Below are 60,948 nucleotides of genomic sequence, written 5' to 3' on the forward strand. Positions count from 1 at the left end.
GCGAGAGAGTTCCAAAAAAACTCAGAGTGGCAGAGTGTTCCAAAAAAAGAAAATATAAAGTGTTTGTCACCACAGACTACACTAAAGTGTACCCCTGCCTAATAGGGGTCAAAATAATGACAGTGTTGTTTGCTGCACTGTTTGCAACAGTGACTTTTCTATTGCCCATGGTGGGTTAAGACTGTAAAAGACATGTTGAGGTGAGTTTAACAGGTGTCATTCATTCATTAGCATAGCTAACATTATTTAAACTAGCTGGCTAGCTGCTAAGGAGCTACTCTATTGTTGACATCCCACCTCTCCCGCAAGTTCCAGGAGTCTCCCACATATTGATAGTGCTACCTCCCCGAAATGAGCTTTTGCAGGGTGGGATGTCTGGTGTAGCCTTGTGCTGTCTCACATAGTCTTGTGCTGTCTCATAGTGTAGATTTTTGTTGTTTCATGTAGCACCAGGGTCCTGGGGGAATGTTGTTTCATTTTTACTGTGTACTGCACCAGCAGCTTATGGTCGAAATGACAATAAACTTGACTTGACTTGACTTGATCTTGTGGTGCTGGTCTTACCAGTAATCCTTTTATGCCCTAGTGTCAAGAGGCACATCTCTTCAGATGGTGTCAGCTGGAGGAAACAGCATTGGGAATAGAATGTTGCCATGGCGAGCAGGCTAGGAGATGTCCTGGAGGAGGGAGGGAGGTAGAAGTAGTTGTGGAGGGACGGGATGGAAGAATTTAGTCACTGACCAGCAGGACTATTTCCTGCAGGAAATAAAGCATTATAAAGGATGGCATATTCAGGAAATCTTAAAGGAAAACAGAGACTGCTAGAAAAGCAACACACATCAAAGTTGCTGGTGAACGCAGCAGGCCAGGCAGCATCTCTAGGAAGAGGTACAGTCGACGTTTCAGGCTGAGACCCTTTGTCAGGACTAACTGAAGGAAGATTAGTAAGAGATTTGAAAGTGGGAGGGGGAGGGGGAGATCCAAAATGATAGGAGAAGACAGGAGGGGGAGGGATGGAGCCAAGAGCTGGACAGGTGATTGACAAAGGGGATATGAGAGGATCATGGGACAGGAGGTCCGGGAAGAAAGACAATGAGGGGGGGAAACCCAGAGGATGGGCAAGGGGTATAGTCAGAGGGACAGAGGGAGAAAAAGGAGAGTGAGAGAAAGAATGTGTGTATAAAAATAAATAACGGATGGGGTACGAGGGGGAGGTGGGGCATTAGCGGAAGTTAGAGAAGTCAATGTTCATGCCATCAGGTTGGAGGCTACCCAGACGGAATATAAGGTGTTGTTCCTCCAACCTGAGTGTGGCTTCATCTTTACAGTAGAGGAGGCCGTGGATAGACATGTCAGAATGGGAATGGGATGTGGAATTAAAATGTGTGGCCACTGGGAGATCGTGCTTTCTCTGGTGGACAGAGCGTAGGTGTTCAGCAAAGCGGTCTCCCAGTCTGCGTCGGGTCTCGCCAATATATAGAAGGCCACATTGGGAGCACTGAACGCAGTATATCACCCCAGCTGACTCACAGATGAAGTGTCGCCTCACCTGGAAGGACTGTCTGGGGCCCTGAATGGTGGTGAGGGAGGAATTGTAAGGGCATGTGTAGCACTTGTTCCGCTTACACGGATAAGTGCCAGGAGGGAGATCAGTGGGGAGGGATGGGCAAGGGAGTCGCGTAGGGAGCGATCCCTGCAGAAAGCAGAGAGAGTGGGGGAGGAAAAGATGTGCTTAGTGGTGCGATTATCCTTGCAAGCTGAACAAGTGCTACACATGCCCTTACACTTCCTCCCTTACCACCATTCAGGGCCCCAGACAGTCCTTCCAGGTGAGGCGAAACTTCACCTGTGAGTCGTATGGCCTTGGCATCCGATTCTTGTTCTCTCCCTCTCCTTGCCGCTTCCCGACGATGTTTGGCGTCATCTCATGACTATAATGTCCCCTTTTCCTTTCCACGTGGCATAATTAGGCTGACCATCTTTTTTTACCCTAATGCTGGATAGAAGATACGAAGCAGTAACACCAAAGGATGCTGATTATTCTTGATGATGTGGTTGGCATTCTCCTAAATGGACGTGCTATAGTCACCGCTGTCCTTTGACTGCAGAAAAGGGTTTTATGGGTGTCTTGAAGTACGTCTTTACAATAAGATTTAATTATCTCTTATTGATGAGTGGCAGTTAGATCTGTCCCAATCCTGCACATGCTGATGGTGATTAGCAGAATGTGACCCCTTGAAATAGAGCTGCCCTGCCCTTTTGCTCCGGTAGGTGTCGCTGCTGAGGCTGGCCATGCGCATGCGTCGGGCTGTTGCTTCCTGATTTCCATTATGGCCGGTCGGCTCTCAGGTGAAAGCGAGCCTGTTGATTTTGGCGATATATATAACCCTGAATTTTGCCTGCATTCTGTAAAGTTAGTACATTTAAATTCGATTTAGGCCAAAAATCGAATTAGGCAAAAAAGTGCCGCTGTAATGCACCATTTGCGCAAATTGGAGGTCACAAACAGACAAACAGACAGACAGGGCATGAGAGTTTTAGTAGTATGTAGATAATGGATTTATTATGTCCACAAGAAAATTAATCTCAGGGTTGTATATGGTGACATGTGTACATTGACAATAAATTTACTTTGAAAGCACACACTCATCAATAGGGTTGGTGAAGTTGATGACAGTGTTAGGATATTCACTCAGATCCATATTTGAATCTCTGAATATGATCTGGTCTACCAATTCAAAGAAGTCCTATAAATACTCTTTCACTTCCCTTGACTATACTTTCATGGTCCTTGCCACTGGTGCTGCAAACCTCAGTACCTGCCTATATGCCAGAAGTACAGATACAGCCAGAGGTTTGGGACTTCCACTAAGCAAATACACAGTGGCAATACACTCTTGATGGTAGTGTTACAATGATTGAATGTGTTGGCTCCTCTGGTTCTGCAGGTTACATATTGGTAGTAGCTTGGCATAGACCACTTCAAGCTAGACCTGTTGAAGTCCCCTCTGATGTTCAGAAAGGCATCAGAATATGCTGTCTCAGGACTGTTGACCACAGTGCTCAGCTCCTCTAGTGCTAGCCTGATGTTTGCCAGGGTCAAAAGTACAGCGCTACCTGAATAATGATGAAGAAATCCATTAATAGATAGAATGGAGCACACTTGGCTGCCAGATATTCCAGGCTGGGATTAGCAGGACTGTGACAGAACTGCCATGTTTGTGAATCACAATGAGTTAACCAAGAAGCATTGGCATTACTTGACCTGATGCCACCACCTTGTCCATGTGGTCATGGTGAAGCCCTAAGGCTGGAGTGCTATGTCTGAAGTGCTGGGCATGAACTATGGCCCAGTGAAACAGAGTACATACACAACAGTTCCTGATTTCTCTTTCCTATTGCAGGATTACTCCGAGGTCTTCAATTTTATTCAATTTCCAGAGTCAGCAGAGTTAGGAGGTTGGGGTGGGTTGTGGGGTGGGGGGGGTGGTGCTTTAGAAGCTGGAGTCCATCCCAGCAGACATGATTCCTGGGGCAATGGAAATCTACCCTGACCTTCAAACTACTGCACTTGCTGTCTAGATATTCAGGAGTTCCCAGTCCGTCAGTTCCGAAGATCGCTGGTTCTTTTATAAAGCTTGATGTAATGTTACTTACTACCTGTCTGTGGCTGCAGATTTCAGCTGTAGTAGCTCCACACAAGAGCATTTGATTATTTCCCTGGGAGCTGCAGACAAGTCCCCTCTTGTTATAACCATTTGTTATCTTCATTTAACCAGAGGTTTTCTTTTATTAACTTTACGCAGTCACCTTTATGCTTTCATAAACCTTAGAATTCAATCTGCTTGAGCGAATTGTTAAAAAAGACAATGCATTGAACTAAGAACTAGTCCAATCCAGGGGGCTTCCTGCCTGCTCTTTTCAAAAGGTCAGTATCTCCAGTCATGTGAGGAGAGCAAATCAAATGCACTATTTCAATGAAGTCTGACCAATGTCTTGCATGAAGGCAAAGAGGTTGTAAATCTCATCAAGAGACAGGGTGACCTCAGGATACGAAGGAAGATTCATAAGTAAAAATGTACTTAAAAAGCTATGCACAGCAGAGCACAGAAAATAATTGCTTTAATGAGATCTGCTTAACAGACCCAAATCAATTATTGCTACATTCATATACTTGGGGAAAAGGTGCAGTGATAGGAACGACAGTATCGGAAGTACTAGACAACATCAGCAGTGAGTTAGCAAAAAATACCCTACTGCTGGACATTTGTTGTGAGTTTGATAAGTAAGATTCAATTCAAAGAGGAACATGATTAGATGCTCAAATGGTATGGGGGAAAACAAATTGGGGATAGCCATTTTCAGTATGTAAGGTACAGAAATCTTCCCCACTGGGAAATACTGAAGAAGTTTTAAATTACATTCATGAGCAGCTGCTACTGGGAAATTCAATGCAGTTGGACACTGACTGTGTTCGCTAGTGAACTTCTCTGCAGAGATATGCATTTCCCATTTCAGATTTCAGATTCAGGTTTAATATCACCGGCATAAGTCGTGAAATCTGTTGCTCTGAGACAGCAGTATAGTGCAATACATAATAAAAAAAACTAAACATTACAATAAGAAAATACATAGATAAAATAAATTAAATAAGTAGTTCAAAAGGAGAACAAAAATAGTGAGGTAGTATACGTTGGTTCATTAAAACTATCAAAGCAATTATAGACATCATTCCTCCAGTTTCTGAGACAGAACAATATTTGGTATCATTCATGTACCGTGACAATATTTAGATTAGAGATGGCTAGATTTTCATTTTATTTATTTGCAAAATGTGAAAGCCACTGACAAAGACAGAATTTATCACTCATTAATTAGCCCTGAACTACGCAGGTAATTAAGGGGTAATCACATTATGGTCTAGAGCCACTTATGGGCTAAACCTGGTAAGGCTGGGTCACTGTCTTCCCTGACAGATACCTCTGAAACAGATTGAATTTTTTATCAATAATCTGGTAGTTTCATTGTTATCATGACACAGTGTGGTTATTTTTAAAATCAATATTTAGTTAACTACTTAGTTTATTATTTAACCATTTATCTGGGAGAAGACGGAACCTTGACCTTGTTTAGCAAACCAGTGAAACTATTTTTATTCTCTTATTTCACCCAAGCTCCAATCTGCTAATTCAATTTGCTGACAACACGACACTGATTGGCCTAATCTCAAATGATAATGAAGCAGCCTACAGAGAGGAAGTCATCACCCTGACACAGTGGTGTCAATAAAACAGCCTCTCCCTCAACGTTGCAAAAACAAAGGAGCAGGTTGTGGACTACAGGAGGAATGGAGACAGGCTTACCCCAATCGACATCAATGGATCTGGGGTTGAGAGGGTGAACAGCTTTAAATTCCTGGGCATATACATCACCGAGGATCTCACATGGTCTGTAAATACCAACTGTGTGGTGAAAAAGGCACAACAGCGCCTCTTTCACCTCAGACAGTTGAAGAAGTTTGGTATAGGCTTTCAAATTCTAAAAACTTTCTATAGGGGCACAATTGGGAACATCCTGACTAGCTGCATCACTACCTGTTATGGGAACTGTACTTCCCTCAATCGCAGGACTCTGCAGAGAGTGATGCCGGCAAGCTAGTGCATCTGTAGATGTGAACTTCCCACTATTAGGACATTTACAAAGACAGGTGTACAAAAAAGGCCCGAAGGATCACTGGGGACCCAATTCACCCCAACCACAATCTATTCCAGCTACTACCATGTGGGAAACAATACCACAGCGTAAAAGCCAGGACCAACAGGCTCTGGGACAGCTTCTTCCACCAGGCCATCAGACTGCTTAATTCATGCAGACACAACTGTATTTTTATGTTATATTGACTATCCTGTTGTACACAATATTTATTATAAATTACTACAATTGCACATTGCACATTTAGATGGAGACATAACATAAAAGATTTTTACTCCCCACGTATATGAAGGATGTAAGTAATAATGTCAATTCAATTCAATTATTTTTTATTTTATTTTATTGAGATGTAGCGCAGAATCGTCCCTTTGAGCCGCGCTGACCAACAACCCCTGATTTAACCCTAGCCTAATTACGGGTGTAACACTCTGTAAGGTTTCACTCCTAATGCAATGGTTTCTCTGTAGCAGCAGTTGTTTGGGTTATGACTAGAGATAACGGGGGTTTTGGAATGTGCACCATCCAATGAGAGGTGTGTTGTTTCTTTCTTGTGTTTCTGAGAGAAGGTATTTGCAGGCTTTGGTTCAGCAGAATGTGGAGAGAAAAGATGCCAGAACGGAGAGGTCATAGACTGCAGGACTGAGTGGATGTGGAATGGGGTTGGGAGTCAACGACGCTGGGGGAAAATCGATGGAGAACGAACGGAAAGGAAAGTCGTGAGCTCCAATGTGCACATTAGACTGTTTCATTAAAATGGGCCCTTTATTTCTGTTTTCTTTACTTACCCTCTAGTCAAAGTAAGAATTATAAAGCTTAATCATTTAATTGCATATGGTGTACTGTTTGTTATTTCGTGGTACTGATTTGTAACAGGGGAAAACGTCACGCAGCATGCACACAAATGAGTTTTCACAAGTTTGGCAGGCCAGAGAGTGTCTTTCCCTACACTAACGCAGCCCACTGAACCTGGGGTTATGGGTAATTTTACCCTAGCCTTATTATGGGACAATTTACAGTGACCATTTGCTATACCAGCCAATATATCTTTGGAGCATGGGAGGAAACTGGAGTACCCAGAGGAAACCCACGCAGTCATGGGGAGAATGTACAAACTTCTCACAGGCAGCAGCAGGAATTGAACCTGGGTCACTGGTTCTGTAAAGTGTTGTGCTCACCACTACACTACTGTGCTGCCTAACATGACATGATTCTGTAACATATCAGCAGGAAGGAGCTGCAGACTAAATATTCTCCACCCGCCCCCCCAAATGTAACAACTCATAAGTAAAGTCAAGATCAAAATCAAAGTTCATTATAACCAGCATTCACAAGACAAACATAAATTGAACATAAAATATCAAAAAAAAGGCAATTAGAACAAAAAAAAGTCTATTTTAGTGTAATATTATTAAAATGGTCATGGTGTGGCTATATTGAGGTAGTGATTAGGTTTGTGCAATTTTTAAAACACTGAATGGCTGAAATGAGGTAAATGACCTTGACAATAAAATCTGCAGATGCTGAAAATCAAAGCAATTCACACAGACTGCTGGTGAAACTGGGAGAGGGGAAGGGGTGAAGTAAAGAGCTGGGCAGTTGATAGGTGAAAATTGATAAGACTGGAGAAGGGGGAATCTGATAGGAGAGGGTAGAAGACCATGGAAGAGAGGGAAGGGGGAGGAGAACCAGAGGAAGGTGATGGGCAGGTAAGGAAATAAAGTGAGAGAGGGAAATAGGAATGGGAATGGTGAAGATTGGGGGGGGGGGCAATTAACAGAAGCTTGAGAAATTAATGTTCATGCCATCAAGTTGGAGCTACCCAGATGGATAATAAAGGGTTGCTCCTCCATCCTGAGTGTGGCCTCGCCGCAGCAGTAGAGGAGACCATGAACTGACATGTCGGGATGGAGGTCACACCGGGAGCACCTGATACAGTAGATGACACCACAAGACTTGCAGGTGAAGTGCCTCACCTGGAAGGACTGGTCAGGGCCCTGAACGGTAGTGAGACCGGAGGTGCAGGGGCAGGTGTGTCACTTGGGTCCCCGCAATGCCTGCCTTTTTGTCGGCTATGTGGAACAGTCTACTGGTCTCACTCCCCAACTTTTCCTCATCTCATCGACGACTGCATTGGGGCTGAGTTCATCAACTTTATCAACTTTGCCCCCAACTTCCACTCTGTCCTCAAATTTACCTTGTCCATTTCTGACATTTTCCTCCCCTTTCTCGATCTCTCTATCTCTATCTCTGTGGACTGCTTAACTACTGATCATTTATAAACCCACTGATTCTCACAGTTACCTGGACTATGCCTCTGTCACATGTAAAAATGCCATCTCCCTTCTCTCAGTTCCTCTGTCTCTGCCGCAACTACTGTCAGGGTGAGGCTTTTCATTCTGTGGGTTCTCTTAACGGCCACCCATTTCAATTCTACTTCTCACTCCCGTTCCGACATTATGTCTGACATGTCAGTCCATGCTCTCCTTTACTGCTGCGATGACGCCACACTCAGGTTGGAGGAGCAACAGCTTATTAACCACGTGGGTAGCCTCTAACCTGATAGCATGAACATCGCTTCCTTGAACTTTCAGTAATTGCCCTTTTCTCTTTCACCATTCCTATTGCCATTTCCCTCTCTCACCTACCTCCTTACCAGCCCATCACCTCCCTCTGGCGCTCCTCCCCCTTCCTTTTCTTCCGTGCGCTTCTGTCTTCTCCTGTTAGATTCCCCCTTCTCCAGCCTTTTATCTCTTTCACCTATCAACTTCCCAGTTCTTTACTTCACTCCCAATTTTCCCAGTTTCACCTGTCACCTACCACCTTGTACTTCCTCCTCCCCTCCCCCCATCTTCTCATCCAAGTGTCTCAGCTCAAATCACCAACTGTTTACCCCTTTCCATAGATGTTGCCTGGTCAGCTGAGTCCCTCCATCATTTTGTGTGCCCTAAGTGTCCTTGAACCTGGTGTTGTGGGACATCAGATTTCTGTACCTCCTGCCCGATGGTACTGCAAGAATATTGAATGTCTCAGATGGTGGGAATCTTTGAAGGAAGTTACCTTCTTGAGGCAGTACCCCCGTAGATAGTATCAATGGTGAGGAGAGAGTTGCCATTCTAGGTCCACTGCCCTCTGTAGTTTTGGATGGTCGTATGAGCAGCTGCTGCATATCACAGGTTCTGGTTATGCAGCCACTGACGCCAGCAGACAATCTCTAAGGAAAATTGAGAATGGCTGGGATCACCCATCTTATAAAGGCACTGCCCAGAAGAAGGCAATGATAAACAACTTCTTTTAAAAAAATTGCCAAGAACGATCACGGTCATGGAAAGACCATAATCACCTGCATCATACAACATGACACATGATGATGATGATGTTATAAGAAAGATGTGGTTAAATTGGAAAGATGTCAGAGAGGATTTATAAGGATATTGTTGGGAATTCAGGGATTGAGTTCAAGAGAGAAGCTGGTTCAGCTAAGTCTTTATCCTTTGAGAGGTAGGATAATGAGAGGCAACCTTATATAAGTGTTTAAAAGTATGGGAGGCAGACTAAACGTGGATGTTCCCAAGTGCAGGGGAGACCAAAACTAAGGTTAGGCTTAGATTTAGGGTGAGGGGACAATTGGTAAATGGACCAGAGGACAACTAATTCATGCGGAGGGTGTTGAGTATATGGAATAAGCTTCCAGAGAGAATTGAAGTAGGTTGAGGCAGGATTGTTCAAAAAGAACTTGGATAGGTACATGGACGATTATGGGCTGAACACAAAAAAATTGGAACTGGCTAGGTAGAAGATGTGGTCAGTAAGGGTATTTTGGGCTGAAAGGCCTGCAACCATGCAACACATATCAAAGTAGCTGGTGAACGCAGCAGGCCATGCAGCATCTCTAGGAAGAGCTACAGTCGATGTTTCAGGCCGAGACCCTTTGTCAGGACCATCCATGTTGCATTCCTCTATGAATCTAAGTCAAAGGCTGTTCACGGCAAAAACTTGACTCTTAACTGTCAGCCAATTAAACAAAGCATATTTTCAAAAAGATATATACAATTTATTTAATTGTGCTTCAATTTTGTTTACAGGTGCATCTCTGAGAATAAATCTTTCGTTCCCAACACATCCAGAATAATCGTCTACAACAAGCAGCTTTGAGATCACATGCAGCCTGATGGAGGATTTCATTCAGTATTTTTCCTTACTACAGTGGCTATTTAGTCCCTGGTGTAGGCTTCTGATTGGTAAGATTCTGCAGGACTTCCGTGTTTTAAAAAGCAAACTTCATGACCATAATTATACCAGAGTCCTGACTTACTACCTCTGAAGATGTCATGGTGCTTGGTGATGGTCTGGTGACAGTAAACCTGATTCTGATTCTGACAGCCAGAAGTTCTTGGTTCCTGACATTATAGTTACACCCTGCAGGAGTCAAGCGATGGGAAAGAAAAGCACAGGGGCGCAGCCGTATTTATAGAAGAGCACTGAGAGAATACAGCTCCAACACTGACACCTGATGCATCAACCTTGAAAATGATTAGATGGGATTGGTCTGGATGTTGCAGCACTGGGGCAGTGGTGAAGTTTTGCTTTAGCTCTGAGAATACTTGAGCTGTTTCACTTGACCATGGGAATCCTGCAGAGGTTCTCTTGGTGAGAGCATTTATGGGTACTGTAGTGGAATTGAATTTACTGATGAAGCGATGATAAACATTTGCAAACCACATGAAGCCCCTCACCTGTTTAACCGTAGATCGTTTGGGGCACACTCTGAATGCCTGAACTTTACCTGGGTCCACTTGGACACTGGAAGGGGTGAGGATGTGCCCCAATAGAACACCTGCTCTTTGTGACCTCATGCTTCTCTGGCTTGGCTTAAAAGTTTGTTCTCATGGAGATAGCCAAGAATCTTCTGGACGTGCTGGATGTGTTCCTGGTGAGAGCAGGAATAGATAAGAATGTATTCAAAAACAAACTGATTCAATATGGTCCAGAGCATATAGTTGATCAGGGTCTGATAAACAATAGGAGTGTAGGCCAGACCAAAAGGCATTACGAGGTACTCACAGTGGTGAGTGGAGGCGTTAAATGTTTTCTTCCGCTTGTCCTTTCTCAAATGAGAATCAGGATGTAAGCATTATGCAGATCTACCTTTGAGAATATGGCTTCTCCCTGGAGATGTTCAAACGCAGAAGCATGTAGGGGAAGAGGGCAGCTGTTCTTCACTGTGATGTTGTTGAGGGACCGATAATCGATGCAAGGACAGAGCTTGCCCTCCCTCTTGCTCTCAAAAAAGAAGCCTGGTCCTGCTGGCTAGGTTGGTGGACAGATGAATCCTAAGGCCAATACTTCCTTGAAGTATTCTTCCATGGACACCGTTTCAGAATGTGAAAGGGCAAAAGAGACAGCCCTGGGGAGGTCTAGGACTGGATGAGAGGTCAATGGTGCAGTCATATGGCCAGTGTGGAGGCAGGTAGGTGACCTTCTTACTGAAGACCTCAAGAAGGCCAGTATGTTCATATGGCACACCAGACAAGTCCACACTAGCAGTTGGCACAGGAGTGAATACACTGATAGGAGCTTGAGCTAGACCCAAACAGGTACACAAGACATGTCAGTCTCCACTCTTGAAGCATTTTTCAGGACCGATGGATACATGAATTGGGTCAAGATAGCCAGGGAAAGCCAAGCACCCGTCGCAATTTAGGCAAATCAACAAGTTAGAAGGAGACATGTTCCCTATTGCTGCCTTTTATCACAATTTGAAAGGGTACTATGTGGAAAGGTGGTCCTCCCAGTGCCCAGAGTCTGCCAATCCAAAGTCTTGACATAAATATTCTCTCTCTCTCTCTCTCATGAGTTGGAAACAAGTGGTAGGCAATCCTGTTAGCCAGATGGAGAATGGGTGGTGCCAAATTCTAGAGCCAGAGAAATATCCATGTGGTTTCCAGAGGAAGATGCTTGCAGGGCGAAATGACCTGTCAGAGTTCCTCTTCTTGCTGTTGGGTATCTGCTTTTACTGGGACATGATGCCCAGAAGTGTCCTGGAGACCAGTAGAGGCAGAAACCTGTTTAACTGCGCCAATCTCGTTCCTCCTGAGATAGGTGCATGCCCCACCCACATTGGCTCTTCCACAGGTAAAGATAGATGGTGATCCTAAGAGTAAGACACTTGGGGTATTCTCTTTCTCTGCCTGGCTACCTATTCAAATAGCCAGATTTATCATGTCATCCAGGCTGTCCCATTTGTCACACACTACAATCACATACTGCATTCGGCCCACGCCAGAAAGCAGCGATGAAGGATCTCTCATTCCACCCTGACTCAACCACAAGTGTGAAGAACTATATTGCTTAATCACCCACTTTTCCTTGGCAGAAGTCCAGGAGTCGGTGGGCAGCCTTCTGACCCTGTAGTGGATCAGGTCCGGAAGCTGCCAAGGGAATCGGGGCATTAATGGCTGAGGCTGATGGGACTGTTGTAGAGGAGGATGTGGGAGGTGTTGATGTTTGGAGCTGGACCTTCTGAAGAGCAGCCCTGGCTGTCTGTGGTGAGTTGCTGAACGGTCTCTGAGGGTGCTGACACACTGCTTGTGCTTCAGTCAAGAATTGACAAGACTGAAACAAGAAGAAGACAGTTAGATATAACCACAAAGAAAGACTAATTGGCTGAAACGTGGGACCACGTTCTCACCAGTGTGACTGCCAACCCCTTTCAGCTGCCCATGGGTGAGGGCGCCCAGACTCAGCTGTCAACCACTCTGTGGTTGTGACAAAGCATGGTAAAATCTTCACATGTCTTTATATGATTTCAGTTGTAGGAGTCATGAATCTATTTTCCATCTGCATCATATTTTAGGTGCATTTATTATGGTAATCTGTTGTGTAGTGTCAGGATGTGGAAGAAGTATTTTTTTTCTCCAGAATTACTTTATTCAGATTATTACAAAATAAAGTTATTTACATATAAGAAAAAACATTCACTGACTCTGAGTCCTTATTCAATAAAGTTATTTACAATAAAAATATGCGTTGACTCTCTGTTCATATACAAATGAAAGATGTTTACAATAAACCGTTCATTTACTCTCAACCCTTGGTCAAGAGTTAAGATTTATTAACAATAAAATTATCAACAATAAAGGCAGGCATTGGCTCTAATTCATTTCCCAGATTAACAATTCCACCCACTCCTAGGGCACCATGTTGATTATCTGTCCACACCGCTGTTGAGGGTTAGTCTCCTCCCCACCCAACCCCTCACACTCCCACGGGTGATGAACCTTAAACTGTGGTACTTCCCCACCGGGCCTTTGCGGTGGCCGCACCAAGCTTGAGTGCAGCCCTCAGCCCTCAGCACGTACTCCTGCAGGCGAGAGTGAGCCAGTCGGCAGCATTCAGTCACGGATATCTCCATGTACTGGTAGACCACCAAGTTTCTGGCAGACCAAAGCGCGTCTTTCACCGAATTGATGATCTGCCAGTAGCACCGGATGTTTGTCTCCGTGTGCGTCCCTGGGAACAGCCCATAGATCATGGAGTCCTCGGTAACGCAGCTGCTGGGCATGAATCTTAGCACTGTCCTTTCCATTCTCCTCCACACCTTCTTCGCAAACCCACAGTATGCAAAGAGATGAGCCACCGACTCCACCCCATTACAGTCCTCCCGTGGTCAGTGGGGTGCGGAGACGACGTTCCGGGCGTACAGGAGGGATCTGACTGGGAGGGCCCCTCTCACCGCCAGCCAGGCGAGATCTTTGTGCCTGTTGGTGAGGTTTGGCAATGAGCCATTTTGCCAGATGAACTGGATGGTCTGCTCAGGGAACCACCCCACTGAGTCCATCACGTCCTTCTCCTGCAGTGCCTGCAGGACAGTATGTGCCAACCACTGTCTAATGGCCTTGTGGTCAAATGCGTTGGCCTTGAAGAATTTTTCTATGAAGGACAGGTATGGAGGCAATGACCAGCTGACAGGGGTGTTGCGCGGGAAAGGGGCCAGATCCATCCTTCGTAGCCAGGGCGACAGGTAGAACCTGGGCACATAGTAGTACTTTGTGCTCACGTATCTGGGATCCACGCACAACCTGATGCAGCCACACACGAAGCTGGCCATCAGGGTGAGGGCGACATTGGGGACGTTTTTGCCTCCATTGTCCGGGGACTTGTGCATGACGGTCCGTCTCATCCGCTCCATCTTGGATCCTCAGACGAATCTGAAGACAGCTCAGGTAATTTCCAAGCTGCAGGAGCTGGGGACGGTCCACACCTGTGCCAAATACAGCAGCCCTGAGAGCACCTCACACCTGATGACCGGGTTCTTGCCCATTATCGACAGGGAGCGCCCTCCCCACAGTCCCAGTTTCTGTTTCACCTTGGCAGTCCGCTCCTGCCAGTTCTTGTTGCATGCCTCGGCCCCTCTGAACCAGATCCCCAACACCTTCACGTGGTCAGACCTGATGGTGAAGGGGACGCTGGATCGGTCGGGCCAGTTGCCGAAAAGCATGCTCTTCGTGCGGTTGACCCTGGCCCCCGACGCTAGCTCGGACTGTTCGCAGATGCTGATCAACCTGCAAATTGACCTCAGATCAGAGCAGAAGACGGTGACATCATCCATGTACAGAGAGGTTTTAACTTGGGTCCCTCCACTGCCTGGCAGTGTCACCCCTCTTATGCCCTCATCCCTCTTGATGGCTTTGGCAAAGGGCTCTATGCAGTACACGAACAAGACAAGGGAGAGGGGACAGCCCTGCCTGACTCCAGACCTGATGGGGAAGCTGTCTGTTTCCCACCCGTTGACCTGGACTGCACTACGGATGTCTGTGTAGAGCAGTCTGATCCAATTCCGGATTCCCTCCTCAAATCCCATTTTTGACAGCACGTCTGCCACGTACGTGTGCGATATCCGGTCGAAGGCTTTCTGCTGGTCCAAGCTGACCAGGCAGGCGTTGACCCCCCTATCCTGCACGTAGGCAATGGTGTCCCTCAGCAGCGCGAGGCTGTCTGAGATCTTCCTGCCCGGTACAGCACAGGTTTGGTCCGGGTGGATCACCTGTCCCAGAGCAGACTTAACCCTGTTGGCGACAGCCTTAGACAGGATGTTATAATCCACGTTCAGGAGTGATATGGGCCTCCAATTTCTAATGTCCTCCCTCTCTCCCTTCTGCTTGTAGATGAGGGTGATGATGCCCTTCCTCATGGACTCTGACATACTGCCGGTCAGAAGCATAGCATTGTACACTTCCAGCAGGTCAGGCCCATCCAGTTCCACAGAGCTGAATACAACTCAGCTGGTAAGTCGTCGTCTCCAGGAGTCTTACCCGACCCAAAGGAAGGGATGGAGCCTGTCAACTCGTCCAGGGTCAGTGGATGATCTAGACTCTCCCGCTAGCCGTCATCTAAGGCCTGCGTGATAGACGACAGGAAGTTGTGGGAGGCTGTGGATTCTGTGGCTTTTTCGTCGTACAGACCGGCATAGAAAGACTTGTATGTCAGTATGTCGGTCTGCGAGGACACGACTGAGCCGTCCTCTTCCTTAAGGTTGTGGATCACAGAGCTCCCCCTGTGCACTTTTTGGAAGAAGAAGCGTGAGCACGTCTCGTCCTACTCCACGGTTTGGACTCTTGATCGGAAGATGATCTTGGAGGATTTGGCGGTGAGGTGCTGGGCTTGCCGGCCCTTCACCTCTCGCAATTCCTCCCTGACATCCACCCCCTTTGACTGCAGAAGGAGAAGTTACTGCAACTCTGTCTGCAGTTTACGCAGTTGCCTCTGCTCCTGCCTTGCTTTCTGGATACCCTTGCGAATGAAGAACCTCTTGATGTTCTCCTTGGTGGTTTCCCACCAGTGAACCGGGGAATCAAAGAAGGCTTTCAAAGTTCTCCAACTTGTGTACTCCCTCTCCAGTTCCTCGATGTTCTCTGAGGTCAGCAGCTTTACGTTCAGCTTCCACGTCCCCCTTCCTGCCTTCTGGTCCTCCTGTAAGAGACAGGTGGCTCTTAGAAGACAGTGGTCAGAGAAGAACACCGACGTGACGTCGGAGAGCGGGCTGAGCCGTCCGATCGTGTCCAGGTGGCCGCATTCCTGGAGGAAGGTCACGTCGGCGTTCACAGTGTTCAAGTACCGGAGCGCGCTGACGCCACGCCCATTACTCTTCACACTGCGAACGTTTAAGGACGCCAGTTTAAGGTCCATCGCCCTTTATAAATCCTCGTCCTCTTCTTCGCCATCCGGAGTCCTCATGCCCACAGTCCTGGTGAAGTCTTCCACCTGCTGAGGGTTCAGGTACTGCCGGTACTCCTCGCCAGGGAGGGGCGTTACCGGTTCGGTACCAAAAGGAACCTCCGAGGCTGCCCCTCCATCTGGCTGCAGACCACCAGAAGTATTACTGCCCCCGGATTCCATATTGGCGCTTTTGGTTAGTTCACTGTTTAGCTAGCCCACCGAGAATGTTTTTTGTTGTCCACTAAGTGGGACGTTATTGGAACGCTATCTAAATCGCTAACTTCGCTTAAGTACGAATAAAACGATCACTAATCAGAACGCTCTTCACAACAATTTGATCATTCGTCTTTGCTGATTTCATAATAAATGATTAAGCGTTCCTTTTCGAACTTCGTTCTTTGGAAGCGCGTCATCCATTGTCGATCTCCGGGATCAGCGGTTTGTTTTAAAGTAACCGCTACATTTTGTCAAAATCAAAACAGTTATAACAAACAACTGTCTATGGCAAAGGTTTGCCCCATCCTGTTGGCGAAACTTGAACAGCTGGCCTGCTGAGTTCCTCCAGCATCTTGTGTCTTTAGCTTGCAAACGACTTTTTTTTGTTGATTCATGCTGTGTATCAGTGGTTTGAACACAATTTTAAATGATCAGCGCTGGTCGTCCGTTGGTCACCTTTGCTCCATCGTGTGGTGTTTGCCTAAGGGTTCGTAGTTTTGTTTTATTGAAGTGCTTAAATACACCGGTTGCCGACATTTGAACTGAAGGCTGTTCAGTTTGGTTTAAGCGCTGTGGTTGCGCGAACAGCTCGTGTGTTGACTACGTTTGTTTAATCGATATCGCCCGTGCTGCGGGCGAACAAAGAGTAACATGGGTATATGGAAGCATGGAATTGGTGCCCATGACCTTGCATTTGGGGCTTGCAAAAGAGAAATTAAAGCTAAAGATAGGTTAATCCAATCAAAAGTCTTCGATAGGAGTATTTAAATTAGATTCAACTTTATTGTCATTGTGCCGAGTACAGATACAAAGCCAATGAAATGCATTTAGCATTTTACCAGAAATGCAAAGAATAGTGTTATTTACAAAATAACTGAGAATAAAAAAATTGCTACAGCACACAAATATAAAAGTACTGAGACAGTACAATACGGATGCAATGCTGCTTAGCGCTGTGATGAGAGGTTCAGCAGTGTCACAGCCTCAGGGAAGAAGCTCTTCCTGTGCCTGCTGGTGTGGGAGCACAGGCTCCTGTAGTGCCTACTGGATGGGAGGAGAGTAAAAAGTCCATGGTTAGGGTGAGATGCATCCCTGATAATGCTTTTCGCCCAGCCCAGTCAGCGTTTATGGTAGATGGTGGGCAATTGGGTGCCGATAATCTGCTGGGCAGTTTTCACTACACGCTGGAGTGCTTTGCGGTCCGATACAGGACAGTTGCCATACCACACTGAGATGCAGTTGGTGAGTATGCTCTCAATGGTACAGCGGTAAAAGTCCGTCAGTATCCTGGGACAGAGGTGAGCTTTCTTCATGCTCTGCAGGAAATAAAGGCACTGTTGCGCCTTTTTGATCAGGATGGAGGAGTTCAGGGACCAGGTGAGATCCTCGGAAATGTGGACACCAAGGAATTTGAAGCTTGATACATACTCCACTACAGTTCCGTTGATGTAGATGGGGACATGAGTGTGACTCCTGGCATGTCTGAAGTCCACAATGATCTCCTTGGTCTTCTGGGTGTTAAGGGCCAGGATGTTGTTGGCACACCACGCGGCTAGTTGCTGGAGTATGAAACAAATGTGAACAAATTTGAAGGTTTAATCCAACAAACAATGATCTTATGAAAATTAAAGAAAACATCTTAAAAGTGCAACTCCATGTTAAGGTCTTGACTAATCTCTCTGAAGCTGTTGCTAAGCAACATCACATGATAATATAATTACTTCCCAAGGCCAAACAAGAAAAATAGAACCATTTTTTAAACATTGATCACTACTGTAATGCATTCACAGAGGATATCAAACAATGATTAACCAAAGCATGTTATATTGAAGGTCATGTTGCTGCAACAGGTGAATATGTGTCCCTCCTACCATCAAACAAATGTTTCTCAAATTCCAAGGCATGTTTTGACTGTACATGGAGCAGGTGACCCATAGAATGATATGTGAAACTGAATGACACTGTGCCTAATGCCTGCACTTGAAGCTCTGTTGCAGGATTGCCTCCCTCTGGTGCTCCCCACCCCCTTTTCTTTCTTCCATGGCCTTCTGTCCTCTCCTATTAGATTAGATTCCCCCCTTCTCCAGCCCTGTATCTCTTTCACCAATCAACTTCCCAACTCTTTACTTTACCCCTCCTCCTCCCAGTTTCACCTATCACCTTGTGCTTCTCCATCCCCTCCCCTCACCTTTTACATCTGCTCCTCATATTTTTTTTCTCTAGTCCTGCTGAAGGGGTTCAGCCTGAAACATCAACTGTACTCTTCCATAGATGCAGCCTGCTGAGTTCATCCAGCATTTTGTGTGCGTGTCACTGAGTAAATCAAATAGATATAAATAAAACTTAAATATTAAAGGACAATCAGAATCTTTTCTTCCAGGGTAGTAATGTTATGTACTAAAGTATTGAACTAGAGTATGTACTACATGAATTGAAGGTAAGAGGCAGAAAGTTTCAGGGAGATATACAGAGCTTGGTAGGGGTTATGTGCCTAAACAGGCTGTCTGGGCTAATCGTGGAAGCTGACGAGATTCCGGTGTTTTAGGAGGCTTACTTACTTACTTACTCACTCAGTCATTCAGATACAATGCAGACAGGTCCTCCGAACCTTCAAGCCTCACTGCCCAGCAATCCCCCAACATAAACTGAGCCTAATCACGGGACAATTTACAATGACCAATTAACCTACCAACCAGTATGTCTTTGAACTGTGGGATGAAACCGGAGCACCCGGAGGAAACTCACACAGACATGGGGAGAACATACAAACTCCTTGCAGACAGCAAGAGGAATCATCATGGCTTGGCTTCACGAACAAAGATTTAGGAAGGGGGCTGCCCATGTCTCTGCAGGCTCGCTGGTGGCTGACAAGGCCAATACGGGACAGGCAGGCCCGGCCACAGTGGCTGCAAGGGAAATTCTGTTCTGGGTTTAGTGCTGCTGTGTCATGGTTCCAGGTTCTTCCACCTTCTCCTTTTGTCCTCAATGCCATCCCTGCGTGCGTTCTTGAAGGAGGAGACAGACTGGTGAATGGTGTGTCGCCAGGCCTCGCGATCGGAGGCTAGATTAGACCACTGGCGATGGTCGATATGACAGACATTGAAGAATTTCTTCAGAGAGAGCTTGTACTTCTTCGGTGCCCCTCTGTCATGGTGGCCAGTGGAGAGTTCACCATACAGCACAATCTTGGGCAGGCGATGATCCTCCATCCTGGAGACGTGCCCTGCCCAGCGCAGATGCGTCTTCAACAGCATGGCCTCGATGCTGGTGACCTCCACCTGTTCGAGGACTTCGAGGTTGGTGACGAAGTCACTCCAGTGGATATTGAGGTTGGTGCTGAGGCAACGCTAGTGGAAACGCTCAAGGAGTCGTAGGTGGTGACGGTAGGTGACCCATGACTCGGAGCCGTACAGGAGGGTGGTCAGTACAACAGCTCTGTATACGCTGATCTTTGTGCCTTTCTTCAAATGCTTGTTGTTCCAGACTCTTTTGTACAGGCTGCCGAATGCACTGTTTGCCTTTGCCAGTCTGTTGTCAAACTCTTTGTCAATCTTGGCATCTGACAAGATGGTGCACCCCAGGTAGCTGAACTGGTGGACTATTTTCAGCTCTACCTCACCGATGGTGATGCGGGGAGGGTGGTAATCTTCCTGAGGTGCGGGCTGATGAAGAACTTCTGTCTTCTTCAAGCTGACTTCCAGTCCAAAGAGCTCAGCAGCCTCTGAGAAGCAGGATGTTATACGCTGCAGGGCTGTCTCCGTGTGGGCAACAAGGGCAGCATCATCACCGAAGAGTAGCTCTCGGATGAGTTGCTCCAATGTCTTGGTGTGGGATTCTAATCGCCTCAGGTTGAACAGGCTGCCATCGGTGCGGTACTGGATGTAAACACCGTCCTTGTCATCAAGGTCTTCTGTAGCCCTTTCAAGCATCATGCTGAAAATGATGAAGAGAGTCAGCACAAGGATGCACCCTTGCTTTACTCCGTTGCCTATTGGGAAGGGTTGTGAGAGGTTGTTGTTGTGTCTGACTTGGCCACGCTGATCTTCATGTGGCTGGATGCCCATGATGAGGAAATTTGGGGGGCCCTGCTCACAGTGTCAAATGCTTTGGTAAGGTCGACCAACTCCCTACATTTCTCTTGGAGCTGCCTGAGAACAAATACCATGTTGGTGGTGCTCCTGTTGGCTCTGAAGCCACACTGACTCTCTGGGCGGGGTTCTTCTGCAATGACGGGGACCAATCTGTTCAAGAGTACTCTTGCGAGGATTTTCCTGCGATAGAAAGCAGAGTTATCCCACAGTAGTTGGAGCAGTTGGACTTTTCTCCCTTGTTCTTGTACAGGGCAATGATGACTGCATCATGGAGGTCCTGTGATAGTTTGCCTTGTTCCCAGCAGCAGACAAAGAACTCACGGCATTTAGTGTGTAACGCTGGGCCCCCATGCTTCCAAATCCCGGGTGGGATTCCATCAACTCCCACTGCCTTGCCACTTTTCAGCTGCTCTATGGCCTTGACTGTCTCTTCTAGGGTTGGAATCTTGTCCAGTTCTGTTTTCTCTGGCTGTTGTGGGATGCGATGAATTGCTGAGTCTTGGACCATGCGGTTGGCGCTGAAGAGAGTCTGGAAGTGTTCCGACCACCAGTTCAGGATGGACGCCTTGTCTGTGAAGAGCGCCTGTCTGCACTGCGCAAGGGACTCTGGACCTGGTGCGAAGGGCCGTACACTGCTTGCAGGGCTTCATAAAACCCTCTGTAGTCACTGGTGTCTGCGCAAAGCTGAGTTCTCTTTGAGAGATTAGCCCACCACACATTCTGAATCTCTCGAAACTTTTACTGGAGGTTGCTGCATACAAGGCGGAAGGCTGCTTTCTTATCAGGACAAGACAGGAATATAGATATATGAATATACAGGAAATGGAGAAATATGGATCAAGGGCAGGCAGAAGAAATTTAGTTTAATTTGGCATTGTGTTTGGTACAGACTGTTGTTGCATGAATCAAATCACTGGAAAGAGAGTTACTGGTAGATACAAAGCAGCTTCTTTATTCGACAAAACAAGATATAACAGGCATCATACGGTGATGCTTTCGGTGGAAAGGTCTGCTGGCCCAATGTGGGGCTCAATATTTATTTGCTAAACACAAAGGACAATTCCATATTTACAAAGTATAGACGATGTTTTCTTTTGAAGCTACATACAAACTTCATACCTTCTGATTTGCATCCATCCCACAGGCACCAGCAGCATCTGGACTGGGCTTTTAGGAATCCATTGTTCCAAACTGAATCCACAATACATTTATTTAGTATTTTATGTGCTAAACATAAAGGACAATTCCATATTTACAAAGTATAGATAATGCTTTCTTTGAAACTACATGCAAACTTCACACTTTCTGGTTCACATCCATCCCACAGATGTTAGCATCGTATCTGGACTGGGATTCACAGATTTTAGGAAATGCATTGTTCCAAATTAAATCCACAGTACACTGTCAAGGAACAGAAGACTGGTAGCCAAAGCCATTTGCTAAATGTAAGTGACCTAAACCTAAAAATAACTCTAACACAGATGCCGTGGGCCAAACTGACTTTTCCTCTGCTGTACTGTTCTATGTTCTGAGGGAATCAGAGGAAATGGTGTTTGTAAATTTATTGAATGGCAAAGCAGGCATGAGAAGCTGAATAGCTTACTATTTCCTAAGCTTCTCAAACAACACTGGTCAGCTGGAAGGTTCCATCTTTCTCATTTATTATATTTAACGATGTACAGTTGTCGTGGTCTGGTCCATGAAGTCCGCATTCCGGTTCACGGTCCGGTCCATGAACACAGGACTCCGGGTCTTCCAGCTGTCCCTTGTCTAAGTTAATCATAGGCACTTGATTCCCATCTTTGGGCTTGCAATGTAAGTAGCCTTGGGATTGAGTGTGGGCTGGTGGTTTGTCTTGTCAGTCCCCCCTGGAGCAACCTGCCGATGGAAGGCTAGTGAAACCATTTGTGATCTCTAGGCCTGGTTGGAGGACAACTGCTTCATGGAGCCTTGTTGCCACTCATTGGAGTGGTCTTTGCAGTATGGATTCGGCTGTTTCCCCGGCCAGCTGAGTGGCTGCCAGCCAATCCAAGCTAGGTAGGGATCTGGCTGTTTCCGTATCCAGCTGAGGTTGCTGGCCAAACTGAGATTCGGAGCTTCCCTGGAGCAGAGATGGAACTGTCTGTTGTTCTTTGGTGTTTGTCTCTTCTTGTCCTTGCCTCTGTGGGATAAGCCATGCCATTTTGCCGTTGCCCTGCGGGGGGACCTGTCTTGTCTTGTCCTTGCCTCTGTTGGGTAAGTCTGGCTGCCCTGCCTTTACCTGATGGAGAGACCTGTCCCGCCTTGGTGTGGAGATGAAGTTGAGTCCCGGCTTGTCCTAGGATAAGTCCTGGCTCTATGTCTATGTTCTGTCCTGTCTCATGTTTGTGTTGTGTTAAAGATGAGCCCTGGCTTGTCGAAGGATAAGTCCCAGCTCTATGTTGATGTTCAGTTCCCAGTATGTCTCTCAGCTCCAGTATTTGAGTCATCAGCCTTCTCATTTCAAGACGAAGATCCCAAGTCAAGCTCAAGCTCCAAGAACCCAAGCCTCGAGGATCCCGCAGCAAAGCTCCAAGAACCCAAGCCTCGACGACCCTGCAGCCAAGTCCCAGGACCCCAAGCCTCGAGGATCCCGCAGCCGAGCTCCAAGAACCCAAGCCTCGAGGATCCTGCAGCCAATCTCCAAGAACCCAAGCCTCGAGGATCCCGCAGCCAAGCTCCTAGCCTCGACGATCCCGCAGCCTAGCTCCAAGAACCCAAGCCTCAAGGATCCCAAGCCAAGCTCAAGTCCCAGGACCCCAAGCCTCAAGGATCCCAAGCCAAGCTCAAGACCCAAGACCCCAAGCCTCGAGGATCCCAAGCCAAGCTCAAGACCCAAGACCCCAAGCCTCGAGGATCCCAAGCCAAGCTCAAGACCCAAGACCCCAGCCTCAAGTATGTCATGTCCCTGCTTGGTTCTGGGGTCCAAGCCCGAGGCAAGACCCAGGTTCTGGGTCCTTGTCCAGTCTCAGGCTCGGAGTTCGAGCCTTGTCTTGTCTCCAAGCTCAGGCCTCTAGACCCCAGCCACGTCCTGTCCTGAAGCCATGTCACGGCCTTGCCTGGTTCCAGGGTCCAAGCCCGAGGCAAGACCCAGGTTCTGGGTCCTTGTCCAGTCTCGGGCTCGGAGTCCAAGCCTTGTCTCCTAGTCCATGATTCCTAGTCCTGGTCCTGCTTTCCCTAGCCCAACTCTGCATTCTTATCCCTGCTCCTTGTCTGAATCCTGTCACATCCCTACTCTAGTCAAGTCCTGTTCCTTGTACTTCAGTGTCGGTGTCTTGCATTTGGGTCCGTTCCCAGCACCTCATGTGACAACAGTGTTCCCAAAGGTTTGGGCACCCCTGGTCAAAATTTGTTACTGTGAATAGCTAAGCGAGTAAAAGATAAACTGATTTCCAAAAGGCATAAAGTTAAAGATGATATATCTCTTTAATATCTTAAGCAAGAAAACTTCTTTATTTCCATCTTTTACAGCTTCAAAATAACAAAAAAGGAAAAAGGCACGAAGCAAAAGTTTGGGCACCCTGCATGGCAGTACTTAGTAACACCCCCTTTGGCAAGTATCACAACTTATAAATGCTTTCTGTAGCCAGCTAAGAGTCTTTCAATTCTTGTTTGGGGGATTTTTGCGCATTCATCCTTACAAAAGGCTTCTAGTTCTGTGCGATTCTTGGGCCATCTTGCATGCACTGCTCTCTTAAGATCTATCCACAGATGTTCGATGATGTTTAGGTCGGGAGACTGTGAGGCCCATGGCAAAACCTTCAGTTTGCACCTCTTGAGGTAGTCCATTGTGGATTTTGAGGTGTGTTTAGGATCATTATCCTGTTGTAGAAGCCATCCTCTTTTCATCTCAGCTTTTTTACAGATGGTGTGATGTTTGCTCCCAGAATTTGCTGGTATTTAATTGAATTCATTTGTCCCTCTACCAGTAAATGTTCCCCATGCCACTGGCTGCAACACAAGCCCAAAGCATGATCGATCCACCAGCCTGCTTAACAGTTGGAGAGGGGTTCTTTTTATGAAATTCTGCACCCTTTTTTCTAATTGCAGCCACAAAGTTTTATTCAAAAGGTTTCAAGGAACATCTAAACAAGCCTGATGCATTTTGGAAACAAGTCCTATGAACTGATGAAGTTAAAATAGAACTTTTTGGCCGCAAATACACACATATCCCTCGATATGGTAATATTTCCATAGTTTTGCAATGAATGGCATCAAAAGCACACAAACCCATAGCGAAGGAAAAATACTAAAAGTAGAGAACGAGCGAGAGAGAGGAAACTAGTTCTGTCGGTCAAGGAACAAACACCTGTACTTACAAGGTCAAGTTCAAGTTTATTGTCATCTGACTGTACATATATACAACCAGATGAAACGACGATCCTCCAGACCACAGTGCACCCACGCAACATATATCACACACAGCACATAAATCAAAATATTAACACAAATAAATTAATGAAATGTAATTCAAAATGCATGTGAAGTGCGCGGCACAGTTGTAAACAATTCGCCGTCCGACTGACGAGACCTCGATGGTAGCGGGATTAGTCTCGCAGCCTGGGGAGAAAAGTTGTTACCCAGTCTGGAAGTCCTTGTCCTGGTGCTCCTGTACCTCCTTCTTGGTGGCAGTGGGTCAGAGACGGGTAGTAACTGCAACACTCCCAGTAAATGTCACAAATATTGGGGAGGGAGACTAGGGTAATACCGATTTTTTTTTCCACGGCCCTCTGTAGTGTTTTGCGATAGGATGTTTTCCGCTTTTGTACCACACAATAATGCAACTCGACATGGGGCGGGGAGCATTCGATCGGACTTCTGAATTTAATATAATAGGTGCTCTTTCGTAGGGAGTGTGTCCGTAAACTGAGCGCTTATTAGCCTCCCAGAACGACCAGTACAACTTCTAACTGATTCAGAGTTTGAGGAAGGGGGAGGGTACAATATGCAGTACGTGCGTGTGAACGAGCACGGCTTCCGTTTCGGTGTCAGGTTATGGGAGGGAAGTGTTACGCTACGCTCGGTGTATTGTCCTGCAGACTGGGAGGTAGGGTTATTTAGGGACAGACAGCAGGCAGCTTGTCTTGCCTGTGACAGGGGTTGAGCCCGCTGTTTCAGCGTTCCACGGTGTTGACACGACGTTCCAAAACACTGTCACAACATTCCATCGCCGGCTCTTCGCCTTCCATTTTCCAGGGTCATGTACAGCCTCGGCAGCAAGCTAGGCCAGCTCCGGACAGCCACGGCATGCTCCCTCTTAGCCAGATTGCAGGTAAACATGCAACGATGACTATCAGGCCGAATGGGACGGTGACGTTTCATATTTTTATGGTTATCTGCCCTTGCAATCTTTGATGGACAAGTCAGCGCTTAAGAATTATTTTGTTTTCTGGGCCAGGATAAGTTACTCCAAGTTGCATGCAGCGGAGCACGTCAGCAGCTCGGGTCGTGGAACAGTGGAGCTAAGCCAGCTGCGCATAGCCTTCCTTGGGAATCCAACCGCTGGGTAAGGGAGTGTATCGAGGAAAAGCTTGCTCATTAAAGGCTTCATCCAGAACTAGGGAGTGATATCGGTTAACAGAAACTGGCTGTAGTTTTGCATCTTTTAAAAAATATGAAGTAAAACAGTAATCATTCCCCAATATTTCTTAAGAAGAGTTCCATAAGATACTTGCACGTGTATGGAGTAGCTTTCTGAAAGATGTAAGGCACCTGTAGCAGTGTTGTGTCAGCCAGCAAATTTGTTTCCAAGTTTCTATAATCACACAAGCTAATGTCTGAGGCAAAACTACTGTTCACTGGATCGCTCAGTTTAAAAGGTGGATCGTTTTCAATAACTGAGTAGTCTGAAAATTAACATTGATCCTAAGGTAGCAATGATCAATAACTTTGTACTGTTTAGTAGGAAGGCCCGATGCTAATACAGCACATTGCTAGAGTGGAGTTAAGAATGCCGATCTGTCCTCTAAAGAGGACGTTGTCCATCACGTTCTGGCTGAATGCACTCGTTGTTCTCTCAGAGAGTAGGCTGCCTGCGAGATTTTCATAAGGCATTTAAACTACCAAACAAGAATTTACTTTTGTAACACGTTGAATGTAGTAAAATGTCCCAAGGTGTGTGATTGGATGTGTTAATTGAACACTGAAGCAGGTAATATGTGCTTTAAAAGTGTGGCTAAAGTTTTTGAGCATCTTCCATGTAGAGAGGCATGATATTTTGAGAAAGTTATTGAAGCTGTTATTTGTTTGGTTAAGTAGGAAAGTTACTTGCTGCCTGTTAAGACTGATTTATACTTGTGTGTACTAGCTTACGCCGTACCTACACAAGTGGACTACGCTGTTGTGAGCATTTATACTTGTGCATTGGTGTGTCTGCATTGCTCTGCAACTCACCGCCAAAACTCTAGTTGGTGGTGGGGTTTCTATGCCACTGTGTTGAGGTTCTCCATGTTGAAACTCAGCATGAAGAAACTCATAAACTTCAAACATTGGCGACTGAAACTGAAGGAGGGTGAATTTTCTGTGCTTGTCCGGCCACTGTGAGACATGGACAAGGAAATGCATTTCAAAGTATTTTCGGATGTCAGCAGGTAGATTTGACAATTTGGTTCATCGTCTCCAACCATTTATTTCGCATCAGTGTAGGCACAGTATACTCAGAGACTGGCAATCACCATTCGAGTTTTAGCTTCAGGTGGAAGTCAACAGGCTGTAGCAGCTAGCTACAAACGGGCATCAAGCACAGGGTCCTCCATAATTTCGGAGGTCTATAAAGCTTTATGGAAAGCATTGCAGCCAGAGTTCCTTCCCTGTCCTTCATTCGCCCAATGGGAAGTTATTGCAGCGTAGGAGGAAATGTGATGCTACCAAGCGGACCAATCACAGTTGTTGCGGCCTGCGTCGCCGCGACGCGTAGTTACATTTTGGGAGAGGTGCGCGTTAGGCTGCAGCGTAGGTTTCGGCGTAGAGTACAGTGTAGGGTATGCCGCTACGCCATACCTACGGCGTACATTTGACGCACAAGTATAAGTCAGCGTATAGGCTGCTGACATTAGGGCAGCACTGAAGGTTCTCCATCCCTGGTGGTGTTCAGGACTTCTTTTATTGTGTCATTAGCTTCCTCTAGGTTTTCACTACTGTCGGCCGTGCAAGTCCCTGGTGGAGACTCAGGAGTACCGTCACACACAGAAGCAGAAGGATTCTTCATTGCTGTTTCCCATAACAGTTTTGTTTTACCAGTCAGGGTTGTTAGCCGTGAGATAAACCCCCAAACCTGGAGGACCAGTGAACCACTCTTAGTCAGGGCTCTACCCTTTGACCTATTTGGCATGGGTGACCCTACCAAGAGCCAAGGCATAAAGCTCTGCCTCCGGCCAACATAGTTCTCCGGGTAATAGTGGCGCGCAAACCTCCAAACCGTGACAAGGTTGTGGTCCGCTTGGAGGATGCAGGAAATTAATCGGGCTTAAATTCCACATGTGTATCACTTGGAGAAGTGCACCAGTGGACTTCCAGAAATGATCATCTTCAGCATTGATTAAATTGACTGTAACTGTCTCTGTTGTCGTGTTGTTGTTATCCAGCGGGCCAGTTACTAATCCTCTTGGTGTGATGCAGAAGGTCCCTGATTACTGGCAAAAGTCAATCAGGTCTACAACATGGGCCCCTTGAAGTCCACTCACCTCTGCTTAGCTGGGTGTGAACTTGCACTTGCTCAGTTCTTTCCAAGGCACTGGTGGGTGTTGATGTGTGAGGGTAAGCAGAAAAAAAAAGCTCTATTATAAAGGAAGGAGTGGATTGCTGGGAAGGAGAACTGGCGTTGTAGGCATGAGAAATGTGAGGAAGGAACTTTTCTTTGGAGTTCAGAAAAGACCTGTCCAGTGACATGTTGCCACTGTTGTTCACCAACTTATTGAAGCACCGATTAGCCACACGAAAGAAAGAGGATCCATATTCTAGAATCAGAATAATGGAAAAGTACAGCACAGAAACAGTCCTTCGTCCCATCTAGTCCATTCCGAACTATTTAAACAGCCTACTCCCATCGACCTGCAACGGAACCATAGCCCACAATACCCCTACCATCCATGTACCTAACCAAACTGCTCTTAAGCATTGAAATCGAGCTTGCACGCTCCACTTGTGTTAACAGCTCATTCCATACTCTCATCATCCTCTGAGTGAAGAAGTTTCCCCTCATGTTCCCCTTTAAACTTTTCATCTTTCTCCCTTAACCCATGACCTCTAGTTGCAGTCCCAGCCAATCTCAGTGAACAAGCATGCTTACATTTAACCCTATCTCTCATAATTTTGTATACCTCTATCAAATCTCCTCTCAATCTTCTATGTTTCAAAGAATAAAATATTTAACCTATTTAATCTTTCTTTATAACTCTGGTCCTCCAGACTCAGCAACTCCTTGTAACTTTTCTCTGTACTCTTTCAGCCTTATTTACATTTTTTCTGTAGGTAGGTGACCAAGACTGCACACACTACACCAAATTAGGCCTCCCTAGTGTTTTACACAACTTCAACACAACATTGCATCTCCTGTACTGAGTACTTTGATTTATGAAGGCCAATGTGCCAAAAGCTTTCTTCATGACCCTAATTATCTGAGACATCACTTTCAATGAATTATGGACCTGTAGTCCCAGATCCCTTTGTTCTACCACATACATCAGTGCTGTACCATTCACTGTGTAAGACCTACCCTGGTTGGTCCTGCCAAAGTGCAACACCTCGCACTTGGCTGCTTTAGATTCCATTTTCCTAGCTAATGCAAATCCCACTGCAAGCCAAGATAGTGTTCCTCGCTGTCCACTACACCCTCAGTCATGGTGAAATCCACAGATCTGCTGATCCAGTTGGCCACATTTTCATCTAGATCATTGATATAGATGACAAAGAAAAAGACAAGATATAGGAGAAGTAGGCCATTCGACCCATCGAGTCTGCTCCGCCATTCAATCATGGACTGATCCAATTCTTCCAGTCATTCCCACTCCCTTGCCTTTGCCCCATACCTTTTGATGCCCTGGCTAATCAAGAAACTATCTATATCTACCTTAAATACACCCAATGACTTGGCCTCCACAGCCGCTCATGGCAACAAATTCCACAGACTTACCACCCTCTGACTAAAGCAATTTCTCCACATCTCAGTTCTAAATTTTTCGTCCTTCAATCCTGAACTCGTGCCCTCTTGTCCTAGAATCCCCTACCATGGAAAATAAACTTGCCATATCTAATCTGTTCAGGCCTTTTAACATTCGTAATGTTTCTAAGAGATCCCCCATCATTCTCCTGAACTCCAGGGAATACAGCCCAAGAGCTGCCAGACGTTCCTCATACAGTAACCCTTTCATTCCTGGAATCATTCTTGTGAGTCTTCTCTGAACCCTCTCCAATGTCAGTACATCCTTTCTAAAATAAGGAGCCCAAAACTGCACACAATACTGCCTTATAGAGCCTCAACATCACATCCCTGCTCTTATATTCATTACCTCTAGAAATGAATGCCAACATTGCATTTGCCTTCTTCACAACCAACTTAACCTGGAGGTTAACCTTTAGGGTATCTTGCACAAGAACTCTCAAGTTCCTTTGCATCTCTGCATTTTGAATTCTCTCTCCATCTAAATAATAGTTGCCTGTTTGTTTCTTCCACCAAAGTGCATGACCATATACTTTCCAACATTGTATTTCATTTCCCACACGAAGAATTCTGCAGGTGCTGGAAATTCAAGCAACACACATCAAAGTTGCTGGTGAATGCAGCAGGCCAGGCAGCATCTCCAGGAAGAGGTACAGTCGACGTTTCAGGCCGAGACCCTTCATCAGGACTAACTGAAGGAAGAGCTAGTAAGAGATTTGAAAGTTGGGGGGGGAGGGGGAGATCCAAAATGATAGGAGAAGACAGGAGGGGGAGGGATGGAGCCAAGAGCTGGACAGTTGATTGGCCACTTCTTTGCCCATTTCCCTAAACTATCTTAAGTCTCTCTGCAGGCTCTCTGTTTCCTCAACACTACCCACTCCTCCACCTATCTCTGTATCATCAGCAAATTTAGCCACAAATCCATTAATACTATCGTCCAAATCATTGACATACATCATAAAAAGCAGCGGTCCCAACACTGACCCCAGTGAAACTCCACTGGTAACGGGCAGCCAGCCAGAATAGGATCCCTTTATTCCTGAACAGCCAATGCTCCACCCATGCTAGTAACTTCCCTGTAATTCCATGGATTCTTATCTTGCTAAGCAGCCTCATGTGCAGCACCTTGTCAAAGGCCTTCTGAAAATCCAAGTACACCACGTTTACTATATCTCCTTTGTCTACCCTGCTTTTAATTTCCTCAAAGGAATTGCAGTAGGTTTGTCAGGCAAGATTTTCATTTCAGGAAACCAGGCCAACTTTGGCCTATCTTGTAATGTGTCTCCAGGTACGCCGTAATCTCATCCCTAACAATTGATTCCAACAACTTCCCAATCACTGATGTCAGGGGAACAGGTCTATAGTTTCCTTTCTTCTGCCTCCCACCCTTCTTAAATAGCGGAGTCAGAGAAGCAATCATGGACTACCACTGTGGTTTCTCCCACAAAGCCAATGCCTAATCCAATTTACTGCCTCATCCTGGATGCTGGATGCTGAATGACTGAACCTTGAACAACCTCCTGTGTGGGACCTTGTCAAATGCCCTGCTAAAATCCATGTAGAGAGCATGCACTGCCTTGCCTTCATCAACTTTCCTGGTAACTTCCTGAAAAAAATGTTATGGAGATTGGTTAGGCATGACCTACCATGCACAAAGTCATGCTGATACTTATGTATCTGGTTCCTTAGAATACCTTCAATAAATTTCCCACTACTGATGTTAGGCTCACTGGCCTATAATTTTCTGGTTCATTTTAAGATCACTGCATAAAGAGTGGAACAACATTGGCTATCCTCCAATCCTCTACTTCCTCACCTGTCACCAAGAATGTTTTAAATATCTCTACTAGGGACCAGCAATTTCTGCACTCACCTCCTGCAGGGTCCAAGGGTACACCTTGCCAGGACTTGGGGATTTGCCTCAGGACAGTAGATACCTCCTCCTCTGTAATCTGTATAGGGTCCATGAAGTAGGTGCTGCTTCGTCTCACCTCTATAGGCTGTGTGTCCATCTCCTGAGTAAATACAGAAGCAAAAAAATGTCATTTAAGAACTCCCCCATCTCTTTTGGCTCCATGCGTGGATTACCATTCTGATCTTCTAGAGGGCGAATTTTGTCCCTTGCAATCCTTTTGCTCTTAACATATCTGTAGAATCCCTTAGGATTCTCCTTCCCCTTGTCCACTAAGGCAACCTCATGCCTTCTTATAGCCCTCCTGATTTTTGTTTCTCTTGCATTTCTTATACTCCAGAAGCTCCTCATTTGTTCCTACCTGTCTATACCTGCTATGCACCTGTTATTTTCCTTCCATAACCAGGACCTCAAAATCTCTTGAAAACCAAAGTTCCCTGATATCTTTACTTTTTACTCTGTACAACACATACAAACTTTGTACTCTCAAAATTTCACTTTTGAAGGCCTCCCACTTATCAAGTGCACCATGGAAGTTCCTACAAATCCAGAAAATAGCCTGTCGCAATCCACACTTGCCAGATCCTTTCTCATACCATCTAGTACTAACTTTATTCTCGAGTACTTCCATGGTGACATGTATGTCACAGATGTCACAGTTTTTCACTTGTTACCACAGTAACCCTTTGTTTCCAGGCTGTCGCTCCACCATATATATATATATATATATATATATATATATATATATATATGTGTATATACACATATACATACATACACACACACACACACACACACACACTTCCTGACGACATGAAATACACAGAACGGAGGGATTGCTCAGTGTAAGTTGATCTTCCATTACCCATGATAATCCTTCCTTTTTTCAATAGACCATTCTATTACTTTAGTTTATCATATTCAAGCTTTCTTAATCTTTTTAGTTCTTGACACCATTCTTTATTCTAAGAAAAATGCACTGCATCCTTCATTATCTAAAGTAAATTTAGCATTGAGGAAATCTCCAACAATCTAAATTTTACATAAAATATCCACAATATCAGAAGGTCCATATACAAGTTCAACATGCCTCCATCTATGTTGCATGATATAGTGAATTATGCCTGGTAGTGTAAATGTGCGTTACAGCTGTCTTATCTTTGACGCATTACTTAAGTCTACCAGTCTCTGTCAATCTTCCTTAAAGGTACTGAAGGTTTTGTAATTTGTAATCTTGACTGCAATTCTGTTCAGAGGTTATTCTCACTTTAAATAGAGTCATATGCCATCATATGTTATGGTTGCGATTGGTGCCAATACTGTTAATTACATGGCACAAAAAGTAGGCAATTTGACCCACTGAGTCCATGCTGTATCCTTAAGGTTATCCTCTTAATTTTCCATATTTTGCTACCACGTATGTGGATATGCCAATCAATCCAGGAAGTCAATGCTGACTTAGAGACACCCCTTCAATCATATTTCTCAATTCTTATGAATAAACTTGAATAAGTTCAAGGTGCTTGTGCCACCCAGCATGTTAGGGGTAGTTTCTAATTAATTTGGAGCCATTTCCTCAGTATATTACTTTCTCTTACACCTATTCAGTACCACTTTGAAAGCCCTGATTGACTCTACCTCTACTACACATTCTAATCAATAAAGCTTTCCCTACATCCCGCCACCTGTATGCTTATCATTTTGAATCTGTACACCGATCCTTGATCATTTGAAGAAGTGGAATAGCTTCTCACCACCCTATGTAAAACAGTTGTGATCTTGTCCAATTCTAACAAATCTCCTCCAAACACTTATTCAACACCACAAATCCTTCCAGGTTTGACAGAAAGTTCAGAGACCTCGGTCTTCACTCTGGCTTGTGCAGTTGGATCCTGGGCTTCCTGACAGATTGCTGGCAGGTGGTAAGAGTGGGCTCCCTCACCTCTGTCCCTTTGACCCTCAGCACAGGTGCCCCCCATGGCTGTGTCCTAAGCCTCCTACTTGTTTCTCTGTACAGCCATGTACACTGTCGCCACCTATAGCTCCAATCTGCTAATTAAATTTGCAGATGATACTATATTGGTTGGCTTTACCTCAAATAATAATGAGGCAGCTTACAAAGAAGTCATCACCCCGACACAGTGGTGTCAAGAAAACAACCTTTCTCTCAATGTGGCAAAAAAACAAAGGAGCTGGTTGTGGACTCCAGGAGGAACAGAGCTCATCCCTATTGACATCAATGGGGTTGAGTGGGTGAACAGCTTTAAGTTCCTCAGTATACACATCACCGAGAACCTCACTTGGTGTGTACGTACTGGCTGTGTGGTGAAAAAAGCACAACAGTGCCTCTTTCACCTCAGACGGTTGAAGAAGTTCGGCATGAGTCCTCAAATCTTAAGGGGTACAACTGAAAGAATCCTGAGTGGCTGCATCACTGCCTGGTATGGAAACTGTACTTTCCACAATCACAGGACTCTGCAGAGAGTGGTGCCGACAGCCCAGCACATTTGTAGATGTGAACTTCCCACTATTCAAGACATTTACAGTGACAGGTGTGTAAAAAGGGCCCGAAGGATCATTGAAGACCTAAGTCACCCCAGCCACAAACTGTTCCAATTGCTACCATCTAGGAAATGTTATTGCAGCATTAAAACCAGGACCAATAGGCTCCATGACAGCTTCTTCCACTGGGCCATCAGACTGATTAATTCACGCTGACACAATTGTATTTCTAAGCTATATTGACTGTTCTGCTGTATATCTTACTGTACATACTATTTATTACAAATTACTGTAATTTGCACATTGCGCATTCAGACGGAGATGCAACATAAAGATTTTTACTCCTCATGTATGTGAAGGATGTAAGAAATAAAGTCAATTCAATTCAATTCAATTTCTCCCAGGAAAATAACCCAGCTTCCGGAATACAATCTTTATAACTAAAATTACTCATCCCTGGAGCCATTTAGTAACACTCATTTATTTATGGGTTCTAAAGTGTGCTGTCATCAACTATGTCATCTTTTATGAGATTTCACGTTACCTTTTAGCCTTCTGTTAACAAAGACAAGGAAATCATACTTGCAAACCTTCATTGTTCAGTCATTGCTTAATGGTTTTTGAAGAGCGCCTTTTGCCAGATCCTTACACCTCCTACCTAACAGCACGTAAGTTTTAACTATCCATAGTCATAGTCATAGTCATAGTCATAGTCATACTTTATTGATCCCGGGGGAAATTGGTTTTTGTTACAGTTGCACCATAAATAATAAATAGTAATAGAACCATAATAGTTAAATAGTAATATGTAAATTATGCCAGTAAATTATGAAATAAGTCCAGGACCAGCCTATCAGCTCAGGGTGTGTGACCCTCCAAGGGAGGAGTTGTAAAGTTTGATGGCCACAGGCAGGAATGGCTTCCTGTGACGCTCTGTGCTGCATCTCGGAGGAATGAGTCTCTGGCTGAACGTACTCCCATGCCCACCCAGTACATTATGTAGTGGATGGGAGACATTGACCAAGATGGCATGCAACTTAAGACAGCATCCTCTTTTCAGACACCACCGTGAGAGAGTCCAGTTCCATCCCCACAACATCACTGGCCTTATGAATGAGTTTGTTGATTCTGTTGGTGTCTGCTACCCTCAGCCTGCAGCCCCAGCACACAACAGCAAACATGATAGCACTGGCCACCACAGACTCGTAGAACATCCTCAGCAGAGTCCGGCAGATGTTAAAGGACCTCAGTCTCCTCAGGAAATAGAGACGGCTCTGACCCTTCTTGTAGACAGCCTCAGTGTTCTTAGACCAGTCCAGTTTATTGTCAATTCATATCCCCAGGTATTTGTAATCCTCCACCATGACCACACTGACCCCCTGGATGGAAACAGGGGTCACCGGTACCTTAGCTCTCCTCAGGTCTACCACCAGCTCCTTAGTCTTTTTCACATTAAGCTGCAGATAATTCTGCTCACACCATGTGACAAAATGATCCAAGGTAGTCGCTCACCACTGCCGCCTCAAAAAGAAATATGGTGGCCAGTCCTGCCTGTATTGCATGCTTCCTACAAAAGAATTAAAATCTGGCTGAATAAGTGGGCATGAATGAACAGATCTGGTCGGATATTAAAAAACTACACATTTTTCTTTATTTGTGACTCCTAGGTGAATAATCTATGTTGATTTAACCTGTGTTCAAACCACAGGCAAATACTTAAATCTTTTATTTTTTTCATACTGGTGATAGATCATTTGTGATCTTCATTATTTTGTGGCCCCTTTAATAAACCAGAATGATGTATTCATGATATTGACAACATATCATGAATACATCATTCATGAATACAACGAGCTTGAAAACTGGTACGGCCAGATTTGGGAACAGCTTCTTTCCAACTGTGATAAAACTGCTGAACGGATCCTGAACCGGATCTGGGCCGTACCCTCCAAATATCCAGACCTGCCTCTCAGTTTTTTTTGCACTACCTTACTTTCCATTTTTCTATTTTCTATTTATGATTTATAATTTAAGTTTTTAAGTATGTACTATCGATTTGTAATCCAAGGAGCAGGAAGCGCAGAATCATATATCGCTGTGATGATTGTACGTTCTAGTATTAATTGTTTGGCGACAATAAAGTATAAAGTACTTTGATGCAAATTAATTGTGGAGAGATTTCAGCACACTCCCCTTCATTTACAGTTGATGCAGTGGGGATATGGAAGATGATTTAAATGTTAAATATCTGAGATGTTTTCATGTCATTATGTAACTGCCTTTTCTTAGGTCCACAGATTTGTAGGAACTTCCATGGGACCCCAGCAGCAAGGTGGCACTTTTTATGAGTTCCGCACCTATACCATACAACCAGGGAAGATGGCTGACTTTGCAAAGCTAACTGGTGATAATATTCACCTGCGCACTGCCCATTCAGAGCTGGTTGGCTATTGGTCTGTGGAGTTGGGGGCTCTCAATGAAGTCTTTCATATATGGAAATATGGTAAGAAAAGGACTATTTCTTGCAAAATGTCTTTTGTCCATTTTACTCCACTGAGGAATAGGAAATGCATTACCGTAGGCCACAATAGCACAATGCATTTGTGGGACTTTTATACAGAGTTTAGAAAAGGCAAGATACACACTACAAAAGTTCATTCCTTCACCAGTCTTTCTCTTGACTTCCTAAAGGGGGTATCAGAAGTGTCACTTGTGTAGGTATTCAGGTATGCAATTAAATACTGAACTTGTTGCATTTTGAAAATTATGCCCTTAGCTGCAGACTCTGCCTCTGTAAAACTAGGGAGTCAGGGGATTACTAATGTGTTTTTTGTTAGTTCCATGAGAGAGCAGATTATTGAGAGGCAACAAACGGTGTACAGGAGGTATGCAGTGTCTGTGTTGGGGCAGGGGGAGGGAAGAAATTGTTGACATCTTGAGTTGAAACCTTGCATCAGGATTAGTTTGCATATTAGGTCCAGTCCTGATGCAGGTTTTCGACTGGAAATGTTGACAATTCCTTTCTCTTGGCAGCTCGGTCCTCTACCAGAGGCCTGGGAGCTCAACGGTTCGGTGCAGTATCCTTGCTGTTCCTAGTAGTGTACTCTTCTGGACTGAGATCTCAGATGTTGCTCCTGGGATTTGTTGGAGACACTCTCTCAGTCCAGGTGTCACAACTCCAAGTGCTCCTATCACCACCAGTGTTACTCTGGCTTTAACCTTGCACATCCTTTCTATCTGCTTTTTCAAACCCTGGTACTTTTCCATCTACTCATATTCTTTCTTCCTAATGTTACTTTCATTCGGGATTGCCACATCTATTACTATTTCTTTCTTCTGTTCCTTGTGCAGTATTACTATGTCTGGTTGGTTGGCCAGTACCTGCTTATCAGTCTGGATTTGGAAGTCCCACAGGATCTTAGCTCTGTCATTCTCCACTACCTTCTCAGGTGTTTTCCATTTGGACCCGGGAGTATTCAATCCATACTCAGCGCAGATATTCCTGCACACAATTCCTGCAACTTGGTAGTGCCATTCAGTGTACGCTGTCCCTGCCTGCATCCTTATGTGCGGATTCTTTGCACAGTCTGCATCCTGGGTCTTGTCTGGTGTGATAGACCCCGGCTTCTATTGCTTTTGTGCTCAGAGCTTGTTCTTGTGCAGCCATGAGCAGCACCTCTGTCCTGTCCCTTAGCCCTACCATTTCCAGCCATTGGTAGGACCTTCTTATGTCAGACACCTCTGATATCTGATGATGATACATCTGGTGCAGTGGCATGTCCTGCCATGGCCTTTGGTCCTCCGACTCTGCTTCACCCATTTCCATTTCCATAACCCCTGCCTGCTGTCTGAGGTATTCCCCAGCAGATCATCCTTGGGGGCCATCTTCTTGACATACTCATGGATGTTTTGCTTTTCTTCCAGAATTATGGCCTTGCCACTTCAAAGTCCCCATCCTTCTTTATTCCAGTGACGTTGAATTTTAGGTGGAATCCTCCATGTATTGTTAGTAGTTTCCAGGTCTTGATGCCATCGGCTTCCAGTTCATTTCTTGGCCAGCACACTATTGTGGCTGGGTATCTGATAACTAATAGGGTGGATGTGTTGATGGCTCTGATCTTGTTCTTCCCACTCAGCTGTCCTTTTAGGACCTGTCTCACTTTTTGGAGGTACTTGGATGTTGCAGCCTTCCTCGTGCCCTCATCGTGGCTTCCATGTGCCTGCAGGATCCCCAGTAATTAGCAGCTGTCCTGTACATCTGGTATGTGGCCTTCAGGTATCTCAATTCCTTCAGTCTTGATGCGTCTGCCACTTTTCATGACCATCCAGCTACACTTTTCCAGTCCAAGTGGCATCCTGATATCTCTGCTGTACACCCTTGTGAGGTGGATTAGTGAGTCAATATCTCTTTTCATTTCTGGCATACAACTTGATTACATCCGTGTACAGGAGGTGGCTGATGGTCACTCCACGCTTGAACCTGTACCCATGTCCACTCTTTGAGATGATCTGGCTGAGGGGGTTCAAGCCTATGCAGAACAGTGGTGGAGACAGTGCATCTCACTGGTTTATTCAAGACCAGGTGGTCATCTGTGCTATTGACTTTGAGTTAACTTGTAGCATTCTCCTCCAGTGGTCCAATGAGTTCTCGATGAAGGTCCTTGGTGTCTTGTTGACTTTGTACACAGACAGGCATTCTAGGATCCATGTGTAGGGCTTTGAGTCATATGCTTTCTTGTCGTTAATCCAGGCTGTGCTTAGGTTGGTTTGCCTGGTCTTGGAGTCTCGAATGACTGCTTTGTCTACCAGTAGTTGGTGCTTGGAACCTCTGGTTCAATCATCAATTCCCCTCTGAGCAGGGCTCAGGCATTCACACATATGTTCCTTCAGCTTGGTGGTTATGATGCCAGATTGGAGCTTGTAGGTTGTTGACAGACAAGTTACAGGCCAGTAGTTTGATGGTGTTACTCCTTCGTGAGGATCCTTCATTATGAGAACTGTCCTTCCTTAAGTTAGCCAGTCAGGGAGGGACAAGTGGTATGAATTGATCCATGTTTAATGGCAACCTTCTGAAGGAATATCAGAGAAGAAAAGGCCATAGAATTGAGACAGAAACCATCCATGGCCCAATTAAATGGAAGAACTGCTTCATAATCTGAATGATGGAATCCCTTCTTGTATTCCTAACAATGAAGAGTTTAGTGATACGTTCTTGCAACCTTTCTAATGGCCAAAGGATGTCTCTATGGGCCACATCTTCATTCATGGAGCTGGGGGAGTTGGTAATTTCATTTGTCAGCCTTTAATGTAATTTTTACGTTAATATTTACGGAAGTTATGAAGATGCACAAAATGTAATGCAAGGGTTTCAGTAACAGTGTATAGAACATAGAACATAGAAAACCTACAGCACAATACAGGCCCTTCCGAACATGACCCTACCTTAGAAATTACTAGGGTTACCCACAGCCCTCTATTTTCCTAAGTTCCATGTACCTATCCAAAAATCTCTTAAAATACCCTATCGTATCCGCCTCCACCACCGTTGCCGGCAGCCCATTCCATGCTCTCACCACTCTCTGTGTAAAAAACTTGCCCCTGACATCTCCTCTGTACCTACTCTCAGCCACCTTAAACCTGTGCCCTCTTGTGGCAGCCATTTCAGCCCTGGGAAAAAGCCTCTGACTATCCACACGATCAGTGCCTCTCATCATCTTATACACCTCTGTCTGGTCACCTCTCATCCTCCGTTGCTCCAAGGAGAAAAGACCGAGTTCATTCAACCTGTCTTCATAAGGCATGCTCCCCAATCCAGGCAACATCCTTGTAAATCTCCTCTGCACCCTTTCTATGGTTTCCACATCCTTCCTGTAGTGAGGTGACCAGAAATGAGCACAGTACTCCAAGTGGGGTCTGGCCAGGGTCCTATATAGCTTCAATATTACCTCTCGGCTCCTAAATTCAATTCCACGATTGATGAAGGCCAATATACCATTTACCTTCTTAAATATATCAAATCACTTTCTCCTTAGGTAGTTATAAGGAGCGAACTGCTGTGCGAAAAGCTCTGGAAGATGAGAAAGATTGGCAACAGCATTATATTTCAAAAATGGTCTCATTGGTCACCAAGCAAACAAGTGAAGTCACCTACCTGGTGCCTTGGGCACAGATGTATACACCATCAAAACCAGGCAAGCATCTTGATGTGACTCTTCTCCTCCTCTACTTTTATTAAATACCTTTCCATTTTTTTTTCTTTAGGGCAGGGGAGGTGTTGCACTCATGATCTGACGTTAACTATTGCACTGACATCCAAAAGCCTGGACAATTGAGTGTGGCACTGGGATGCTTTATGCTAAACTGGAATGAAAACATAAGCATCCAAACTACAGAAATTATTATACTGCTTTATAAACTTCCTGTTGACTAAATTACTCAAAAAATGCAAATCTCAAATGGTCCATTTGGGACTGCAGATCCAAATTCCTGGGCATTTAGGAATAGTAATAATCTTACAGCTATATGCAGATCCAACAATGGATGCTTTTATCAAGAAAGTAATGTGAAATTTCAATTTAATGTGAAACACAAAGACTGGACCAGATGAATTGAATGGACTTCAGATGAATTGACCTGATACAGCTGTGGTATTGTTTATATTTTCTCTCTGAGCTTTCCCCTGGGTACTCCTGTTTCCCCTTCACACCAAGGATTGTTTGGTTAATTGGATACTGTGAAATACGTAGTATAGTTGGGTGGCAGGAGCATGAGGTCATTTACTGGACATTCAAGAGATAATAGGTTACAGAAAATTAGTGGGGAAGTAGCTCTGATGGGAATGCATTAGGACCAAACATATCCCAATTGACCAAAAGAACACTTCCTTTGTTGGGTGAGCAGATCACGGGGAGGGGGGTGGGGACGGATGTAATGTAATGAAGGCTTAATGAATGTTCGCAGGACGTTATTGCTTTTAACCTGCGATCTTTGATCCCAAGTTGTGACATGAATTCATTGATTAAATCTGATTTTTGCAAATTAGTTTACAAGACTCGTGGAGTAGCAACTTCTGTAAAAGCATCAGTGGCCCTTGCTTGTAAACTGTTCCCTTGGCAACGGCCAATCCTTTAAATGTAAATGGTGGAACGAAATGAAGTTTCATGTTGTTGTGGCTACTGAAAATTCTGGTATAACTCAGGACTTCTCATCTGAATTCCATCAAATTCCAACAGCTGATTCTGAAATGTCTTCTAGTTTAATGAAGTACCAGTTATTTAAATTTTATGTTCCTGTTCCTTCCACCCTGGGCTGCAAAGCTGTACATGCATGTAATGCTGTGATTAATTAGTGGACAGCTTTTATTGATAAGGTGAGCCCTTGAATGCACATTGGACTTTTAGTTTGCCCACATTACTTTTCTCCATGTCTAGAGAGAAAATATTTGAAGGATCAGCAGTCATAAAGCAGCATGACTAAAGTACGTTTGAAACTCCTGAAGAGACCTACTGAAGGTCCTGTGAACATTCAATATCAGTGACATGGTTTGTTATGCTAATATAAAGTCATGCACTATATTCGTGTGTAGTTAATTACTGTGACAAGTTAGACCCACATGATTTTATTCATTGGTCTCTTTCTGTGCAGTAATGTTCTGTGTTGTTTATTGGGTCGAATATTGCATTGCCCTAATTTTTGATCTGTCTTCCTTCCTGAAATAGGTGTATATGAATTAGTAAGCTATCAAATGGTACCAGGTGGACCAGCTGTGTGGGGAAAAGCCTTCCAGAAGGCAGTGAGTGCACACGAGCACGTTGGATACTGCAAATTAGTTGGGGTATTCCACAGCGAATTTGGCCACCTCAACAAAGGTAAAACTGCTTTTGTTTTGAGAAGCCCCAGGATTAGTTAATGGATTTGCTTCACTCAGTTTTTCATTGAGATAACACACAGTGCGATGGAGCCAACTCTTTGAAGCGAGCACGATTCTGAAGGGGATCGACAGGGTGGCTGTGTCCCCAAAATGGATGGTCTCGCAGAAGGAACCGTCTTGGGGCAAGTGGGTCAGCTGTTTAGGGCAGATGAGATGAGTCTTCAATCTAGTGGTTGTGAATCTTTGGAGCCGGTTACTTTGGAGAGCTGTGGGTGCTGAGGTTTTCGGCACATTTAAGATTGAGACCAATACATTTCCAGACACTAAGAGAATGAAAAAAATATGATGATCCAGTAGAATCGCCTGCAGTCTTGCTCTGGAGCTAGCATTAATATTGTGTCATTTTTGTCTTTAAGTAAAATAAGGGCATTTATTTAGTATGTCCATTTGCAGTTGTTCTCACACCTGTCTTCTCTCAGATCCCTTGGTTCTGCTAGCCCTGTTTTAGTGTCACCTGGAATGACAAACTTTTCCATCTTGGTTTTCTGCAGAGATGGGCCTGGGTGTTTGAGCGTAGCTCTTGAACATTCGAGGCTCACATATCTAATGTCTGGGCATTGAAGTCTCCACAGCTCATTATGTGCAGTCAAATTGGCCATCTTTCTGAAAAATAAACTACCTTAAGGTGGCTGTGTTTGTGCCCTTGAGCAAGGCACTTAATCACACATTGCTGTAGTCTGTGCGAGGAGTGGCGCCCCACACAGACTTCCAATCTGCGCCTTGTAAGGCATGAAAATGCCCGACGCAGGCCTCTCATGGTCTGAGTCAATGTTCCCTCCCCTAAGCAGGCTGATTTTTCTATGACTGAGCTAAATGTGTGCCACTTTTGGAAGCCAGGGACCCAATGAAGTTTGTGTTACGTTGTGAATTAAATTATACTACACTGCCTAAAAACAAATCATTTGTGAACTATTTCTAACAGGTTTGTATGTCACCCCTCAAACTAGTGTCAAGTGATTAACTGAAGAGAGCAAGAAACAGAAGCATTACTTGGCCATTCAGCTCCTTCTGCTAGTTTGATCAAGACTGATCTTTTTCCCATGATTCCCTGCATTGACAAAATAAAATATTGATCTACCTTGAATATACTTGGTGGCTGATCTTTCCCAGTCCCAGTCTTTGGATAAAGAATTACAATGGTGGGCAACTAAACTCCTTTGTCCTGAATTGTTGACCTTATCTTTTAAGATGCTGATGACTTGGTGATCTCTCAGCCATGGAAAGCATCTACCATCCTGAGCTTCTTAAGAATTATCCCTTATTAACTCTCAACTAATGTTTGTTCTAACTTGCGGTGATCTAATTTTATAGTTCATGCCCTCTGGTGGTATGAGGACTGTGATGCACGAGCAGCTGGAAGGCGCAGGGCTCACGAGGACGTCAGGGTGGTGGCTGCAGGTAAAGACTGATTTATTTTCTCTTTGTATTAACATCAGAGACCCATGGTTATATCTGTTGATGCTTCTGCTCCTGGCCAGAATGATAGTGACTAGAAGTGCGACTGAATTTCCAGCAATTGATCTATTCCACAGCAAAAGCTGAGACAATTCATACAAAGTACAAACACCTGCAAGATGCTGGAAACTGCCTGGCCTGCTGAGCTCCTTCAGCATTTTGTGTGTGTTGCTATTCATACAAAGTCTCATTGAATTACAGTAGTAGAACACGTGACAGAAACTAGAGCAAAGATTAAAATGAGGATTACGTCAAAGATTCAAGATTCAAATACATTTATTGTGGAAGTATGTATGTAGTATACAACCCTGAGATTCGTCTTCTCACAGACAGCCACGAAACAAAGAAACACCATGGTGCCCATTCAAAGAAAACATCAAGCACCCAATATGCAAAAAAAAAGAACAAAAGGCGCAAGAAAAACACAAGTGACAACTCAATATAAAACACCAAGCCACAGAGTCACTGAACAGTCTAGGAATGGTTAGTTCAGTTCAATTCAATTTAGAGCTGTGTCATTCATTGACTGCTGTCCACAGAGACACTCCACCCCGATCAAAATCACGCAAAGTAGCAATAAAAAAAGGAGTAACCAGAAACACATCATAACATGAATTTCAGAGTCCATTCCACAAACTGCGTCGATACTACCCCACCCAAGACCCAAGACTCTGGCAGCATTAAGGGAGAGGGAGAGATAGACCAGTCAAACTTTTCTGTGGGAGCAACGAGTAAGAGGGAGAGACGGAGACTAGTGAAACTCAGGCAGATGGTGGTGAGCACCCGCTGGCCTTTCACTCCTGTCCTCGTTGATGTCAGTCTTGCTCACCCCTTTAATCAGTGAGAAATGGAGTCGATCATGGGCCTTCACCCCATCTCCAGACCGCACACTCCACTTGAAACTTCACTGAACTCCCTTAGTGACGGTAAAGTGCCAGTTTGCTCAATTGGCCTGAAAACACACCATCAAAATATAGATCACGGGTCCCAATAGTAACAGAATCATATTTGAAAGAAGTGAAAGAAGTAGTCTTGTAAACTGTCTGAAGGACGTCGCCTTTGGTCGCATTGTTCACAGGTGCCATCTCCTATCATCGCCATCATCCTGCTTCCCCAGCAAGATGCAGCACTGACTGCAGACTTAATTGATGCATTGAGGTATTCTCCCAGTTACCTACAATCTTGCTGAGTCATGTTACTTTTTGCCATCATTTTTCTTTTACTTCAGATATTTGTTTTTTTTGTTCCTGAGTTATTTGGAAGTGATTTTTCTTGTACACGAGTATCCTGTCTTTTTAAAGTAACTGTTAGATCCTAATATTTTAGTTATTTTGCTTATCACTCTTGATTTTATTAGTGATCTTTCTAACAGATCTGACTAAATCACAAATATTAATTTTGCTCTCAACTCTAGAAATGTAATATTCCCTCAAATAATTTTTAAAGTTGTGTGTTTAAAGATTGAGTAACGATGCTGCTATAATCTGGGATAAATAATGAAGTCAGAAGTAGAGAAGAAGTCAGTTTCATTTATTAATCCCATGTCAGTACTTTGCTGGGTCACCGAGTTGCTCTTATTCCTTAGCTCAAGCCTTATCAATTTGTTCTTTCTCAGGTGTCTGCTTACTTCCCATTTCAAAGAGCTGTTTGAATCTAGGATCTCAAATGCTCCCTGCTATACATGGTGCTTCCCTGCACCAGAGTTGGAAAATTCTCGTGCTTGGAGCTGATGGAACGGCTGCCTGGGATGGATTGATTAAACTTCGGGATATTTGAGGATCTTTATTTGAAGCGGTGGCAAAATCTTAACAGGTTGATTGGTTGGAGGAGCTCCAGGAAGGTTGAGACTGTGAAAAGGTTTGAAGCAATGTGGAGGATTCTGTAATTAATATATTAAAGGAACCAAGGAGCAGTTGAGAAAAGAATTAGATGTGAACAGAATGATAGGCAGGGCAGCAGTATGTTGCACAAGTGAAACCCAGAGGTTATAGATTCTGGGAGGGTTCAGCAGTAGATGGGACAGAAGGCAGGTATGAAGAAGGTACAAAGGAGGTTCACAAAAATGACTCCAGGATTGAAAAGCTTATCATATGAGGAGTGTTTGATGGCTCTGGGCCTGTATTCACTGGAATTTAGAAGAATGAGAGCAGATATCATTGAAACTTAATGTTGAAAGACCTCGATAGAGTGGATGTGGAGCGGATGTTTCTTATGGTGGGGGAGTCTTAAGATCAGAGGACGCAGCCTCAGAATAGAGGGTCATCCATGTAGAACGGAGATGAGGAGGAAATTCTTTAGCAAGAGAACGGTGAATCTGTGGAATTCGTTTCCACAGGTAGCTGTGGAGGCCAGGTCATTCGGTATATTTATGGTGGAGGATGATCGATTCTTGATTAGCCTGGGCATAAAGGGATACAGGGAGAAGGCAGCAGATTGGAGCTGAAAGGGAAATGGATCTGCCATGATGAAATGGTACAGCAGACTTGATGTGCCAAATGACCTAATTCTGCTCCTATATCTTATGGTCTAAGTCATTTGATGTCACAGCAGTCTAACCAGATGGCAAACTGAATTATTGATATCTGTGCTTTAACATGCAACTTCCATCGTAGTGTAACAACAGGAGGGAGAAGATTGTGTAGAGCATAAACTCTATGTTCAGCTGAATGACCCGACATGTGCACGCTCAAACAAAACTTCATTATATGCATTGAGAGCTCTCAGTATTGCGATTCAAGAGAATTTAAATTGGTGATTCTCAGCCCAATCATTTTTACCTCGAGTATTATCTTTGCGTCTACTTTTTTCAGAAATGAATGTATTTATTGTATATGCATTAAAGTATAATTTTAATACAGAGGGTTCTGGTTAATTGGGCCATTGGTTAATTAGGGCAGCTGCTTATATGTCAGAACAGAAGAACTCTTAAAGAACAGAAACTAATCAAGGAAATTGCTGAGATTCTTTTGTTTATTTGGAACACTAACTTGCTTAATTGGAACAGGAGATTTTTGCAAACAGTTTCTAACTAGTGTTAGACACATGCACCTCTGTGGCCTGTAGATACTGCATTCTGCTTACAGCGACCAGTTTTTAAATAGCATCAGTTACGTGTGTTTGTATTTTTTTTAAAAAACAGTGATTTTTGTTACTGATAGATGGTGAGAAATAAGCAGTAGGACAATTCAGAACTGTTTTGCTCAGTGCGGTTTCAAGATTTCAGACTTGGAAGTGCCAGAAGCAGCCAGGAGTGAAAATGAAACAATTTCACTACTTCAACAAATTAGGACCTATGAGGAATTTGAAGGTATCAGCAATCAACTTGAAGGTTACAATCAAAATGAAGATTTGGAGGATGCAGTTGCCAATAGTATTGTATGCAGGCAGTCCATTATCTGCACTAGGTGTCTGTGCTGATTTTGTTCATTTACAGTCAATCAAAGGAATGCGCCACCATACTCTGGATGAATTCCTCCGTCAATGACCGTTAGGAACTAATGCAGTTTTGTAGTACTGTCATGATACTGATAGTGTTCTAATTTGTTCTGTAATTCATTTAAGTGCATAACTTGTTACTCTGTTAAACAGTAGTTTAGCTTTTTTTAAATCCCTCTTTGACTATTTCCATGAAACTTCAGCTAATTAGGGCAGCTGCATATTTGGGCCAAAATGTACTCGTCCTGATGTGATCCAGTTAACCAGAATCCACTGTATATATTAATTATATGACTGGCACAATAGCTTAACACTATTAGAGTACCACCCTGCTGCTGTCTGTAAGGAGTTTTTACATTCTCCCCGTGATTGCGTTGGCTTCCTCCTGATGCTCTGGTTTCCTCCCACATTCCAGAGAAATACTGGTTAATTAGTCACATGGGTTTATTTGGGCAGCATGGGCTCATTAGGCCAGAAGGAGTCGTTGCCATGATGTATCTCTAAGTACATAATATATGTTAATGTATACATGAATGTGGAGCAGATATGATGGGCCAAATGGCCTAATTCTGCTCTTATATCTTTGCCTTATTTAAGTACAACAATAACAGTATACATATTGTAAGAATTTCTATGGAAATAAATGACTGAGTTTTGTTAAAACTGGAAAGTATACTTGTTAATACAGTGACTAGTGTGATTGTTTCAGTATATGCCTTTTAATGCTTCCATATTTGAAATTAGTAACATTTGGGCCTATCTTATGATTTGCAATAATAACTTTTAAAGCTTAATAGATATTAAAATGTAATTCCTTCTTTTACAGTGAGGGATAGTGCGACATACCTGATGACCCAGAATAACAGACTTCTAATTCCTACACCGTTCTCGCCTCTGAAATGATTCCACATACTGAAAATATATTCTTGTTTTCTTCTGAGAGAGAGAAGTTAACCTACAGAATTCTAGAGTCTTTCCTTGAGGCTTGTGATGAACACTTTGCTTAGGCATTGATTTTTAATTTATATTCATAATAGTGTGTACTGATTAGATTAAACATTAATTATAATTCATAGTTCTGTGAAATCTTTTGCATTTTCCATTAAAATTCCTTGAAATACTTTTCATTTCATATCTATTTATATGCTCTGATAAATATGAATGTCCAAAGAGTTGGGAAGAGTCCATAAACATAGTTTCTTACAACAAACTCTGGATAATTCGGGATTGAATGGCTTGTCATAAGAGAAGCTTTTAATGGCTCTGGGCCTCCACTCACTTGACTTCAGAAGAATGAGGGGTGACCTAAATGAAATCTGTTGAATGTTGAAAGGCCTCAGTGGAATGAATGTGCAGAGGATGTTTCCTCCAATGTGGGAGTCTAAGACCAGAGGACACAGTCTAAGAATAGAGGGGTGTCCATCTAGAACGGAGATGAGGAGGAATTTCCTTAGCCAGAAAGTGGTAGGTGTATGGAATTCATTGCTGCAGGTGGCTGTGGAGGCCAAGTCACTGGGTATATTTAAGGCAGAGGTTGATAGATTCTTGATTAGTCAGGGCATAAAGGGATTTGGGGAGAAGGCAGGAGATTAGGGCTGAGAGGGAAAATGGATCAGCCACAATGAAATGGTGGAGCAGACTCAATAGCCTAATTCTGCTCCTATATCTTATGGTCTTATAATTTTATTATGGCAGGATCATTTTTCAACCAAAATACAGTGAGTGGAATGAAGTTGTTCTTACAAGTTTTATTCAAAACAATGAAGAACTGAACAATCCCAATCACTTCCAACAGTCTAGTCACAAATTATCCAAGCTTCATTCTGAGCAGCAAATGTGTCTAACTATAACAGGACACTTAAGTGACTCATTTTTTAAAAAACAAAATGTGCCACACTTTGAGAATTCAGTATGTAGAGATTTGCAGAACGTTGTCAAGTTTGCATAGATATATTAAAATAATTCTAGATTATTAATGTTGCTACAGATAAGTTGTAAACTGCAAAAAGAGAGACTCAGGAAGCTCCACAGTTGGCTCAATCTGTGCTATAATGTTATGAATTTGAATAAATAGTGTATGGGATGTCCATGGAAGGGTAGCACCTCTGATGAAGGGGCTTGTCATGTCCATTCCGGGGCAGCTCACGTTTGGTCTCCACCGGATCCTCAGCTCTCACCTGTGGCTACAAGTAGCTCTTTGCAGGTGACAGTGGCCACAGTCTGCTACACCGCTTTGACGGGTGACAGCTGGCATGCCTCATACCCTGGGCTTGTTCTTGCATACAAAGTCAGCTCTGGCAGACTGAGCAGATGAGACTGACAGTAAGATCCAATGACTAGCAATGCAGTACTGCAACGCCCCATAGAGAGCAAAGGGCATGACAAGGCCATTCACTGTAACCAAGGAGGACCTTGTGATGCTTGTTTGTACCACTGGACCCGGACTTCTGAGGTTGAGAGAGTGAACTGCCCCAGTGCAACAGTTTTCCACTTTAAAAACTCTCCTGCACAGGTTTCCTGTCATGAACAACCACTATTTGAACAGACATATTAACAATAGGCAAATAAGGGTATATGAAGTTAGATTATAGGTCAGCCATAGCTTGCTGAAAGTCAAGCAGGAGCTAAATCCTAATTGACCTGCCCTTCTTCCTATATACCCTTTAGAACAGAGATGAGGAGGTGTTTCTTTAGCCAGAGGGTTGTGAATCTGGAATTCATTGCCACAGATGGCTGCGGAGGCCAAGTCGATGGGTATATTTAAAGGGGAGGTTGATGACTCTTCATCAGGAGGGGCATCAATGGGTATGGGGAGAGGGCAGGATAAAAGGGCTGAAAGGAAAAACTAAATCAGTGACAGTAAAATTGTAGCAGGGACCCGATGGGCTGAATGGCCCAACCTGCTCCTATGTCTTATGGTAAGATTTGGTTTGAAGAGCTACAATCTATGGGGGCTGAAGTGCCATGGAGTATTTGCCAGATGGTGACACCCATTGGGGTTCAAAGGTCCTGATAACAGTTTAGCTGATCAAATGAACAGCTATACTGTACAGGGCAGAAAGAGGCGGTGGGTCTGTCAGCATCTGGCTGGTCAAAGTCTTCATTGCTTTTGGCCTCGATCCATTTAGAATGGGCATCGATGATCACGTGACTGTCAAATGGACCCGCATAGTCTCCAGGGTTTGTTAGGACAATACCATGGAACCATAGGTACGGTAACATTTAAAGATCGAGGCTGCTGGCATAGGTCGCACGCACGAATAATGTGTTCAATATCTTAATCAATTTTCAGCTAGCAAACATAATGCCGAGCTAGTGCCTTCATACGTGATATTTCTGAATGCTGGCCACGCAGCTCATTCAGGATAGGGGACCGTAATCGTGCAGAACTTCCCTACAGTAGACAGTCATCACAGAATGCTAAACTTGTTTCGCCGTCTGAACAGTTTCAGGCACACTAGTTGGCCATCCCTCCTCTACGTACCTTTTTACTTGTGCCAGTGATACCAAAAAAGCAACTGCCAATTCTTCCTTGTCCAACTGTGCAGAGATTCGTTCGCGCGGGTTAAGGGTGCGTGACGCGAAAGCGTTAGGCTTTTCATGAACGCGTGACCGTCCGTATTCTTCTGGGTTAGTACCGCATCAACATCGTACGGGGAGGCATCGTAGTACACAATTACTGGCGCCCCGGGTCTGGGTCTGACGTGCACTAATACTTAGGATTGAGTCAGTATTGCTTTGGCTCTCTGAAAAGCAGATTCCTGCACCTGTTCCCTAAGCCACCTCTTTCTCCAATAGATTGTTAAGCGAAGCAAGTCGCATGGCTATGTGGGGCAAAAATCTGGCACAATGATTGAACATATCCAAAAAGGAAAGAAGTTCATGTATATGCCTTGTCACTGGGGCTCCAAGAATAGGACGGAACGTTTCTTTGATAGGTTGTATACCTCTGGAATCCAAGTGGAAACTCAAGCATTCTATATGATTTGCCAGGAGGATGCATTTCTCGTATTTCAGTCGTAGACCAAGTTGTATTAGTCAGGAAAAGGTTTTATCAAGATTATTCATGTGCTCTTTTCGGGTGCTCCCCGTATCAGAATATCATCTAAGTAAGCTATTGTATTGGGTAAGTCTTTAATGCAGGATTCAGTGGTACATTGGCACATTGCTGGAGATGAATTTATGCCGAAAGGGAGCCTCGTATACTGGAACTGGCACAATGGGGGCGCTGGGAACGGACCCAAATGCAAGACACAAACACATCTCGTGAGGTTAACTTGTGAGAGCAAAGCAGAAGCAGGAATAGCGTAATGGACAAGGATTCAGGCCCTGGACTAGGATGGGACGAAGGGTCTAGGCTAGGCCTCATAACACTGACCTCGGAGACAGGACTTGATACTTGAAGCCTCCAGGGCCAGAACTCTTCTTATTCATGGGACAGACTCAGACACAGGACACAAAACATTGAGCTGGACATCCTCCTTAGACACAGGACAGAGTCGGGACTCTTCTTGACACAGGGTCAGGACCCTTCCAGGGTACAGGGCCGGGACCCCTTTTAGACGCAGGACATGGATACGGAGACCACACAACGCTGGACAGAACTATAACTGAGCACAAGTACGCTCCAAGCCGCGGTGAGCTCTTGACTCACCCGGCGGGTTAACTTTGACTGACCCGCTCTGACAAGGGAAGGCGGCTTGCTGGCACTTGCTTCGGGAGGAGACTAGGCTTGCTCTGGCCAGATAACATTGGCTCGCAGTACCTTCGGTGACTTTGTCAACGCTCTCGCGCCGAATGGCTGAAAGTCGGAGACTTATAAACTGCCGGTTCAGCCGAGAGTAAATTGCTCCCAGGGCCAAGACTGAGGGACACGGGAAAACAGGGAACCAAAGGGAAACAGGGAGTCAACGGTCCGGAACGTAACACAAACAAAGTAAATTTAAAGGGAACCCGATTTGGACCATGACAGGAACCAGCCTTCCTGGGCTGCAATATAGTAAGGCTGTTCTAGCTCGAGCTGTTGGTATGCATATGCGCAGACATGTTTAGTGAATAACTTCCCATCTTCTAGTGTAATGTAGTTGTTTTCTGTCTTAGGAATCGGGTATATCTAGGTGGGTAGGTGTGAATTCACTGTAACCTTGTGATCTCCACATATTCTTATGCGCCCATCGCTCTTGACTATTAGCACAATAGGGGTTGCCCAATACGAAAATCTCACAGGTTCAATGATCCCGTTTTCTTGTGTAACCCTCGGGTTCGCCCAGCTCGCGTTCGTCTAGGGAAATCAGCTTTCGGCCCCGCCAAACTGGGTAATCACGTTTGTGTGGATGCTGTGTAACGTACCGCCAGTTACAAACCCACAGCGCAAAATATCACAGTACACCATATGCAATTAAATGATAGACTTTATGAATTTTAATCTGAATATAGGGTTAGTAATGAAAATAAACAAAACGAAAAAAGGGCCCAAGTCAAAGTCAAAATTACGTTCTTCCACCATCAGTCCCCTCTGAAAGTCGCCGACATTCGGACCCTCAGATCCCAGTCCACTCCGTCCGGTGGTCTACCAGCTCTCTCCACACACGTCTTCCCTCTTCCGCTCTCTTCGACAAAAGACCACGAAAAACCCGGCTCCCAGACACACAAGAAAGAACAACATTTCTCCCATTGGATAGCCACTGAAGTCCAAAGACCCGTTATCTCTAGTCATAACCCAAACATTGCTGCTACAAAGAAACTATTACCTTAACTTTGGAACATTCTATAGAAGCCATTACATTAGCCTTAGCAGGGAAACCTTACAGCGTGTTACACTTGTAATGGCGTACTCAACATTGGGGCGAAGCATATATGGCAGAGCATGTGCCTTGAAGAACTTTCGTTTGGCTGTGCCTGATTCTGGAAGACGTACTTTGGTACCCTTGAGCGTACCTTCATCACTATTGCCAAAAGGAAGTTTACTATTGCTTGAGTAAGTTGCCGACCGACCTGTTGGTTTTCATCTGATACACATCCTGGCAGACATCCCACCCTGCAAAAACTCATTTCAGGGAGGTAGCACCATCGATTTGCGGGAGACTTCCGGGAGAGGTGGGATGTCTGCAATAGAGTAGCTCCTTAGCAGCTGGCCAACTAGTTTAAATAACGTTAGCTATGCTAATGAACGAATGACACCTGTAAAACTCACCTCAACATGTCTTTTACAGACTTAACCCACCATGGGCAATAGAAAAGTCATTGTTGCAAACAGTGCAGCGAACAACACTTCCATTATTTCGACCCCTATTAGGCAGGGGTACACTTTAGTGTAGTCTGGGGTGACGTACGTTTTATTTTATTTGGAACACTCTGCAATGGCGCGCTCTCGCTCGCGCGCTCTCTCTCTCTCGTGGTCGCTCGCGCGCTCTCGCTTGCTTTCTCTCTTTCACTTGCTCTCTCCCTCTCTCGCTTGCTTTCGCTCTCGCTCGCGCGCTTTTGCTCGCTCTCCCGCTCGCTCGCTCTCTCTCGCTTTCCCGCTCGCGCGCTCGCTTGCTTTCTCTCTCGCGCGCGCGCTCTCTCTTGCTTTTCTCTCGCTCGCTCTTAAAAAAATTGATTTCCGTGATATTGTATATAATTTGCGGGCATCAGGGAACCACTATTAATATGCGGGAGACTCCCGGAAGTTCCGGGAGAGGTGGGATGTCTGCCTTGGATAGGCACTTGCCATAGCCAATCATGCCCGCGTAAATTCATTACATATCCCTTAGTGGTATGTACTGGGGCCGTCGATTTTCATGCTCGAAAAACCCTGTCACAGCCAAACAGCTGTAACTGCTCCCCCGCGTATGTCTTCAATTTGTAATGCGGTGGCGCAAGTGTCTTCAAGGAGTCAGGGCCAAACATATGAATCTACCCTTGTCTTTTCACTGCAAAGACTATTAGCCCACCCAGTGTCAAGTTTAAAGGGAATAGATCGGTCGTTAATCTATAAAACCATCTGTATAGTGAGAGCTGGCCCTAGACCATCTGAGTGCATTATGAATCTGCATTATGTTCTGGTTTGGATGGAGGCCAAGATTGGCAAAGTCTTGCCAAGGTGCTCTTTCTTTTGGCAAATAAGGCAGACGGAGTCTTGGTGTCGACGGTCAGTAGGCTTCTGATGAAATTCACCATAACAGAAACCTGGTGTTCAATTCCTTTTTTTTCCTATTAGCTAGGGACACTTTGTTAAAGCCTGTATCGTTTGCTACAGTTGTAGGCGATGGGGATGTCACCTCTCCTTGTACTTTGCACTGTTGCAACAAAACTGCATTCTTATCTGCAGCTTCCATGCTATTTACAATATCAAAGGCTGCCTTAAGTGTGAGCTCTGATTCTGCCAATAGGCGACATTAAATGCGAACATCACGCACACTGACGACCAAGTGATCACGTATCATATCTCCTTGAACTACGCCAAAATTATAAAATTCTGTTTTCTTAATGCAGCACAACTTGCTACTGATTTACTTTCTTACTGAATACAAGTATTGGGTCTAAAGCATTGCACAATAACTGATGGTTTAGGATTGTAATGAGAACCAATTAATCTCACAAGTTCCCCATAATATTTTGAAGAGGGAAAATCAGGAGTTATCAAACTTCAGATGACATTTAAACGCAAACAACAGGAATTCTGCAGATGCAGGAAATTCAAGCAACACACATAAAAGTTGCTGGTGAACGCAGCAGGCCAGGCAGCATCTCTAGGAAGAGGTGCAGTCGACGTTTCAGGCCGAGACCCTTCGTCAGGACTAACTGAAGGAAGAGTGAGTAAGGGATTTGGAAGTTGGAGGGGGAGGGGGAGATCCAAAATGATAGGAGAAGACAGGAGGGGGAGGGATGGAGCCAAGAGCTGGGCAGGTGATAGGCAAAAGGGGATACGAGAGGATCATGGGACAGGAGGTCCGGGAAGAAAGACAAGGCAGGGGGGGGACCCAGAGGATGGGCAAGAGGTATATTCAGAGGGACAGAGGGAGAAAAAGGAGAGTGAGAGAAAGAATGTGTGCATAAAAATAAGTAACAGATGGGGTACGAGGGGGAGGTGGGGCCTAGCGGAAGTTAGAGAAGTCGATGTTCATGCCATCAGGTTGGAGGCTACCCAGACGGAATATAAGGTGTTGTTCCTCCAACCTGAGTGTGGCTTCATCTTTACAGTAGAGGAGGCCGTGGATAGACATGTCAGAATGGGAATGGGATGTGGAATTAAAATGTGTGGCCACTGGGAGACCCTGCTTTCTCTGGCGGACAGAGCGTAGATGTTCAGCAAAACGGTCTCCCAGTCTGCGTCGGGTCTCGCCAATATATAAAAGGCCACATCGGGAGCACCGGACGCAGTATATCACCCCAGTCGACTCACAGGTGAAGTGTTGCCTCACCTGGAAGGACTGTTTGGGGCCCTGAATGGTGGTAAGGGAGGAAGTGTAAGGGCATGTGTAGCACTTGTTCCACTTACACGGATAAGTGCCAGGAGGGAGATCAGTGGGGAGGGATGGGGGGGATGAATGGACAAGAGAGTTGTGTAGGGAACGATCCCTGCGGAATGCAGAGAGAGGTGGGGAGGGAAAGATGTGCTTAGTGGTGGGATCCCGTTGGAGATGGCAGAAGTTACGGAGAATAATATGTTGGACCCAGAGGCTGGTGGGGTGGTAGGTGAGGAGCAGGGGAACCCTATTCCTAGTGTGGTGGCGGGAGGATGGAGTGAGAGCAGATGTACGTGAAATGGGGGAGATGCGTTTAAGAGCAGAGTTGATAGTGGAGGAAGGGAAGCCCCTTTCTTTAAAAAAGGAAGACATCTCCCTCGTCCTAGAATGAAAAGCCTCATCCTGAGAGCAGATGCGGCGGAGACGGAGGAATTGCGAGAAGGGGATAACATTTTTGCAAGAGACAGGGTGAGAAGAGGAATAGTCCAGATAGCTGTGAGAGTCAGTAGGCTTACAGTAGACATCAGTGGATAAGCTGTCTCCAGAGACAGAGACAGAAAGATCTAGAAAGGGGAGGGAGGTGTCGGAAATGGACCAGGTAAACTTGAGGGCAGGGTGAAAGTTGGAGGCAAAGTTAATAAAGTCAACGAGTTCTGCATTCATGGAGGAAGCAGCGCCAATGCAGTCCTCGATGTAGCGAAGGGAAAGTGGGGGACAGATACCAGAATAGGCACGGAACATAGATTGTTCCACAAACCCAACAAAAAGGCAGGCATAGCTAGGACCCATACGGGTGCCCATAGCTACACCTTTAGTCTGGAGGAAGTGGGAGGAGCCAAAGGAGAAATTATTAAGAGTAAGGACTAATTCTGCTAGACGGAGCAGAGTGGTGGTAGAGGGGAACTGATTAGATCTGGAATCCAAAAAGAAGCATAGAGCTTTGAGACCTTCCTGATGGGGGATGGAAGTATATAAGGACTGGACATCCATGGTGAAAATAAAGCGGTGGGGGCCAGGGAACTTAAGATCATCGAAAAGTTTAAGAGCGTTTCAGGTGACATTATATGTTTTGGACCGTATACACTGAGCAAGATGCTGGCTTTTTTTAAAATTGGGATGAGCGATGATGTTTGCCCCGAAAAAAACATTACAAACATTCGACATAAACATTCCAGGGGTGTTGTGAATCACAGTATTCCTCAACTTCTCCAACTGTGCTTATTGTTCCAAAAGAGTGAGTGTCACAGATCCCATCCTCGTCACAGCTGTTCAGCTTAGGAAAAACCCAAAGATTTGAACAGAACATTTATCGTATAATGTGCAGCTGAATAGGTCTACTTGGCTCGCAGGTCACCTGGAAACAAAGAACACATTGGCCTGTACAGGATTAGTATGTCAACGTTAATTGATAAATGGACAGGCCTGCAAAATCGGTCAATCATGTGATGTCATGTGACAGACCGATAAACAGTTACACGTGAGTAGGACAAAAGGCAGCTTACTAAGTTTCCTAAATTAATATTGTATCAAAATCAAAACTACGGACAAGAGTGGATACATTTATTTGGTGCGAAGAGGTCTGTAACCTGAATGCTTGGTAGCAGACCAATTATGGATGGAAATTTCTGTAGAATAATTAAGTTTCTGAAGGTTATTGCAGTTCATTTATCTATTCTTGGAGTTCTGTAAAATTTTAATTTTCTGTGGAATATAAAACATATTTTGTCAGTTTGGTTATTGAAATACTGTTTTAATGATTTAAAAAAAAGATATTGAGCCAAGAACAAAGTTACTGATGCTGGAAAAGTGAAATACTAGAAATATGCTGAAGGTAAGCTTGCATCTGTGGAGAGAGGTTCAGTGGTAACCTCTCAGCTCAATGACTGTTCATCAGAACTAATTTGCATCTACAAATTCTACCTGGACTACTGAGTTTTTCTGGCTTTAATGGAGGATGTTCAAATTCAGGACCAATTTCACTGTAATGAATGACTTGACTTCATTCACCAAGCTGAAGTGAAACCACCAGTGCCCATAGTGTCTTATCACTATTTCACTCAGTGGCTGATAACCCACAGAGCATCATTGATCCACTTTTCTTTCAGAATTTCATAGACCCTCCTGCATGCACACAATACGAAGATGTTCTACTGAAGGAAACCACAAATGTTACCCTGTTCTTCAATGAAGGATGTAGTGAACTATAGACCTGATAGACGTACAATAGTTTGGAGGGAAAATACGGTAGTTTAGGGATGTGATTGGACAGACTGTACAGACTTGTGAAAGGAAATTTTGACACATTTCTTGAAAGTGTCTTGACATGTGGCCACCATAATCTCTGGAGGTTTGTCCAAGAACTAAGGGTGAAGGATGTGAGGAGAACACTTTTTCTATAAAGTGGTTATGACCTGCAGAAGTCCCTGAAACAGGGCTTGCAAAATGAAACAGAATAACTGACAGCGGGAATTGCTTACAAGGTTGCATGAATAGGATTAGCTGTGTTTCTCTGGATGATGGACTGAACAGACTCTTGCTTTGCAAGGTTATTCACAAAGTTAATTCTCATTAGGGTAGTATAATTGCAAGAACAGAGCATTAGCTAATGGGCAGAGGATCAGTTATTTTCAAGCTGGAAAGCTGTAACTACTGCAAAGATTAGTACTTGGGCCTTAATTGCTTATGTTTATATTCATGACCTATGTGAAAACAGTGAATGTAATATGATTGAGACTATCCAAAAATAAATTTGAAAGGGCCATCTGTAGTACACAGATTAAAAAAAAGCTGTGTTGCAAATATAGATGCTGCTACGTTCCAAAGATAGCTCACTAAAACACAATCATGCACATTGTCAAAGACTACCTAGCAAAGCTGCCCCTACGGCTCCTCCCTCACCAACATTCAGGGCCCTAAAGCATCCTTACAGGATAGGCAGCACTTCACATGTGAATTTATTGTTGTTATTTATTGGGTCTGTCTGTGGTCCCAGTGCAGCCTCCTCTACATCAGTGAGACGTGACGCAGATTGGGAATCGCTCCATCTATCATACCAGCCAGGATCTCCCAGTGGCCAGTTATTTTAGGTCCACTTCCTTCTCCCACATTGACAATTCTGTCCATGGCCTCCTCCCCTGCCAACCTGAGGTCAGATGCAGATTAGAGGAGTAACAGTTCATATTTCATTTTGGTAGTCTCCAATCTGACAGCATGAACGTCAGTTTCTCTAACTTCCAGAAACCACTCTCCCCTGTTCACTTTTATCTTTCCGTATCCCAAGAACTGCCAACACCTGATCTCTTTGCCCTCTTTCACTCTCTCCATCTGCACATCACCCACAAATTCCTCCCATCGGTTCCCCTTGCCACCTCTTTCCCACAGTCCAATGCCTTTTCCTTTCTGATTACATGTTCTTCAGCTCTTTGTCACTTCCATCTATCACTTCCCAGCTTTTTACACCATTCCCTCTTTACCCCCTCCCTCTCCTGCCTATCACCCACTAACTCTTGCTGTTGCCATTCTCTCCCTATCTTCTTACACTGACTATTTTCCCTCTTTCTTTCCAGTCCTGATGAAGGGTCTCGACCCAAAATGTGGACAGTCTGTTTTCCTCCATGGATGTTGCCTGACCTGTTGAGTTCCTACAGCCCTTCATGTGTTTTGAGCATTTCTTTATTAGTATTAAAGCTGAATATCAAAAAATATTTTGAAGACAAAACAGAAATCTAGTAATAGTTACTAGTAATGTCTATGTTACTAGTAACTATGCTGTTTGGTTGTTAAATTTGACACTTTCAGTTGACCTTAATGTGAAAGGTGGTCGACAATTCAGGGTGTGTGTGAGAAACAAGAGGTCAGATGGAATCAGGGTTTTAGGTTATAGGGGAATAGATTGGCCAGTATAGACTTGAATAGCCACCTTTGATATCACAAGGAAGTATAGTAAAAGATAGGAGAAGTATGTGATAAGAACATGGTATTGCTGTACTGTATATACATTAAACAGAAAGTGCTATGGATACGCTGTAGGTCAAGCAGCATCATCTGTGAAGAGAGAAATGTGGAAAATGTCTTAGGGCTAGCTCTGATGAAGAGTTGTTAACCTCAAATGTTAACTCTGTTTCTCTCTTCATCGGTACTACCTGACCTACTAATTATGAAGAGCATTTTATGTTTTACATCAGATTTTCAACATTTTCACTTATTTATTTTATATACTGTACTTATATTATAGTATTTTCAATATTTAGTTATTTTGACTACAAGGGGACTGAATTTCAGAAGCAGAGTCCGTTTCATCTGCAATCCTATGGTGCCCAGCAACTGAGTGAAAACACTTTGTGTTGAATGTTGTTAGTGCGCCACAAGTTCAAACAACAGCTGATGAACTATTTTAATTACACCAATTAACCTGAGCTACACCGGTGTAATTATACGCTAGTTTCTATTTTTGGCACAATGAAACTTAAAGCTGGTTGCCAGAATTTTTCTGTGCAAATTTGGTCAAGCAAAGGAAGTAAGCAAATTTCTATAGTTATTCAGTCCATAGAATTTGGAAAGTTGCTGATCGATTGTCAATTATAGTTTTTGAAATTATGTGTTATTCTAGGAGATGCACTATTCAAGACAGATGTCCTTGGTTTCATTTAGAGACACAAGGGAACTCAGGTGCTGGAAACTCAATCAGCATCAGAGAAAGGAAAAGAACTGTTGTGAAACTCAGCATCACGGCTGAGAAGAGAGTAGGAAGCTAGTTGGCATAAACCGGAGAAAAGGAGAGGTGAAGCAGGACAACTGCCACCTGGGCCCCAACTGGCTCCATCTGCCTTTCATCCTTCACTCCCTCTTAGTTCATCAATCATCTACTGGTCCCATCTCACCACTTTCCCTCTTCTCTTTTTTTTTCAGCTATCGCTGTCTCTATTCTTAACCCTGATACAAGGTCTCGACTCAAAACATCAACAGTTCCTCTCACCTTACAGATGCTGCTTAACCCACTGAATTCTGATTAATTGTTGCTTGGGTTCAATCTGGTGAAGATAGCATGGGGTGTGGTAGGTAATGATAATGTCTTAAAGATCCAAGGACCTGGACTCAGATTGATCCTCCGTTCCTGTCTACTTGAAGCTTGCATGTTCTCCCTGCAAACCCAAACATGGGTTTTCTCCTAGGTGCCTTCTTTCTAACATTCCATCCCATATACCAAGGGCATGCTGATATTATCTGTAGTGCAGGTAAGTAGCAAAAGAATCAAAGTTGTGTTGGTGGGCATGTAAGAGAAAACACTCAAGAGCCACAGGTAAACAAGGAGAATGTGGAATGGGACTGATAGAAACATAGAAAATAGGTGCAGGAGTAGGCCATTCGGCCCTTCAAGCCTGCATCGCCATTCAGTATGATCATGGCTGATCTTCCAACTCAGAACCCTGTACCAGCCTTCCTTCCCTCCATAACCCCTGATCCCTTTAGCCACAAGGGCCATATCTAATTCCCTCTGAAATATAGCCAATGAAATGGCTTCATCTGTTTCCTGTGGCAGGGAATTCCACAGATTCACCACTCTCTGTGTGAAGAAGTTTTTCCTAATCTTGGTCCTAAAAGGCTTCCCCTTTATCCTCAAACTGTGACCCCTTGTTCTGGACTTCCCTAACATCGGGAGCAATCTTCCTGCATCTAGCCTGTCCAATCCCTTTAGGATTTTATACATTTCAATAAGATCTCCCCTCAATCTTCTAAATTCCAATGAATATAAGCCTAGTCGATCCAATCTTTCATCATATGAAAGTCCTGCCATTCCAGGAATCAATCTGGTGAACCTTCTTTGTAGTCCCTCTATGGCAAGGATGTCTTTCCTCAGA

At 44.5% G+C, this 60,948-nt stretch overlaps 1 protein-coding gene and 1 long non-coding RNA gene across 3 annotated transcripts; one reads left to right on the forward strand and one right to left on the reverse strand.

The window, feature by feature from the left end:
* Positions 1-16,949: 16,949 nt before the first annotated feature.
* On the reverse strand, positions 16,950-50,323 carry LOC140197764 (uncharacterized). The gene is made up of 3 exons (XR_011886016.1): positions 50,128-50,323; positions 31,283-31,424; positions 16,950-17,702 (listed from the first exon to the last, which is right to left on the reverse strand). It is a non-coding gene; the product is annotated as an uncharacterized lncRNA (long non-coding RNA).
* Positions 25,226-47,764, forward strand: nipsnap3a (nipsnap homolog 3A (C. elegans)). Of its 2 annotated transcripts, XM_072258195.1 has the most exons (7): positions 25,226-25,524; positions 25,651-25,758; positions 36,113-36,326; positions 39,856-40,014; positions 41,542-41,691; positions 43,065-43,151; positions 47,470-47,764. In XM_072258195.1, the coding sequence occupies exons 1-7, from the start codon at positions 25,453-25,455 to the stop codon at positions 47,544-47,546; spliced, it is 867 nt and encodes a 288-aa protein (XP_072114296.1). In that variant the 5' UTR covers positions 25,226-25,452; the 3' UTR covers positions 47,547-47,764. The 2 variants fall into 2 exon arrangements, with proteins under 2 accessions (XP_072114296.1, XP_072114298.1); XM_072258197.1 differs by lacking the exon at positions 25,651-25,758 and having other exon boundaries at positions 25,229-25,524.
* Positions 50,324-60,948: the final 10,625 nt, after the last annotated feature.

The sequence above is a fragment of the Mobula birostris genome, chromosome 5 (assembly GCF_030028105.1).
Source record: "Mobula birostris isolate sMobBir1 chromosome 5, sMobBir1.hap1, whole genome shotgun sequence".
In the NCBI taxonomy this organism is placed as follows: Eukaryota; Metazoa; Chordata; class Chondrichthyes; order Myliobatiformes; family Myliobatidae; genus Mobula; species Mobula birostris.

Excerpts from the sequence above, each read along its gene's own strand:
- nipsnap3a (XM_072258195.1), top strand. The coding sequence starts at position 25,453 with ATGTACAGCCTCGGCAGCAAGCTAGGCCAGCTCCGGACAGCCACGGCA. Across the intron at positions 25,525-25,650 it reads CCCTCTTAGCCAGATTGCAG|GATAAGTTACTCCAAGTTGC; the intron begins GTAAACATGCAA and ends TTTCTGGGCCAG. Across the intron at positions 36,327-39,855 it reads CTTTCATATATGGAAATATG|GTAGTTATAAGGAGCGAACT; the intron begins GTAAGAAAAGGA and ends CTTTCTCCTTAG.